The 72089-nt window shown below is 47.1% G+C and overlaps 2 protein-coding genes and 1 pseudogene across 2 annotated transcripts in view; 1 reads left to right on the forward strand and 2 right to left on the reverse strand.

Annotated features, from left to right (window-relative positions):
* The first annotated feature begins 12869 nt into the window (after positions 1 to 12869).
* Positions 12870 to 20073, forward strand: LOC139276847 (zona pellucida sperm-binding protein 3-like). Its single transcript, XM_070894845.1, has 8 exons — positions 12870 to 13013; positions 18530 to 18645; positions 18725 to 18828; positions 18917 to 19094; positions 19183 to 19309; positions 19390 to 19478; positions 19563 to 19684; positions 19970 to 20073. Exons 1-8 carry the CDS (start codon positions 12870 to 12872, stop codon positions 20071 to 20073), a joined length of 984 nt encoding a protein of 327 aa, XP_070750946.1.
* A 10659-nt stretch (positions 20074 to 30732) lies between these two features.
* LOC139276848 (zona pellucida sperm-binding protein 3-like) lies at positions 30733 to 33458 on the reverse strand (annotated as a pseudogene).
* A 21198-nt stretch (positions 33459 to 54656) lies between these two features.
* The window catches only part of LOC139276849 (protein spire homolog 1-like), a 63020-nt gene continuing 45587 nt past the window's right edge, over positions 54657 to 72089 (reverse strand). The window contains exons 11-17 of the mRNA XM_070894847.1: positions 70683 to 70828; positions 68554 to 68658; positions 67141 to 67206; positions 66329 to 66356; positions 60713 to 60845; positions 58010 to 58119; positions 54657 to 56054 (exon numbers count right to left, since the gene is read on the reverse strand). Coding sequence (XP_070750948.1) covers positions 58047 to 58119; positions 60713 to 60845; positions 66329 to 66356; positions 67141 to 67206; positions 68554 to 68658; positions 70683 to 70828 — 551 coding nt within the window. The 3' untranslated portion in view covers positions 54657 to 56054; positions 58010 to 58046. The remainder of the gene's footprint in view (positions 56055 to 58009; positions 58120 to 60712; positions 60846 to 66328; positions 66357 to 67140; positions 67207 to 68553; positions 68659 to 70682; positions 70829 to 72089) is intronic.

Consider the following 72089-nt stretch of genomic DNA (forward strand, 5'->3'; position numbering starts at 1 on the left):
CGGATGGAGCGGCCGGGCCATTTGCCGTACCTCGTGCGGTCGACGGGCCGGCTGCTGGCGGCGACCTCCCGGAGGGGGACGGGGACTCGGTGGGGGACGAGGGAGAAGTCCTAGAGTCCATCGCCAGTGAGGCGGTGGATCTTCTCGTGCCCGCCGCTGAGTCCCCCCTCATTCCTGTAAAGGAACTCCGGGACTTTTTGGTCCAGAGCCAGGGTCGCCTCAAACGAACCCATCTGGCCCGGGAAAAATGGTCCGAGCCGGGGCTGCTCATCGCGTCCGTCCGCGCCGCCGCTAAAACCATGGCCGCGGGCGGGCCCTTATCAAAGGCGCAAAGCCTTGAGCTGCGCCGGCTCAAAAGGTTCATCGCTGGGCTGCTGAGGGAGTGGAGGTCAAAAAACGACTCCACTCCCCCCCCACAATAGGTTCGGTAGAGGTTGCACTATGCTTTTGTCATGAAGATAACCATAGCCAGCCTCAACATCAACGGCGGCAGAGAGGCACGCCGTAGATTTAACAAATTTTCGCTCCTGCGGGAGGGGAAATATACGGTGTGCTCCCTGCAAGAAACCTACACCGTTCCGGGAGACGAAGCCACGTGGCTCCTGGAATGGCAAGGAGAGGTCCGCATGAGCCACCTCACCGCCACTTCTTGTGGGGTGGCCATCTTGCTGGCCCCGCATTTTCAGCCGGAGATCTTGGGGGTCAAGGAGCCCGTGCCAGGCCGCTTGCTGCATGTCACGGTTCGCCTGGGGGAACTTGGAGAAAACAAAAAATGATTTTAGAGCCAAAAAAAAACCTAAAATAAACATAAACACAAAAAAAAACAAAAAAATAACACAAAAAAAAAGGGCAAAATGTTTGGTGTGGGACACGATTTAATGTTTTAGTTTCCTCCCAAAAGAGTTCTGTGGACAAGCACTGCAAGGTCCCTTTGTTCATCTACACTATTAAGTTGCGTATCACTTAATGTCTATACCCTTTCCTTATTAGCCCTCCCAAAGTGTTTTACCGCACACTTCTCCGAATTAAATTCCACTTGAATCTGCTCTGCCCACCTAACCAGTAGATTCATCTCCTCCTGCAGTCCATGTGATCTGATGGACTACATCCTAGGGTTCTAAATGAGGTGGCTGCAGAGATAGTGGATGCTTTGGTTGTGATCTTCCAAAATTCCCTAGATTCAGGAACGGTCTCAGTGGATTGGAAGGTAGTAAATGTAACCCCGATATTCAAGAAAGGAGGGAGAGAGAAAACGGCGAACCACAGGCCAGTTAGCCTGACATCAGTCGTCGGGAAACTGTTGGAATCCATTGTAAAGGAAGTGGTACCAGGGCACTTAGAAAATCATAACATGATCAGGCAGATTTGATTATTGTGTTTATCAAATTTGTTAGAGCTTTTGAGGATGTAACTAGCAGGGTAGATAATGGGGCAACAGTGGATGCAGTATATTTGGATTTCCGAAAGCCATTTGATAAGGTGCCACATAAAAGGTTGCTATGCAAGATAAGGGCTCAGGGGGTTGGGGGTAATATATTAGCATGGATAAAGGGTTGATTAACGGACAGAAAATAGAGAGTAGGGATAAACGGGTCTTTTTCATGTTGGCAGGCTGTAACTAGTGGGGTGTCACAAGGATCAGTGCTGGGGCCTCAGCTATTTACAATCGGTATCAATGACCTAGATGAAGGGATCGAGTGCAATGTATCCAAGTTTGCTGACGATACAAAGCCAGGTGGGACAGTAAGCTGCGAGGAGGACACAAGGTGTTACCCGGCAGCAGTCTTGATGTGGAGCCAGGAGGAGTAGGAGTGCAGCCTCTAGTGGTCACTTTAGGAACCGTCGGTTTGATGGCTTTAAGTCCCAGAGGTCGGACCACAGCATGTACAGCGTATGCCGTCAGTCACGGTCAAATCTGGGAAAGAGGCCTTAAAGCAGCGGTGGGTCCTGGATTTGCGGAGGAACAGGGTCTAACGCTAGCTTCAGGCATTAACCTGGGCGGTCTAACCAGTTTGGCACGCGGTGCCCTCCTGGTATATTCGATACTCGACCTTTCAGCGGCGGTTCCCCATGCCACGATAAGGGTGCAGCGCGATCAAACCTCCAGCCCATTGTGCTGTTTCCCAGTGAATTAACGATTCTGCTCTGGGATATTGTTTCAAAGACAGTCACATTCATTTGTGAAACATTTGACGGCTGACTGCCTGCATGCCAACTTAAAGCCACCCGTTTAATGAGAAAGTCTGTCACCGAAGAGAAGCATTTCCCAATTCCCATAGACACTAATGAAAAGTAGCGTGCATGGGGCAGTTTGGGCATGTTACTGCTCCATGCACACACGACTTCAGACAATACTACAACCAATCTACTGGGGGAGCAATAGATGTAACATAGCTGGTTTGACTTGGGCACTGACAGTGAATATCAGCAGCCTTTCCAACCTTGGGGAACACTGGAGCAGAACCTGACCTTACACAGAATGTACAGCACAGAAACAGGCCATTCAGCCCAACTGCTCCGTGTCGTGTTTATGCTCCACACGGTCCTCGGCTCACCCCGATTTAGCATATCCTCAATTTCTTTCTTTTCCGTGTGTTTATCTGAATTTCAGGCCCAGAGATCATCTTACCAGTAGATCAGACTGAAACTCAATTTTAACACAGTCAGGGTTCATGGAGAAGGAATACAGTTTATCAGAAAATAAATCCTGCCCCTGATTGACCACGCACTAGCACCCACTGTGGGTCACTCGACACCAATCAGAGCAGGAATCCTGGACAATCAGAGCAGGAATCCTGGACAATCAGAGCAGGAATCCTGGACAATTAGAGCAGGAATCTTGGACAATCAAAGTAGGAATCCAGGACAAATTCTCCTCCCAAAGCCAAGGACACCGAAACCAATTGCAGTGTCCCCACTGCCCCATCAAATTTGGTCAAACTTGGGATTTCCTGGTCTGTGCACCTCGGCTACTGAGGATCCAATCTCTGAGTCAACAAAATACCCTCAGAGTTTGGCGGGTTAGTTGTACACTTTCATATCGTCCAATATAAACTGCAGCAACAACGCCTGCATTTGCGTAGCGACTCCCGCTCAGAGAAACGGCCCACGCCGATTCATAGAGGCACGAAGAGAAACATGGACGCTGAACCGAAACAGGAAAAATGGGGAGGGGCAACCAAATGTATCGTCAAAGAGGTGGGTTTTTAAGGAAGTGGGGGAGGGGAGTGGAGGGAGGGGTGGATGGGCGAAGGGGTGGACGGTTGAGGGGCGGAAGAGATGGAGGGGCGGAGAGGATGGAGGGGGGAGGGGCAAAGGGGGAGGGGCAGAGGGGGAGGGGCTGAGGGGGCAGAGTGAGTGGAGAGGGTGGGGACAGGGTGGGGATGGGGGGAGGGGTAGGGAGGGGGAGGGGAGAGGGCGGTGAGGGGGAGGGGAGGGGAGGGGGTGGGGTTGGGGTGGGAAGGGGCTGGGGCATGGGGAGAGGAGGGCATGGGGAGGGGAGTAGGAGGGGATGGTGATGGGTGAGGTTGGGGTTGGGGAGGGGTGGAGGCATTAGGGAGGGGGGGAGGGGAAGGGGGGAGGGGGATGAGGGGGAGGGGAGGGTGTGTGGGTGGGGTAGGGGGCTGCTCCCCCCAGAACCACAGTCGGTGAGTGTCGCTTTAACATGTGGTGCAGTCTCCACAGCTGTGGGACAGCTATGAAATTATCATGAATATTGTGGGAACACCAGATAGAGTTAGGGTTGCAATGGTTATCACTGCCATTGGCAGCGATGCCCTAGATATCCACAATAATCTTCTCTACAAATCAGAGGAAGACAAGCAGGAAATTGAGATTATTTTGAAGCTCTGGGAAGAGCATTGTAAAGGTAAAACCAACACCATCTATGAACGGTAGCAGTTTAACAACTGTGTACAAGGGGACGAGCGGTTTGACAGATATCTCGTGAAAGTGAGAGAGCTGGCATTGTCACGTGATTTCGGCAATTTGAGGGATGATTTAATCAGAGACCGCATAGTCTGCGGAATATCTGATAACACTCTGCGTAGGAGGCTGTTGCAAGAATCAAGCCTAACACTCGATAAATGTGTGATGCTCTGTAAAACTACAGAGGCCACAGTTGTGCAAATGAAATTCATGAAGCTCACTAAAACAGATGTCAAAGCTGTCAAACAAAACCCCTGACACAAAGAAAGAATTCACGGTCAAAGAGTTCACGAGCAATTTCAGATATTGTGGCAAAAGACATGAGCTGTCAAAGAAAGGCTAAGTCAGTGGGCAAAAATTTGCCAGATGTGGGAAAAAGTGAGGTTATCCACTTTGGCAGAAAAAATAGAAAAGCAATTTATAATTTAAATGGAGAAAAATTGCAAAGTGCAGCAGTACAGAGGGACCTGGGGTCCTTGGGCATGAAGCACAAAAGTTAGTATGCAGGTACAGCAAGTAATCAGGAAGGCAAATGGAATGTTGGCCTTTATTGCAAGGGGGATACAGTATAAAAGCAGAGAAGTCCTGCTACAACTGTACAGGATATTGGTGAGGCCACACCTAGAGTACTGCATACAGTTTTGGTCTCCGTATTTAAGGAAGGATATACTTGCATTAGAGGCTGTTCAGAGAAGGTTCACTAGGTTGATTCCAGAGATGAGGGGTTTGACTTATGAAGATAGGTTGAGTAGGCTGGTCCGATACTCATTGGAGTTCAGAAGAATGAGAGGTGATCTTATCGAAAAATATAAGATAATGAGGGGGCTCAACAAGGTGGATGCAGAGAGGATATTTCCATTCATAGAGGAAACTAAAACTAGGGGACATAGTCTCAGAATAAGGGGCCGCCCATTTAAAACTGAGACGAGGAGGAATTTCTTCTCTCAGAGGGTTATAAATCTATAGAATTATCTGCCCTGGAGAGCTGTGGAGGCTGGGTCATTGAATATATTTAAGGTGGAGATAGACAGATTTTTGAGCGATAAGGGAGTAAAGGGTTATGGGGAGCGGGCAGGGAAGTGGAACTCAGTCCATGATCAGATCAGCCATGATCTTATTAAATGGTGGAGCAGCTCATGGGGCCAAGTGGCCTACTCCTGCTCCTATTTCTTATGTTCTTATGTTCTTAAAAACGAAATGCCCAGCACATGGGAAGACCTGCACAAGTTGTGGCAAACAAAATCACTTTTCTCAAAAGTGTAGGCAGAATGGATTGAGGCAGAAGTCTACACATAAGCATACATATAAGGGCAAGTCAAAAGTTCATGCACTATATGAAGACAGTAATGATTTTGATTTTGGAGGTGAGGTGCAAAGAGACCTGGGTGTCGTGGTACATCAGTCATTGAAGGTTGGCATGCAGGTGCAGCAGGCAGTTAAGAAAGCAAATGGCATGTTGGCCTTCATAGCAAGGGGATTTGAGTACAGGGGCAGGGAGGTGTTGCTACAGTTGTACAGGGCATTGGTGAGGCCACACCTGGAGTATTGTGTACAGTTTTGGTCTCCTAACCTGAGGAAGGACATTCTTGCTATTGAGGGAGTGCAGCGAAGGTTCACCAGACTGATTCCCGGGATGGCGGGACTGACCAATCAAGAAAGACTGGATCAACTGGGCTTGTATTCACTGGAGTTCAGAAGAATGAGAGGGGACCTCATAGAAACATTTAAAATTCTGACGGGGTTAGACAGGTTAGATGCAGGAAGAATGTTCCCAATGTTGGGGAAGTCCAGAACCAGAGGTCATAGTCTAAGGATAAGGGGTAAGCCATTTAGGACCGAGATGCGGAGGAACGTCTTCACCCAGAGAGTGGTGAACCTGTGGAATTCTCTACCACAGAAAGTTGTTGAGGCCAATTCACTAAATATATTCAAAAAGGAGTTAGATGAGGTCCTTACTACTAGGGGGATCAAGGGGTATGGCGAGAAAGCAGGAATGGGGTACTGAAGTTGAATGTTCAGCCATGAACTCATTGAATGGCGGTGCAGGCTAGAAGGGCCGAATGGCCTACTCCTGCACCTATTTTCTATGTTTCTATGTTTCTGTGACTTTCCTCTTCATTATCAACAACACAGTCAATTTTTGTGTCATTTGCAAACTTCTTTATCATACTCCCTATATTCAAATCTAAATCTTTGATATAAAGCACAAAAAGCAAGGGACCTAATATTGAGACCTGCAGAACCCCACTGGAAACAACCTTCCAGTCACAAAAACATCCATCAACCATTACCCTTTGCTTCCTACCTCCAAGCCAATTTTTGATCCAACTAGCTACTTTGCCCTGGATCCCATGGGCTTTAACCTTTGTACCAGTCTACCATATGGGACCTCATTAAAAGCTTTGCTAAAGTCCATATACACTACATCGTACACACTACCCTCATCGACTCTCCTGGTTACCCCCTCAAAAAATTCAGTCAGATTAGTCAAACACGATCTTCCCTTCACAAATCCATGCTGACTGTTCCTAATTAATCCTTGCCTTTCCAAATGTAGATTTATCCTGTCTTTCAGGATTTTTTCCCAATAATTTTCCCACCACTGAGGTAAGGCTGACAGGCCTGTAATTACTCGGCCTATCCCTTTCTCCCTTCTTAAACAAGGGTACCACATTAGCAGTCCTCCAGTCCTCCGGCACCATGCCCAAATCCAAAAAGGACTGGAAAATGATGGTCAAGGCCTCTGCTATTTCCTCTTTTACTTCACTCAACAGCCTGGGATGCATTTCATCCGGGCCTGGGAATTAGCTACTTTCAAAGCTGCTAAACCCCTTAATACTTCCTCTCTCACTATATTTATTTCATCCAGAATATCACACTCCTCCTCGATAGCAGTATCTGCATTGCCCCTTTCCTTTGTGAAAACACACGCTAAGTATTCATTAAGAACCCTACCAACATCTTCCACCTCCACACAAAGATTACCCTCATGGTCTCTAATAGGCCCTACCCTTTCGTTATCCTCTGGCTCTTAATATATTTATAGAACATCTTTGGATTTTCCTTAATTTTACTCGCCAAGAATTTTTCATGCTCTCTCTTAGCATTCCTAATATCCTTTTTATTTTACCTCAACTTTCTATATTCCTCCAAAGATTCTATAGTATTTAGCTGTCGGTATATGACATAAGCTTCCCTTTTTTTCTTAATCCTCCTCTGTAAGTCCCTAGACATCCAGGGGGCTCTAGAATTGTTATTCCCACCCTTTTTCTTTAAGGGTACATGTTTGGCCTGAGCCTTCCAGATCTTCTCCTTGAATGCCTCCCACTGTTCCTACACTGATTTACCCAAAAGTAGCTGTTTCCAGTCCACTGTGGCCAAATCACTCCACAACATAGCAAAGTTAGCTTTTCCCCAATTTGGGAATTTTATTCCAGGCCTATCCTTGCCCTTAGCCAAAACTAACTTGAATCTGACTGAATTATGATCACTGGCACCCAAGTGCTCTCCCACTAATACCCCTTCAACCTGCACAGCTTCATTCCCCAAAACTAAATCCACCCCTTCTCATGTTGGGCTTGTTACATACTGACTAAAAAAGTTCTCTTGAATGCATTTTAAGAATTCCGCACCCTCTATACCCTTCATACTATATTTGTCCCAATCAATATTAGAATAGTTAAAATCAACTACTATTACCACCCTATGGTTTTTGGACTTCACAGCAATTTGCGACATATTTGCTCCTCTATCTCCTTCCCACTGTTTGAGGGTCTAGAATACACGCCCAGCAGTGTGATCACCCCTTTTTTATTTTTCAATTCGACCCATATGGCCTCATTTGATGATCCCTGTGGCATATCATCCCTCCTCACCGTTGTAATAGTTTCTTTAATCAGTACCGCCCCCCCCCCGCCCTTTTTACCCCCTCTCTGACTTGCCTAAATATCCTGTAACCAGGAATACTGATCTGCCAAACCTACCCCTCTTTCAGCCATGTTTCTGTAATGGCTATAATATCATACTCCCAAGTATCCACTTGTGCTCTTAGCTCATCCGCCTTATTCGCGATACTCCTTGCATTAAAGTATATCCCATTTAACACAGGAAGGCCTCCTCGATGACTATTTACTAACCCTTGTTTCCTCTGACTTACAGATTCGCTTTCTAAATTCTTGCTGTCCAATTTCTGCTTTACTTCCTTCCCTATTGAATATGTTCTCAGGTTCCCACCCCCCTGCTAAGCTAGTTTAATCTCTCCCCGACAGCACGAGCTAAACTTCCCGCCAGGATATTGGTCCCGGCGCTGTTGAGGTGCAACCCATCTGGTTTATACAGGTCCCATCTCCCCCAGAAGGGGTCCCAATGCCTCAAGAATTTAAGGCCTCCCTCCTACACCAACTCTCAAACAATGTGTTCATTCTCTCCAACTTTCTATTCTTGTACCAACAGTAACCCAGAGATTACTACCTTTGAGGTCCGACCCTTTAATTGTTTGATGGGAGAGTGTAGAGGGAGCTTTACTCTGTATCTAACCCATGCTGTACCTGCCCTGGGAGTGTTTGATGGGAGAGTGTAGAGGGAGCTTTACTCTGTATCTAACCCGTGCTGTACGCACCAATTGGAAGGTGTCCTATTATACAACACGAACGTCGCTCATGTCAATGAGAATAAAACTGACGTCAAGAAAGTTGAGAAAATTCTCACTCCATGGGAGCACCTGTAATAATGAATCCTCCATCATATTTATCTCGAATATGTAATCGCCCTTTATTGTCCAGGACAGAATCAGACGTCTCCCAGTGAGGTCCAGCACGGCTGGGGTGGAATCCGAGAGTTCCTTCTCTCTGGGTCAATGGGCCTCATTCTGTGCTGACGGAGTTACACCCGCTCATCTGTACCTCCACTGTACCCCCCTGGGAAACCATGGCACCGACCCGAGGGGGAGATCGGGCTGCGACTAATAAACACACACGTCACTGGGAAAGAACAGTCCTTGGTTGAACGTGGAATTAATACCGGTGAAGGCCAGGCTGCAGGCAGCAGCCACGATCGACTCACTTGGCACCAACCCAAAGTTTACCTGCCCAGAGAGGGAGGAAGAGTTGGAGGATGGAACGTGGGTACTGGGGGAGGCCATTCTGCCCCTCGAGACTGGTCCATCATTCAATCAAATGATGGCTGATCTGTATTCAAGTCCATGGGGGCTGAAGCCTCGGGGCTTGTCCATGTGATGGGCCCCTGTACAGAACAGCAACAGTGCAAGGAGAGACAAGGGGCAGGGTCATTGGAGAACCAACACTGGGGAGGGGGCAGCTCCATATTCTCTTCAAACGTGGAATATGGTTCCTCTCTAATTCCAGTCACATGATATCACCACTAAGAGACCTCGTGAAAGAAAGACTTGCATTTATATAGCGCCTTTCATGACCTCAGGACGCCCCAAAGCTCTCTGCAGCCAATGGAGCACTTTGTGTAGTGTAGTCACCAATGTAGGAAACACGACAGCCATTTTGCGCACAGCAAGCTCCCACGAACAACAATGTGATAACAACCAGGTAATCATTTTTAGTGCTGTTGATTGAGGGATAAATATTGGCCCGGACACTGGGGAGATGATATAGTGCCAGGGCATCTTTTATATCCAACAGAGAGAGCAGACGGGCCGCGGTTTAACATTTCCAACATGTGGCACTCCCTCCAGTGGGAGGGTCAGCCCCGAATTTTGTCCTTCATATCTCTGAGGTGGGACTTGACCCACAACCAGCAAGTTCAGAGGTCAGAGTGTGACCCACTGAGCCACGGCATGATGGAGAATCGTAAGGACATGGCATGGATGGGCAGAATGATGGAGGGTCACCTCAGCATCTTCCGGGCACGGGTGCGGGTGGGGAGGGGGGTCATTGCCACCTACTGGTAGCAGTCTGGCCAATGTAGTCTTTAGACTTCTCCCGATGGAGGGACGTGCTTTGTGTGCACGTTGTACACAGACCAGTTGTTATTTGATAGACTCGTTGGTCGGCAGGACATTCCATCATCCGTTGAATAAAAAACCCAAGAGAAAGAACTCAAGCGAATATTGTACAAGTTTATTTAATTCTCTGCATTTGGTGCTGTATCTGAAGTGTGTTCAGGCCCTCAGTACCCACGGTGCCTGACTGGAACCACCCTGGGCAGGCTGTGACCCATGTATTGTCTCTCCCTGTGAGCCCCTCAGGAAGGCAGAGGGAAAGACTGAACCCAGAAATCAGTGGAGTAAATCCTGAGAGTAGACAATAGGTCGATGAGTATCTGACGAGAGCTGAACCGGGACCTCATCCATCACTCCCAGGAGGCTGATCTGTCGGTCGCCTTCCTATCCCTCGACCAAGAGAAGGTGTTCGACAGGGTGGATCACGCCCATTTGTTTGGGATGCATTTCGTCGCCCGGATCCGACTTTTGTACGCCGCCGCGGAGTGTCTGATTAAGGTTAACGGGTCCTTGACGGCGCCCCTTCGCTTTAGGAGAGGGGTGCGCCAGGGATGCCCCATAAACGGCCAGTTATACGCCATCTGCGTGGAGCCTTTCCTGCGCCTCCTGCGGACGAGGTTGACGGGACTGGCTCTGCAAGGGCCAGGCGTGGAGGTCGTCCTCTCGGCTTACGCCGATGACATGCTCCTCACGGTCGAGGATCCCATTGACCTGTTGAGGATGCGTGAGTGCCAGGTGATTTACTCGGCCGCATCCTCCGCTAGGACCAACTGGGAGAAATGTTCCGGATTCCTGGTGGGTCAGTGGCGGGTGGACTCCCTGCCGGAGGAGCTCAGGCCTTTTGCCTGGAGCACGACCCATCTCCTCTATCTGGGAGACTACTTTAGCCCCGACGAGGAAGCCTGGCCGGCGAACTGGCAAGAGCTGGAGGCCAAGACGCCGCTCGCCTAGGGCGCTGGACAGGACTGCTCCGAGTGCTGTCCTACAGGGGTCGAGCGCTAGTCATAAACCAGCTGGTGGCCGCCATGCTGTGGTATCGGCTGGTCACTTTGACCCCTCTCCCTGCGTTTGTCACCAAGATACAGAAGAAGCTGGTGGACTTCTTCTGGAACAACAGGAAGCACTGGGTCTCTGCCGCGGTCTTGAGTATCCCGCTTAGAGAGGGCGGTCAGTCGTTGGTGTGCGTCAGCACCCAGCTCGCGACTTTCCATCTTCAGACCCTGCAGAGATACCATTACGTCGAGCCCCCTCCTAGGTGGTGTGCTCTGGCGACGTATTTCTTCCGCCAGCAGCACAGCTCAACTATGACACGCAGCTCCTGTTTGTGAACTTGGGGGGCCATCAGGACTGCCGTCCAGGGGCTGCCTGTCTTTTACCAGGAACTCGTCAGTGTCTGGAACAAAGTCTCCACCAAGCGCAGCTCTCCACCGGCTGGAGTCGTGGCTGTCCTGCAGGAGCCGCTGCTCGGGAATCCGTACCTCCACGACCGAGGTTTTAGGTGGCAGTCGGACGAGAGGGCTGTGGCTGGTGAGGTGACCAGGGTCAGGGACCTGCTCGATGGCGGAGGAGCGGGCTGGATGGCGCCAGACGTACTGGCACAGCGCCCAAATTCGGCCGACGTCCGCCGCGCGGCCGATGGCATCGAGTCGCTAAAAACAGCTCTGGGTCCTGACTCCATTAGGTGTGTCGAGGAGGCTCAAGCTCGTGGGGAGATCCCGTCCAAACTGACCCCCGTCCAGACGGAATTCCTCATCGGCGCCAAACCCCTAAACCTCCCTCGGGAGCCGGCGCCTCACAACTTGAGCCGCCTCGGGGAAATCCCCTCCGTGCCTTTCAGTTCCGCGCGGAGGGGTTTCCTGTACGGGCTGCTCCTGCACACTCTCAACTTTGCCATCCGTCCGGACACGCCATGGCGGACCATCTTGCCGTTCGGAGGAGGCGGGGGTCCCCGATGGAGGGCACTCGACGCAGGAGTCCTCCCACTATTCATCGGGGACTTGGCCTGGAGGGTGGTGCACGGAGCAGTCCCGTGCAACAAATTTTTAATGCGGTTCACGGGCTCCCAGGCCGCGTTAAATTTCTGCGGTCTGGAAGAGTCCGTGTTCCATGTTTTTATGGAGTGTGCGAGGTTGCAGCCTCTGTTTCATTATTTAAAGGGGCTGCTCCTGAAATTCTGGCTGCACTTCAGTCCCACACTCCTGATCTTTGGGCACCCTGTACGGAGGGGAGCGGGTAGGTCCGAGGGCTTCCTCGTAGGACTGCTCCTGGGCACGGCCAAGGGTGCCATCAGCCGGTCCAGGCAGCGGGAGTCGAGGGGGTCGTTCAGCCTGACTGCCTGCCTCTCTTCCGCGCGTACATATGTGCCAGGGTGTCCTTGGAGATGGAGCACGCGGTGTCCACCGGTACGCTCGCGGCCTTCCGCGAGAGGTGGGTGCCGGAGGGACTGGAGTGCATCATCACCCCCGGCAACCAAATTTTAATTTGATTTTATATGTTTAAAGTTTAATTTGTTTTAATTGCCAGTTTTAGTGTCCCCCTCCCCTTTTATAGGGGGCACTTGTAAAATGTATGATTTTAATGCCCAAAAAAATCACAGAAGAAAAAAAAAACACAAAAAAACAAAAAAAAAAAGAGGGCAGTTATAAGTGTCTGGAGTGTCCCCCAAATTGGGGTGGCACTCAATCTAATGTTTATTTTGTACCCCCAAAAAAGTGGTAGAGCTGTTGCCCCCCAAAATAAATCAAAAGATGCTGCAGGGATAGTTGAGTGGTTTGGGATTATGGGGGATTGTGTAGTGAGGGCACTGGTCCCAGTGCTGCTGTTTGCCCCTCTAATATTTGGCGACAGTTTTGAAGGCCAGAGGTTTCCATGGAGAGGAGTAAAGGCCACCCCTGGTCCTCCCTTTGGGTCCCGTCTCCGTGTGTCTGTGATGGTGCAGTGTGGGGAGCACAACCTGCTGGTCAGGGTACACATGGATTTATTTGGGACCAGGCACCTGATTAAAGCTGCTGACCTGACCCTGGGGACAGTAGGTTGTCGGGCAACTGGGATCGACTCTCTGAACCGCACCGTCCTCTTTGACTATGGGCTCCATGAGTGTGGCAGCACAGTGAAGGTGATGTGATTCCTCAACTCTTGCTCTAAGCTTGGTGTGTGGATCAGTCCCCACTCTTCACTCCAACTCTTGGTGAGGGAGCATTGATGTCGAGGGGACTCCTGTCTCCTGCTTTCAAACCTCAAACTTGCTCTGGAATTCTGCATTGTGCTTTGCTTTAATTGGCGGCAAATGGCATGTTAGCCTTCATAGTGAGAGGATTTGAGTATAGGAGCAGGGAGGTCTTACTGCAGTTGTACAGGGCCTTGGTGAGGCCACACCTTGAATATTGTGTGCAGTTTTGGTCTCTTAATCTGAGGAAGGACATTCATGCTATTGAGGGAGTGCAGCGAAGGTTCACCAGACTGATTCCCGGGATGGCAGGACTGACACATGAAGAAAGATTGGATCGACTAGGCTTATATTCACTGGAATTTAGAACAATGAGAGAGGATCTCATAGAATCATATAAAATTCTGACGGGATTGCACAGGTTAGATGCAGGAAGAATGTTCCCGCTGTTGGGGAAGTCCAGAACCAGGGGTCACAGTCTAAGGATAAGGGATAAGCCATTTAGGACCGAGATGAGGAGCAACAACTTCACTCAGAGAATTGTTAACCTGTGGAATTCCCTACCAGTTCGTTAGAGATATTCAAAAGGGAGTTAGATGTGGCCCTTACGGCTAAAGGGATCAAGGGTTATGGAGAGAAAGCAGGAATGGGATTCTGAAGTTGCATGATCAGCCATGATCATATTGAATGGTGGTGCAGACTCGAAGGGCCTACTCCTGCACCTATTTTCTATGTAATGTGGGAAAAGCAGCCGCCAATTTCTGCACAGCAAGCTCCCAAAAACAGCAATATGATAATCTGTTTTTTTTTGTTATGTTGATTGAGGGATAAGTATTGGCCAGGACACTGGGGATAACTCCCCTGTTCTTCTTCAAAATACTGCCACGGGATCTTTTATGTCCACCTGAGAGAACAGATGGGACCTCAGTTTAACGCCTCATCTGAAAGATGGCACCTCCCACAGTGTGGCACTCCCTCTGCACTGCACTGGAGTGTCAGCCCTCGCATTCCCATCATGGTAGTCACATTGTGACCGGCGCCTGCTCTTAACAATTTAGTTCATGGTGGGGTGTATAAGGGATAACCTGGTTTTGAGCGTCCTTTTCATTAGCAGCTCTGCAGGTGGAACCCCTGTGAGCGAGTGTGGTCAGGATCTATTGGCCAACAGTAGGCGTGATACCCGGCTTTGTAGGGAACCCCCTTGGATTCTGAACATCCCCTGTTTGATTATCTGCACTGCTCGTTCCACCTGGCCGTTTGAGGACGGCTTGAACAGTGCCGTTCTGACATGGTTGATACCATTTTCTGCAATGAAGTCCTAGAATTCAATGCATGAAAAGCACGGGCCATTGTCGCTGACCAAGACGTCCGGTAGACCATGGGCGGCGAACATTACCCGTAGACTTTCTACCATGGCAGAGGATGTGCTTGAATTGAGAATGTCACTCTCAATCCATTTGGAATAGGCGTCTACTACAACCAAAAACATTTTTCCCATGAAAGGACCTGCGTAGTCCACATGGATGCGTGACCATGGCTTGGCGGGCCAGGACCAGGGGCTAAGGGGGGCTTCCCTGGGTGCGTTGCCCAGCTGAGCACACGTGTTGCACATGCGAACACAAAGTTCCAGGTCTGCATCTATCTCTGGCCACCAAACGGGTAATCTGGCAATTACTTTCATCATGACAATGCCCGGGTGCTCATTGTGGAGTTCTCGGATGAACGCCTCTCTGCCCATCTGGGGCATGACTACTCGGTTTCCACACAGTAGGCAATCGGCCTGAATCGAGTGTTCATTCTTGTGCCTATGAAATGGTTTAAACTCCACAGGGCATGCCCCATTCAGGACACATCTCTGAACTAAAGACAGTAGCGGGTCTTTATTTGTCCAGACTTTAATCTGACAGGCTGTCACAGGTGAGCCTTCACTTTCTAAAGCTTCAACAGCCATGACTATCTCAGCATCATGCCCAGCTGCCCTCCTCAGTGGTGGCTAGTGGTAGCCTGCTGAGTGCATCAGTGCACAGTTTTGAGTGCCCAGTCTGTGCCGAATTGTGTAGTCATAGGCGGCTAACGTGAGTGCCCACCTCTGTATGCGGGCCGATGCATTCGCATTTATGGCCTTGTTGTTGGCCAAAAGGGATGTTAGGGGTTTGTGATCTGTCTCCAACTCAAATTTCCTGCCAAACAGGTACTGGTGCATTTTTTTTTTATTGCACTGCATATACACATGCTAGTGCTTCCTTTTCTACCATCCCGTCACCCCTTTCTGCCTGGGCCAGACTTCTGGAGGCATAAGCTACCGGCTGTAACTGACCATTGGCATTGACATGCTGCAACAGACACCCGACCCCATAGGATGACGCATCACACGTTAAAACTAGTTTCTTACATGGGTCATATAAAGTTAACAGTTTGTTGGAGCATAACCAATTGCGTGCTCGATCAAAAGCCCTTTCCTGGCTGTCCCCCCGGATCCAAATTGCGACCTTTGCGTAGGAGCACGTGTAGCGGCTCTAAAAGCGTGATCAATTTGGGAAGAAAGTTACCAAAATAGTTCAGGCGCCCCAGGAACGAATTAAGGTCCGTCGTATTACGGGGTCTGGGTGCTCTCTGGATCGCTTCCGTTTTGGACGCAGTAGATCTGATTCCATCTGCTGCTAACCTCCTCCCCAGGAATTCTATCTCTGGAGCTAAGAAGACGCACTTCGCCTTTTTCAGTCGCAACCCTACCCGGTCCAGTCTGCGTAGCACTTCCTCCAGGTTGTGGAGGTGTTCTTCAGTATCGCGACCCGTGATGAGGATGTCGTCTTGAAAAACCACCATCCTTGGAATTGACTTGAGGAGGCTTTCCATATTTCGTTGAAATATCGCGGCGGCCAAACGAATCCCGAACGGACATCTGTTGTACTCAAACAACCCCTTGTGTGTCATGATGGTGGTCAGCTTCTTTGACTCACTCAACAGCTCCTGGGTCATTTAAGCTGAGGTCAAGTCCAATATTAAAAATCGTTTGCCACCGGATAGCTTCGCAAAGAGGTCCTCCGCTCTCGGTAGCGGGTACTGGTCTTGGAGTGACACCCGATTGATGGTGGCCTTGTAGTCGCCACATATCCTGACCGACCCATCTGCCTTGAGCACCGGCACGATCGGGCTCGCCCAGTCACTGAATTCGACTGGCGAGATGATGCCTTCCCTCAGCAGGCGGTCCAATTCGCATTCTATCTTTTTCCGCATCACGTACGGCACCGCTCTGGCCTTGTGGTGTACTGGCCTGGCATCCGGGTTTATGTGAATCACTACCTTAGCCCCCATGAAAGTGCCGATGCCAGGTTGAAATAATGAGTCAAATTTGTCCAGGACCTGTGAGCATGATAATTGCTCCACAGAAGAAATTGCATTGACATCGCCCCATTTCCAGTTCATGACAGCAAGCCAACTCCTCCCCAGTAGTGCGGCACCGACCCCGGGACAATCCAGAGTGGCAACCTATTCTCCGAATCTTTGTGGGTCACAACTACCATGGAGCTGCTTAGCACCGGAATGATCTCCTTTGTATATGTCCGTAGCTGTGCGTCAATTAGCAATAATTGTGGCTCCTGGCCTTGGACACCCACAACCTTTCGAACTGTTTGATACTCATCAGGGACTGGCTGGCCCCCATGTCTAGCTCCATTAATACTGGGATGCCATTGAGGAGCACTTCCATCATTATCGGTGGTGTCCTGGTATATGAACTGTATATGTGCTCCACATGAACTTACTGAACTTCAGCTTCCAGCGATTTCCCCCTTTGGGTTCGACTACATGATGGGGCATGTCCGATTGCCCTTGTCTGCCTAGAGAACTGTGTGCCGCGTTAACAATGTTGACTCCCTGGTCGTTTGCTGCAGTTGAGCCAAGATTTTTGCCATAAATCATTCTGGTCTCTTTCTCCCCTGAGATAATTGTCTGGGCAATCAGAGCCGCTGCTTCCAAGGTCAGGTCTTTGGTCTCAATCAGTTTCCTGAAAACCCCAGCGTGCCCAATGCACTCAATAAAAAACTCTCGTAGCATCTCCGCTCTGCATGCATCTGGGAACTTACATAGGCTCTCCACTCGCCGGAGGTCTGCCACGAAGTCTGGAACGCTTTGCCCTTCTCGCCGCCGATGCGTGTAAAACCGGTGTCATGCCATGTGCATGCTGCTCGCCGGTTTAAGGTGTTCCCCGCTCTGATATTTGGCGACAGTTTGGAGGCCAGAGGTTTCCATGGAGAAGAGTCAAGGCCACCCGTGGGCCTCAGAGAGTTCCTCCTCCTGGGCCTCCCTTTGGTTCCCGTCTCCGTGTGTCTGAGGGGCGCAGTGTGTCCCCACTGCGCACTGTGATGGTGCAGTGTGGGGAGCACAACCTGCTGGTCAGGGTACACATGGATTTATTTGGGACCAGGCACCTGATTAAAGCTGCTGACCTGACCCTGGGGACAGTAGGTTGTCGGGCAACTGGGATCGACTCTCTGAACCGCACCGTCCTCTTTGACTATGGGCTCCATGAGTGTGGCAGCTGAGTGAAGGTAATGTGATTCTTCAACTCTTGCTCTAAGCTTGGTGTGTGGATCAGTCCCCACTCTTCACTCCAACTCTTGATGAGAGGGCATTGATGAGGGGACTCCTGTCTCCTGCTTGTAAACCTTAAACTTGCTCTGGAATTCTGTATTGTGCTTTGCTTTAACTGGTCTTCCCTAGTCTCTCCAACCTTGTGATCTTGCCCCTATTGGCCTTGAGCATTCACTTTGGTTTGTCCAAACTTTTTTCTTTGGAATATTCTTGTGGATTTTCAGGTCAACAGGGATTCAGTTTGAGCTAATCTGGTTGACTCTTTGATGAATACTCGGAATAAGAATTGTGATGGTGCACTAAAGTGCAACTGCACACTTTCCCTGTAATTTAGAATGAGTGAAATAAATGAGGCTTAAAATTTGTCTTCAGTGCTCCAAATGAATGGAACTTGTGTCTTTAACTATTCAGTGAAGATGTTCCCTTGAGTCAGTTTTCTATTGAATGAGTTTTGGTCTTGTGCTTGCAATCTCCTGCATTAACTGCTGAGGAGCAGCCCATACAGTCACTTGAAACTGCTCCGCCATTCAATATGATCTAGGCTGCTCTTCCCTTCCATATCGCTTCGTGCTAAAGAGTTTATTGAGCACTCTTTTTTGAATATAGTCAATTAGCATCCACAGCCCTCTTTGATACACAATTTCTAAGGTTCACAATTCAGTGAAATTACTCTTCCCCCTCAGTGATAAATGGTGGACGCCATCTCCTGAGACTGTGACCAAGTTCTAGAAACTCAGCCAGGGGAAACAAACTCCCAGCATCGACCCTGTAGGAAGGTTGATATTGAGGTTGCTTCATTTGTAACTCCAAAATATAAAGTTGTTCATTGTATAAAACTGATGTTTGCCATTTCTGACCCTGGTGTTTTTCAGATGGCTGGAGATTTCCTGGTCTACACCACACACCTGAACCACACTCCCAAGGCTCATGGATCTGTCATTGTGCGAACTAATGGAGCTGTCATTCCCACTGAGTGCCGCTATTATAGGTAACCATTGACTGAATGAAAACTCGATCTAATGCATGTTCTCTGACGTTGTCCTAAAATGGCTCCCTTGTCTTTTCAGGAGGGGCAATGTGAGCAGTAACCCGATCAAGCCCACCTGGATCCCGTTCAGCTCCACCAAGTCTGGAGAAGGGCTTCTGTCATTCTCTCTGCGCCTAATGGCTGGTATGTGCTGGGTGGATGGGGAGTGATTTCCTGTCACCCACTGGGAGTTGCAGCCACTGTCTCCAACCCCTGTCCTCTTGTCCTTCAGATGACTGGCTTACAGAGCGCACCTCGACTGTCTACTACCTGGGTGACCTCATTCACATTGAGGCCTCTGTTTCAATGACCAACCACATGCCCCTGAAGCTCTACATTGACCGCTGTGTCGCTACGTTGAGCCCAGACAAGGACTCCACCCCAAGTTACAGCATCATTGACTACAATGGGTAAGGAGCTCTCTTCTTTCTCCAGCTGGTCCCGTCTCAATGGCTTCACTTGATTTACTCCATGGCCCGTGTTTTAATCTTTCTTCAGTTGCCTCCTGGACAGCAAAGCTGAGGACTCCCTCTCAACCTTTGTGTTGCCAAGAGACGAGCGTGAGTTGGACAAGCTCCACTTTGACCTGGATGCGTTCTGCTTCTTTGGCGATGACCGTTCTTTGGTAAGAGGAAGCTTCCCATTGGGTTCTCCATGGTGGGAGGGAGTCACTGAATAATGGCTGCTGTTGAATGTATCCCTCAGATTTTCCTCACCTGTCACCTGAAGGTTGCTGCAGTGGATCGAAGAGATTCCATGAGCAAAGCTTGTACGTTCCAGAAGCAGCAGAATGTGTAAGTTCCCCCTCTCTCCCTCAGGGATGTGTTGTGTGGAGAAGTGATGCCCAACCTGATTGTTACACTGATTGTCTTGTTTAGCTGGGCCCCATTGAAAGGATCGAACAATGACGTTTGTGCCTGTTGTGATTTGGGCGACTGCGGTGCCAAGAGGGAGTTGGGCTTGCCTTCCAGAGGCAGGAGGGATCTTGTACCTGAAGCTGGTAGGACATTGATCCTCCTAGATGTTGGAGGTCCCCCTTTACCCTCTCTAACTGGAATGTTTGATATTGCAGGGAGTGATGCTGAATTGAAGTGGGAGGGTGAGGCCTCACTTGGACCCCTGGTCATTCTGGACACTGATGTGGCCGACCTGGCAACTGAGTCACTTACTGAGGTTGGGCAACGGATGCAGGAGAGGTCTCCAGGGGGTGAGTGGGCCCACTGCTAGTTTCCATTTCCCCCTCAGTATTTCCTTCAGTAACCATTGGTTTCTCATTGCTCTTTAGGTGTGGAGTCTGAGGTGGTCCTGATGGTGGCCCTGACTGTGACCGCTGTCTCTCTGATCTCTGCTGCGTTGATGGCCTTGTTCCTGTACAGGAAACACAAGTAAACACACTTCAACTAGTTATCAAATGATCAATAAAAGTTATTGTGTATCTTGTGCCTGGTTGTTTTTTTTCTCACTGTCTCCAATGTGTCCAAGTGTAGAATATGTAGCTAGTTAGCGCTTCAGCAATCCTCCATCAGTTCCCTGTGTTGGTGTAACTGGTGCAGGTAACTAATGGCTGGTAGAAGCTTATCCAGGGATATGGTAACTGCCCAGCCTTCAGTGTAGATCCATGAGCTGAGTGGAACTGGCCTGAGGTACAGGCATCTAACACCATGCTATACCTGCCCTGGGACTGTTTGATGGGATGGCATAGAATCATAAATTTACAGCATGGAAGGGGGCCATGTACTTCGGCCCATCGTGTTCGTGCTGACCAAGAGCTATCCTGCCTAATTGCACTCTCCAACTCTTGGTCTGCAGCCCTGTAGGTTACAGTGCTTGCAGTGCACATCAAGTATCTCTTAAATGTGGTGAGGGTTTCTGCCTCTACCACCCTTCCAGGCAGTAAGTTCCAGACCCCCAGCACCCTCTGGGTGAAAACATTTCCCTTACATATCTCCTCTTAAACCCCCCCCTAATTACTTTCAATCTATGCCCCCCTGGGTGTTAACCACTCTGCTAAGGGAAATAGGTCTTCCTATCCAGGCCCCTCACAATTTTATACACCTCAATCAGGTTTCCCCTCAGCCTCCTCTGTTCCAAAGAAAACAGACCCAGCATCTACAATCTTTCCTCATAGCCAAAATTCTCCAGTCCAGGCAATATTCTTGTAAATCTCATCTGCACCCTTTCCAAAAGTGCACTCATCTTTCCTATAATGTGGTGACCATAACTGCACACAGTACTCTCGCTGTGGCCTAACCAGTGTTTTATACAGTTCAAGCAGAGCCTCCTTAACCTTGTATTCATTCCTTGACCTAAAAAAGCAAGCGTTTGTACACCTTCTCTACCTGATCTGCTACCTTCAGGGATCTGTTGACCTGCACTCTATGGTCCCTTTGTTCCTCTACACTTTTCAGTGTCATTTAATGTGTATTCTCTTGCCTCAGACCTCTCCAAATGCATTCCCTCACTTATCCAGATTGAATTCCATTTGCCACTGTTCTGCCCACCTGACCAGTACATAGATATCTTCCTGCAATCTGCAGCTTGCTTCTTCATTATCAACCACAGTCTATTTGTGTCATCTGCAAACTTCTTAATCATATCCCCAACATTTAAGTCCGAAACATTAATGTGTTGCACAAAAAGCAGGGGACCCAGCACTGAACCCTGCAGAACCCCACTGGATACAACCTTCCAGTCACAAACACCGATTGACCATTACTCTTTGCTTCCTGCTTCTGAGCCAATTTTGGATACAACTTGCCACTTTGCTCTGGATCCCCATGGGGTTTTACTTTCGTGACCAGTCTGCCATGTGGGACCTTAGCAAGTGCTTTGTTAAAATCCATATATACTACTTCATATGCACTGCTGGTTAACTCCTCCAAAATTTCAATCTGGTTAGTCAGACACAACCTTCCCTTGACAAATCCATGCTGACTGTCCATGTCTTTGCAAATGAAGCTTTATCCAGTCCCTCAGGATTATTTCCAATAATTTTCCCACCACCGAAGTTAGGCTGACTGGCCTGCAGTTACTCGGTCTGTCCCTTTCTCCCTTTTTAAACAAAGGTACAACATTAGCAGTCCTCTGGCACTGCACCTGTAGTCACAGAGGATTGGAAACTGATGGTCAGAGCCTCTGCTATTCCCTCTTTTCCTTCTCTTAACGGCTTGGGATACTTTTCATCTGGGCCTGGAGATGTTTTCCACTTTGAAAGTTGCTAAGCCCCTTAATACTTCCCCTCTCCCTATATTTATCTTGAGCTTTATTCTGTGTCTGACCTGTGCTGTCCCTGCCCTGGGAGTGTTTGATGGGAGTGGAGAGAGAGCTTTACTCTGTATCACACCTGTGCTGTACCTGCCTGGGGAGTGACTCTCTTTTTGACACTCTGGATCCAATTGGAACTTGAACAATTCTGCAACATCGCTCAGCTCAGTGAGCATAAAATTCATATCAAGAGGGTTCATGAAAATCTCTCTGTGAAAGCTCCTATATTAATGAATTCTCCAACATATTTATCTCTAATATGTGATGAAAGAAAGACTTGCCCTTCATGATCACCGGATGTCTCAAAACACATTACAGGCAATAAAGTACTTTTGGAGTGTGGTCACTTTTGTAACGTGGGGAAAGCAGCAGCCAATTTCTGCACAGCAAGCTCCCACAAACATCACTGCGATAATTTGTTTTTTTATGTTAAGTTAATTGAGGGATAAATATGGGCCAGGATAGTGGGGATAACTCCCCTGCTCCTCTTCAAAATAGTACCGTGGGATCTTTTATGTTCATGAGAGAGCAGACGGGACCTCGGTTTAATGTCTCATCTGAAAGACAGCACCTCTGACAGCGCAGCGCTCCCTCAGCACTGCACTGGTGTGTTAGCCGAGATTTGCTTTGGTGCCCAAATCTCTGGAGTAGGACTTGAAACCACAACCTTCTGACTCCGAGGTGAGTGTACTACCCACTGAGCCACAGCTGACACTTAAAGAAATAGCCCTTTATTGTCCGGGACAGAATCCGACGTCTCCCAGTGAGGTCCAGCACGGCGGGGGTGGAATCTGAGAGCTCCCTCTCTCTGGGTCAATGGGCCCCATTCTGCGCTGACGGGATTAAACCCACTCATCTGTGCCTCCACTGTGCCCCCTGGGAAACCATGGCACCGACCTGTTCCGGGGGGGGCAAAGATTTGTTTCATTGATACATAAAAGGTTGCTGCACAAGATAAGAGCTCAAGAAGTTGGGGTTAATACATTAGCATGGAAAGTGGATTGGCTGAACAACAGAAAACAGAGAGTCGGGATAAATGGGTCATTTTCAGGGTGGCAAACAGTGACTAGTTGGGTGCTACAGGGATCAGTGCTGGGGCCTCAACTATTTACAATCTATATTAATTTCTTGGATGAAGGGACCGAGTGTAATGTAGCCAAATTTTCTGATGATACAAAGATAGGTAAGAAAGCAATGTGTGAGAAGGCACAAAAAATCTGCAAAGGGATATTGATAGGGTAAGTGAGTGGGCAAACATTTGGCAGACGGACTATAATGTGGGGAAATGTGAGATTATCCACTTTGGTATGAATAATTAAAAAAAGCAAATTATTTAAATAGGGAGAGATTAAAAAATGCTGCAGTACAGAGAGATCTAGGGGTCCTTGTACATGAAACACAAAAAGTTAGCATGCAGGTACAGCAAGTAAATAGGAAGGCAAATGGAATGTTGGCCTTTATTGCAAGGGGGATGGAGTATAAAAGCAGGGAAGTCCTGCTGCAACTGTACAGGGTATTGGTGAGACCACACCTGGAGTACTGCGTGCAGTTTTGGTCTCCTTATTTAAAGGAGGGATATACTTGCATTGGATGCAGTTCAGGAAGGTTCATGAGGTTGATTCCTGAGATGAAGGGATTGTCTTAAGAAAGGATGAGCAGGTTGGGCCTATTTGGTGTTCAGAAGAATGAGAGGTGATCTTATTGAAATGTATAAGATTCTCAGGGTGGATGCCAGGTTAGATGTAGAGAGGATATTTCCCCTCATGGGGAAACTAGGGGGCATAGTTTCAGAATAATGGTTCACCCATTTAAAAAGCAGAAATGAGGAGGAATTTCTTCTCTGAGCATTTTAAAATCTATGGAATTCTCTACCCCAGAGAGCTGTGGAGGCTGGGCCATTGAATATATTTAAGGTGGAGATAGACAGAATTTTGAACGCTAAGGGAGTCAAGGGTTATGGGGAGTGGGCAGGAAAGTGGAGTTGGGGTCAAGATCAGATCAGCCATGATCTTATTGATTGGCAGAGCAAGCACGAGGGTTGAATCGCCTACTCCTCCAGGTATTTATGTTCTTATGTTCTACCCCCATACACTTTAAAATAGCTTTCGTTGTTATGCCCAACTGTTGCCTTGTGAAGTTTATGTTCTTCAGCTCTCAGTGCAGTAACATTTAGATAAGAAGGATGATCTTTGGTGTGATGCCAATGAGGTGGATTTATTGATCATCCCTATCCTCATGCTGATTAGCTTCGGATGGTCAAAAAAAAAGAAAACATAATTTGTGAGTGGGATTTGAGCGGTGAGGAGTTTTATTTAATTTAGAGATTTCTATATTGATAATTTTGCTACACTGCTCTCCTGTGACTTGCCTTGGGGCCTGTTGTGAATTGGCGGTCCGGTTATGGTCTGCAACATGGAGTTTGACATTTTAGAGAGAGAGATTGCTTTAGTACAATGCTTTAACCATGGAGACAGCCTATAATAGAGCAAGCAACACCCATCGAGCAGTGGGAGGAGCAACCAGAGTATAAAAGATGACAAAACCCAGACTGGGCCCCACTCGGTCATGCAGCAAAGTTATTCAACAATCGCACCATCAGCCTCTCAGCTCAGACCATCCCACACCTGGGATCAGGGACAGAGGAAACAGCGACACATTTATATATGTGAACTTGTATTTACTCTGTACAGACACCAGAGGGCTCATTCCCTGGAGTCCCAAGGGATCCCATAATCCCTTGGGAGCACAGGTATTTAAGGAGGCCTCAAGTTGGAGGGGCACTCTGCAGACCTGCAATAAAAGACTAAGATCACACTTAACTTTGAGCTCAGTGTTCAGTCTGACTCTTTCTCCATACATAACTGGCGACGAGTTATAGGTAGCGAACACAAAGATGCAGAGACCAGCAGGCATCCTGGAGAAATTCTCGGAGGGAGATGATTGGGAAACTTGTGAAGCGACTCGACCAATACTTCATGGCCAACGAGATAGATGGGGAAGAGAATGCTGACCAACGAAGGGTGATCCTCCTCACCATTTGTGGGGCATCAACGTATGGACTCGAAGAATCTGCTCACTCCAGCGAAACCGTACGACGATTTGTGCACACTGGTCTGAGAGCATTTGAACCCGAAGGAAAGCGTTCTGATGGCGAGGTATCGTTTCTACATCTACAAAAAGTCTGAAGGCCAGGAAGTGGTGAGTTATTTCGCCGCTCTAAGCCGCCTTGCAGGACAATGCGAATTTGAAGGACATTTGGAGCATATGCTCAGAGATGTTTTCGTACTTGGCATTGGCCACGAAACCAGACTTCACAAACATTTGACTGTAGAGACCTCAATCTTGAATAAGGTCATAGCGATTGCCACCAGTGACAATACAAAGCAAATCTCTCAGCTCACAAGTGCTGCTACAATTACGTGAACAAAGTGATGTTTTTGACTCGTAACGTACAGGGCAGGTCACAAATACCTGCAGCTGCACGTCTGCAGATGTCTCAGTGTCCACCATCAAGGGTGATGAATGCAAGGTCATTAATACCTTGTTGGCGCTGCAGGGGTGATCATTGTTTGCATTCATGCCGATTCAACAGGTACATTTGCAAGGGCTGTGGAACAATGGGACACCTCCAACGAGTGTGCAGGTGAGCTGCAAATCCTATTAAACCTGCAAACCACCATGTTGCAGGGGAGGACAAATCCACAGAGGATCATGACGAGCCAGAGCCTCAGACCAAGGAGGTAGAGGTATATGTGGTGCACACATTCACCACAAATTGTCCCCTGATAATGTTGACTGTTGAACAAAATGGACTCCTGGGGTCAATGGAGTTGGACACAGGCACGAGCCAGTCCATTATGGGCAAAAAGACTTTTGAAAGATTGTGGTGCAACAAGGCCTCAAGGCCAGTCTTAACTCCAGTTTGCACTAAGAACTTACATAAAAGAACTGATTCCTGTAATCGGCAGTGCTACCGTAAAGGTCTCCTACAATGGAGCGGTGCACAAGCTACCACTCTGGGTGGTACTGGGCAATGGTCCCACACTGCTTGGCAGGAGCTGGCTGGGAAAGATATGCTGGAACTGGGACAACGTCCAAGCGCTATCGCCCACTGACGACACTTCATGTGCCCAGGTCTTAAACAAATTTCCTTTGCTGTTCGAACCAGACATCGGGAAATTCCAAGGAGCAAAAGTGCAGATCCACCTAATTCCAGGGGCGCGACCTATCCATCACAAGGCGAGAGCAATACTGTACATGATGAAACGGTAGAGATCAAGCTAGACCGGCTACAAAGATAGAGCACCATTTCACCGATCGAGGTCAACGAGTGGGCCAGTCCTATTGTCCCAGTCCTCAAGCGAGATGGCACCATCAGAATCTGTGGCAATTACAAAGTAACTATCAATCGTTTCTCCCTGCAGGACCAATACCCACTACCAAAGGCCAATAACCCCTTTGCAACGCTGGCGAGAGGAAAGACGTTCACGAAACTGGATCTGACTTCAGCCTACATGACACAGGAACTGGAGGAATCATCAAAGGCCCTCACCTGCATCAACACGCACAAAGGTATTTTTGTTTATAACAGATGCCCATTTGGAATCCGGTCAGCAGCAGCGATATTCCAGAGAAACATGGAAAGCTTACTGAAGTCGGTCCCGCACACCGTGGTCTTCCAGGATGGCATCTTGGGTACAGGTCGGAACACAGTCGAGCATCTGCAGAACCGGAGGAGGTTCTTAATCAACTCAACTGCGTGGGGCTCAGGTTAAAACGCTCGAAGTGGAGTTCTTGGGAAGGAGGATTGCGGCAGATGGCATCAGGCCCACCAATGCGAAGACGGAGGCAATCGAGCACACACCGAGGCCACAGAACGTGACGGAGCAGCGGTCGTTCCTGGGACTCCTGAACTACTTTGGTAACTTCTTACCGGGTCTCAGTGCACTGTTAGAACCACTGCATCTCTTACTATGAAAAGGGGGCGAATGTGTTTGGGGCAAAAGCCAAGATAATGCCTTTGTAAAAGTGAGAAAATTGTTATGCTCAAACAAATTGCTTGTTTTGTATGATCCATGTAAGCATTTGGTACGAGCATGTGATGCGTCATCATATGGCGTTCATGTGTATTGCAACAAGCTAATGATTTGGGGAAACTGCAACCGGTTGCTTATGCATCCAGGAGTCTGTCTAAGGCCGAGAGAGCCTACAGCATGATTGAGAAAGAAGCGTTACCATGTTTCTATGGGAGTAAAGGAAATGCATCAATACCTGTTTGGGCTAAAATTCGTATTGGAAACTGACCATAAGCCACTTATATCCCCGTTCTCCGAGAGTAAAGGGATAAATACCAATGCATCGGTCCACATCCAGAGCTAGGCGCTCACGTTGTCCGCATACAACTACGCCATCCGCCACAGGCTAGGCACAGAAAACTGCACCGATGCTCAGTAGGCTGACAATGCCCACCACGTGGGTGGAAATGGCGCAGCCCACAGATCTAGCCATGGTTGTGGAAGCATTAGAGTGAACAATCACCCGTCACTGCCCAGATCAAAACCTGGACAAGCCAAGACACCTTATTATCTCTAGTCAAAAGGTGTGCGCTTCACAGGAGCTGGTCCAGTGTCCCAGTGGAAAGGCAGGAAGAGATAAAGCCGTTCCAGCGGCACAAAAATGAACTGTCTATCCAAGCAGACTGCTTTCTGTGGGGCAGTCGAGTAGTGGTCCCCAAGAAGGGCAGAGACACCTTCATCAATGACCTCCACAGTACCCACCCAGGCATCGTAATAATGAAAGCGATAGCCAGATCCCACATGTGGTGGCCCGGTATCGATGCGGACTTAGAGTCCTGCATTCACAGATGTAATACATGCTCGTAGTTAAGCAATGTACCCAGGGAGGTGCTGCTAAGTTTATGGTCTTGGCCCTCCAAACCGTGACGTAGGGTACACGTCGACTATGCACACCCATTCTTGGGTAAAATGTTCCTTGTGGTTGTAGACGCGCATTCCAAGTGGATTGAATGTGAGATTATGTCAGCTAGCACGTCCGCTGCCACTACTGAAAGCCTGCGGGCCATGATTGCCACACACTGCTTACCCAATGGCCTGGTGAGCGACAACGGGCCATGTTTTACTAGTGCTGAGTTCAAAGAATTCATGACCCGTAAAGGGATCAAACAGGTCACATCTGCCTCATTTAAACCAGCATCCAATGGTCAGGCAGAGAAAGTAGTGCAAACCATCAAGCAAGGCTTGAAGAGGGTACCTGAAGGCTTACTGCAGACTCGCCTAGCCCGAGGCCTGCTTAGCTACCACACGAGACCCCACTCGCTCACTGGGATCCCACCTGCTGAACTGCTCATGAAAAGAGCACTTAAGACAAGGCTCTCGTTAGTTCACCCTGATCTACATGAACAGGTAGAGAGCAGGCGGCTCCAACAAAGTGCATACCATGATAGTGCAAATATGTCATGTGAGATTGAAATCAATGATCCTGTATTTGTATTGAATTATGGACAAGGACCCAACTGGCTTCCTGGTACTGTTGTGGCCAAAGAGGGGAGCAGGACGTTTCGGGTCAAACTTTCAAACAGACTCAGTCACCGGAAACACTTGGACCAAATCAAACTCAAATTCACAGACTATCCTGAGCAACCCAGCTTGGCCCCTACTTTTGCCCCTCAACACACACACACACACACACCACACACGTGGCAACAGACACCACAGTTGACCACACAGCAGAACCCATTATCCACAGCAGCCCTGCAGGGCCCAACACACCAGGCAGCCCAGCAAGGGCCAAACAAATGATTCACACCGAGACAATCAGCCTGGGCAAAAAGGGCCCAGATCGACTCATTGTAAATAGTTACACTATTGACTTTTTGGGAGGGGAGGAGGATGGTGGTGGTATATCTGAACATGTATTTAATCTGTACAGCCACCGGAGGGCTCAGCCCCTGGAATCCCAACTGATCCCATTATCCCTTGGGAGCACAGGTATTTAAGGGGGCCTCAGGTTGGCAAGGCACTCTGGAGACCTGCAATAAGAGATTAAGGTCACACTTTACTTTGAGCCAAGTGTTCAGTCTGACTCTTTCTCTATACACAAGACAGTTTTGTTCAATTCTTGGAGAAAGCTCTGCTGGTCTGACCCAAGTCCAGGTTTAGTGCAGTAAGGTTTAACTCCACAAGCCAATATCGACCTTGGTTCGATTTACTAGATCCTGAAAAATGGTGAAGGTTTCTTTTTTCTTCAGAATTAAAAAAAAATGAAACTCTTCCTTCCAGTAGGTATTGTTGGCATTTACAGTAGAGAGACAGTGGACAAAAGAGAAAACAGAGCATCAAGCAGCAGGGACCTGTAGAGAGGCAGCCCACCTCCAGCACCATCGCTTGTCCGTGAGCTTCTAACTCCACCAACTGTTCCTGTACTGAGCTTCCCCTCCCCAGTGTACTGCCGCTCAAGTTAGAACAGCCCATGTTCCAATCTAATCCCTACTCCCTGTACATTGCTGATTATATTTAAGGCTATTCTCAGTCTGTACTGAATTTCTTTGGGCACCCATCCGTGAGCTTCTGCGACTGTTGCAGGCTGAGACACTGACGCCCCAATAGGGGGCAGCGACACTGGAGGCTCCATTAAGAAGCCCACCTTGTTCCCAGGCAGGAACAGAGGAGTCAGAGAGCTGGCAGTGGAGAAGCTCAGTGAGGGAGACAGTCCACTCACCCCCTCAGGGGAAGAATAGAGGAGTGATTGTTGGAAGCTCCTTCTCTGCCGTTCTCCAGCGAGGGAGATTCCAATTAGTTCAAACCCCAACCTCTGGCACCATTTGATTCCCAGATAAGCTCAAGACCTCCCCTTCTCCCAGGTGAAGATGCAGCCAAACTCTGAGCTGTATATTAGGGCTCTGAATAGTGCCAACTCCCATTGGCACCCAGTTGCTCCATTTCCACTGCAGGGTGAATTAGACAAGCGAGAAACTGCAGCAACAAACCACACCTACATGGTGAAGGGCAAAATGGGCCCAGGTCAGAAATGCTGCAAGCCCATTTGTGTCCCAGTCCACACAGCCAGATCCAGGACAGGAGACATAATGGAATGATCCCACACTTGGAAGGGTTTGTTTACTCCAGTACCAAACGCTCCCACATCAGAGCATGAACAGGGACAGAAGATCACTTCTTGCTGTTCTCGCGGGTCATGGGAATAATTCCAGCTTAAACAGCAGCTGGAGAACTTCACTTATGGACTACACGAAATGGTACCATTTATATCACCGAGAGCGAACGGCAGGGCATTTGAACACATTGTTATGGAAGACAGTAGTAGTCCCTACCTGAAGCTCCAGTGCACAAGTGGTCAAACCAGGGCTGGAGCTCATCAAACTGGGTGGGAAGTAAAGAAAAAAAAAAAAGTGTCAACCCCATTAGGGATGGTCAATTGACCTCAAACTGGAATGGAGTCCTTGTGAAAGGGAGCCAATGGAATAACTTGGAATGAGCACCAAGCTTGCACTAATCCCTCAGGCCAGTTCCACTCATCTGGAGCTCATGAACCTGCACGGTGAAGGCTGGGCAGTTACCATAGTCACCACCAATCCCAGGATAAGCTTTTATCAGCCATTATGGCACTAGTTACCTGGATCAGTGACACCAACACAGAACTGAGGGAGCGTTACTGAGTGTAAACAGCTCCGTCTTCTACATGTGTGGGCAGGAGATGGACAATTAGGCATAAGGTACACTAATCACTGCTTTATTGATCATTTTATAACTAGTTGAAGTGTGTTTGCTGGTGTTTCCTGTACAGGAACAAGGCCATCAAAGCAGCAGAGATCAGAGAGACAGCGGTCACAGTCAGGGCCACCATCAGGACCACCTCAGACTCCACACCTAAAGAGCAATGAGAAACCAATGGTTACTGAAGGAAATACTGAGGGGGAAATGGAAACTAGCAGTGGGCCCACTCACCCCCTGGAGACCTCTCCTGCATCCGTTGCCCAACCTCAGTAAGGGACTCAGTTGCCAGGTCGGTCACATCAGTGTCCACAATGACCAGGGGTCCAAGTGAGGCCTCACCCTCCCACTTCAATTCAGCATCACTCCCTGCAATATCAAACATTCCAGTTAGTGAGGGTAAAGGGGGACCTCCAACATCTAGAGGATCAATGTCCTACCAGCTTCAGATACAAGGTCCCTCCTTCCTCTGGAAGGAAAGCCCAACTCCCTCATGGCACCGCAGTCGCCCAAATGACAACAGGCGCAAACGTCATTGTTCGATCCTTCCAATGGGGCCCAGCTAAACAAGACAATCAGTGTAACAATCAGGTTGGGCATCACTTCTCCACACAACACACCCCTGAGGGAGAGAGGGGGAACTTACACATTCTGCAGCTTCTGGAAAGTACAAGCTTTGCTCATGGAATCTCTCCGATCCACTGCAGCAACCTTCAGGTGACAGGTGAGGAAAATCTGAGGGACACATTCAACACCAGCCATTATTCAGTGAGTCCCTCCCAACATGGAGAACACAATGGGCAGCTCCCTCTTACCAAGGAATGGTCATCGCCAAAGAAGCAGAACGCATCCAGGTCAAACTGGAGCTTGTCCAGCTCATGCTCGTCTCTTGGCAACACAAAGGTTGAGAAGGAGTCCTCAGCTTTGCTGTCCAGGAGGCAACTGAAGAAAGATTAAAACATGGGCCATGGAGTGAATCAAGTGAAGCCATTGAGACGGGACCAGCTGGAGAAAGAAGAGAGCTCCTTACCCATCGTAGTCAATGATGCTGTAACTTGGGGTGGAGTCCTTGTCTGGGCTCAACGTAGCGACACAGCGGTCAATGTAGAGCTTCAGGGGCATGTGGTTGGTCATTGAAACAGAGGCCTCAATGTGAATGTCACCCAGGTAGTAGACAGTCGAGGTGCACTCTGTAAGCCAGTCATCTGAAGGACAAGAGGACAAGGGTTGGAGACAGTGGCTGCAACTCCCAGTGGGTGACAGGAAATCACTCCCCATCCACCCAGCACATACCAGCCATTAGGCACAGAGAGAATGACAGAAGCCCTGCTCCAGACTTGGTGGAGCTGAATGGGATCCAGGTGGGCTTGATCAGGTTACTGCTCACATTGCCCCTCCTGGAAAGACAAGGGAGCCATTTTAGGACAGAGTCAGAGAACATGCGTTAGATTGAGTTTTCATTCACTCAATGGTTACCTATAATAGCGGCACTCAATGCGAATGACAGCTTCATTAGATCACACAATGACAGATCCATAAGCATTGGGGGTGTGGTTCAGGTGTGTGGTGTAGACCAGGAAATCTCCAGCCATCTGAAAATCAGATTCAGAAATTAAGAACATTGTACTCGGGTGTTGAAGGGAGGTGGTGCAGCCTCTGCAGTTAATGCAGGAGGAAGGAGTTCAAGCAGGAGAGCAAAATCAATTCAACAGAAAAGTGCAGTGGCTCAGTGGGTAGCACCCTCACCTCTGAGTAGGTTGTGGGTTCAAGTCCCATTGCAGAGACTAGAGCTCAAAACACTAGGCTGAAACCCTAGTGCAGTGCTGAGGGAGCGCTGCACTGTCTGAGGTGCCATCTTTCATATGTGACATTAAGCAGAGGCCCCACCTACTCAAGTGGACAGAAGAGATCCCATGGCACTATTTCAAAGAGTAGCAGGGGAGTTCTCCCAGTGTCCTCGCCACTATTTATCCCTCAAATGAACATCACATTCAGATGATCTGGTCACTATCACATTACTGTTAGTGGGAGCTTGCTGTGCACAAATTGGCTGCTACATTTCCCACAACAGTGACAACACGTCACAAAGTACTTCACTGGCAGTAAAGCACTATGAGATATAGTGATTGTGAAAGGTGCCATAGAAATGAAAGTCTTTAACAATTAAGTGTGCCAATAATTTGGGGCAATCAATAGACCTCCAGATTTATGCCTCATTTAATCCAGGCTCCCAGGTATTCAAAAACAGGAAGTGTGGGAGATGAAGCTAAATATGGGAAATAACCAGTAAACTGACTCCCCAGTGACCTGAATATCCACGAGACAGGATATACCACAGGAAACGTTTGAACAAACCCAAGTGAATACTCAAGGCCAATAGGGGTGAGATCACAAGGTTGTAGAGACTCGGAAAGACCAGTTAAAGCAAAGCACAAGGCAGAATTCCAAAGCAAGTTTGAGGTTTAAAAGCAGGAGACAGGAGTCCCCTCATCAATGCCCTCTCACCAAGAATTGGAGTGAAGAGTGGGGACTGATCCACACACCAAGCTTAGAGCAAGAGTTGAGGAATCACATTACCTTCACTCAGCTGCCACACTCATGGAGCCCATAGTCAAAGAGGACGGTGCGGTTCGGAGAGTCGATCCCAGTTGGCCGACAACCTACTGTCCCCAGGGTCAGGTCAGCAGCTTTAATCAGGTGCCTGGTCCCAAATAAATCCATGTGTACCCTGACCAGCAGGTTGTGCTCCCCACACTGCACCATCACAGTGTGCAGTGGGAACACACTGCGCCCCTCAGACACACGGAGACAGGAACCAAAGGCAGGCCCAGGAGGAGGGACTGTCTGAGCCCCAGGGGTGGCCTTGACTCTTCTCCATGGAAACCTCTGGCCTGCAAATTGTCACCAAATATCAGAGGGGCAAACAACCCCAACTAACAGCAGCACTGGGACCAGTGCCCTCACTACACAATCCCCCATGATCCCAAACCACTCAACTATCACTACAGCCCCCAACCAGCACCTTTTATACACACAAGCTGCAGTCACCTGACACCAATGATACCAGAAGCAGCAACATTGAGCCAATTAACCGGCCCCAATCTCCACAATTTCTACCCAATGACAGAACGGATGGATTTATTGCCAGGCGGGCCGATGTAAATTGGACCAATAGGAGTGGCAGTGAATGGCCCGCTGTCACCTGACAGAAATCAGCACCACAACTATTTTAAGTTGAACCAATAATCAAATTGTTATGTATTGATGCCTGGGGTCACCAGACACCAGGGGGCGCCACTGTTGGAGGTCATCAGGCTGTACGTGCGTGTGCGCGGTCACTGGTATATAAGCGTGGGTACTGTGTCATGCGGGTACTTTGGGCATGAATAAAGTTGGGTCAGGTTTGCACCTGAGGCCGTTTACAGTAACAAGACTCTTGAGTCATTATATTTGGCGACGAGGTAACTTAAGAACCTTCGCACGTACAATGGACACTATTGGAATTCTGGAGAGATTTGCAGAGGGCGAGCATTGGGCGGCTTTTATCGACCGCCTGGATTAGTATTTTGTGATCAACAAAATGGAGGGAGAGGCTGACGCAATTCGGTGCAGGGCGGTTTTCCTCACCGTTTGTGGTTCGAAAATTTAGGGCCTTATGAAGAACCTTCTCTCGCCTTTACGTCCAACGGACAAAGAGTACAAAGATTTGTGTGTTTTGCTGCGTGACCATCTAAAGCTAAAAGACGGGATCATCATCTCACGCTATCGCTTCTATACGTATGTTCATGCTGAGGGCCAGGATGTGTCGGGATTCATCGCTGACCTACCATGTCTTGCTGAGCCGTGTAAGTTCGGGAATGTATTGAAGACATTGCAAGATTTCTTAGTGATAGGCATCAACCCTGATGTGATTCTTCGGAAGTTATTGGCCGAAGAAAAGCTGGATTTGAGAAAGGCCATCGCGACTTCCCAGGCTTGCATGGCAACTGATGATAATTTGAAGCAGATATCATCGAAGAGTCAGAGCTCCACGGCAGGTACTGTAAACAAGATTGTGTCGTTTTCTGGCAGGGCCTATTCGACTGCTTATGTGAAACTAGTCGCTGCTCAGAGTCCGCCAACTGGTACGAATCAGACTTCACCCTGTTGGCGTTGTGGGGGCAGTCATTGGCCTCATCAGTGTCGGTTTAAACAATACGCCTTTAATGTCTGTTCAAAAGTGGGGCATCTTCAGAGAATGTGCCCATAACTGAGCAAGGATGCTGCCACTCATCACATTTTTAATGATAACCAGTCCAGTGCTGGCCCGGATACACAACCCGGGGAGGAAGTTTATTGTCTGTATTCGCTCTTGGGAAAGAGCCAGCCGATAATCATTAATGTGAAGCTGAATGGCATGCCTGTATCAATGGAGCTGGACACGGGTATGAGTCAGTCAATAATGAGCCAAAGGACATTCAACAAGCTGTGGGACACTGAGGCTGTGAAGCCTAAGCTGAGTCCAGTCAATGCCAAGTTGCATACTTACACTAAGGAACTCATACCGGTGATTGGCAATGCAGTAGTCAAAGTGTCTTTTGATGGTGTGGTTCATGATCTAGCATTATGGATCATCCAGGTAATGGTCCAACGCTGTTCAGCAGGAATTGGCTCGAAAAAATCAAGTGGAACTGGAATGATATCAAAGCGTTGTCCTCGTGTGCTCAAGTGTTGAAGAAGTTTCTTTCTTTGTTTGAACCGGGCATTGGTAATTTTACTGGAGCCAAGGTGCAGATTCACCTGGATTCTGATGCAAGGCCTGTCTATCATAAAGCTCGGTCTGTTCCTTACATGATGAGGGAGAAGGTTGAATTTGAACTTGACAGACTCCAACGTGAATGGATTATATCACCGGTCGAGTTTAATGAGTGCGCCAGTCCCATTGTTCCTGTATTGAAGAGTGATGGTACTGTCAGGATTTGTGGAGACTACAAGGTTATGATTAACCGATTTTCGAAACAGGATCAGTATCTGCTACCGAAGGCTGATGACCTGTTCGCCATGCTAGCTGGTGGCAAGTCGTTCACTAAACTAGATGTGATGTCTGCCGATATGACACAGGAGCTTGTCAGCACTTCAAAGAAATTCACCTGCATAAACACCTATAAAGGACTATTTTTCTATAACAGGTGTCCTTTTGGAATTCGTTTGGCTGCAGCCATATTTCAGAGGAACATGCAGCGTCTACTGAAGTCCATTCCTCGAACTGTCATGTTTCAAGATGACATTCTGGTCACAGGTCACAACACTGCTGAACATCTGAACAATCTTGAAGAAGTCCTGCATTATCTGGACAAAGTAGGACTCAGGCTGAAACGTTCGAAGTGTGTCTTCATGGTGCCTGAAGTTGAATTCCTGGGGAGGAAAATTGCTACTGATTCAAAAACCAAGGCCATCAAAAATGCACCCATGCCTCAGAATGTGATGGAGCTGCATTCATTCCTTGGGCTACACAACTACTTCGGTAATTTCTTACCCAGATTGAGCACTTTGTTAGAGCCACTGAAGATGCTACTCAGAAAAGGCGACAACTGGGTCTGGATGTGTCTCAAGGTGGAGTCTTTGAGAAACCTAAGAATCTGCTCTGTTAAAACAAGTTGCTTGATCATTATGATCCGTGTAAGCATCTGTAATGCTTCATCATATGGGGTTGGCTGTGTACTCCAACAAGCAAATGAGTCAGGAAAGCTACAACCTGTTGTATATGCTTCGAGAGGTTTGTGAAAGGCGGAAAGAGCTTACAGCATGGTAGAAAAAGAAGCTTTGGCCTGTGTGTGCGGTGTCAGAAAGATACATCAGTACCTGTTTGGTCTTCATTTCGAGCTCGAAATGGATCACAAGCCACTTATTTCATTGTTTTCGGAAAACAAAGGTATTAATACTAATGCATCATCCTGTATTCAGATTGTCTGCCTATGATTATGTTATTTGTCATAGACCTGGCACTGAGAATTGTGCCAATGCACTGAGTCGTCTGCCTTGCCCACACCTGATATGGAGATGCCTCAACCTGCAGATCTATTGTTAGTAATGGATGCTTTTGAGAGTGAAGGAACTCCTGACACTGCTCAACAAGTGAGGATCTGGACCAGCCATGACCCTATTTTATCGGTTGTGAAACGTTATATCCTCAGTGGTGATTGATCTGCAATATTTATGGAGATGTGTGATGAGACCAAACCTTAGAACCGTCGCAAAGATCAGCTGTCCATTTAGTCAGATTGTTTACTGTAGGGTAATCGTGTCATTATGCCGAAGAAAGGTAGAGATAAATTGGTACGTGAACTTCATAGCACTCATCCTGGTATTGTCATGATGAAAGCCATTGCTAGGTCTCATGCATGGTGGCCTGGAATTGACTCTGATATGGAATCATGTGTGCATCAGTGCAACACTTGCATGCAGCTAAGTAAAGTGCCAGTGGAATATCCGCTGAGTCTTTGGTCATGGCCATCTAAACCATGGTCGAGGATCCACATCGATTTTGTGGGCCCTTTCATGGGAAAGATGTTTTTTGTTGTGGTGGATGCATATTCAAAGTGGATAACATGTATTATTATGTCATCTAGTACATCTGCAGCTACTATTGAGAGCCTTCATATCATGTTTGCTACACATGGTTTTCCTGACATCGTTGTGTGCTTCACAAGTCTTGAGTTTCAGGAGTTCATGAAACTCAATGGTATTAGACATATTTTCTATGTTTCTATGTTTCTATGTGAGGGCAGATCCATTCAAACCTGCTTCCAATGGTCAAGCAGAGCGTGCTGTTCAAACCATCAAGCAGAGAATGAAACGTATAACTCAGAGTTCACTGCAGACTCGTTTGTCATGTATATTGTTGAGTTACAGGACAAGGCCTCATACACTTACTGGGGTCTCCCCTGCTGAACTACTGATGAAGAGAAATCTCAAGACCAAGTCTTGTTCATCCTGATCCGAATGATCGTGTTGAAAACAGACGTCAAAGTCAGCAATGGTATCATGATCGTGTTGCTGTGTCAGGTGACATCTCTGTCAATGATCCGGTTTATGTATTGAACTATGGTCAAGGTCCAAATTGGATCGCCGGAACTGTTACGGCCAAGGAGAGTAACGGTGTTTATTGTCGTGCTCAAGAATGGGCAAACATGCAGGAAACACGTTGATCAGGTAAAAACTGCGGCACACGGATGAACTGGAAGCATTTGAGGAAGATGCAGTCAGTGACCAACCAACCAATGTTCATTCATCAGAGGACTTTGCTGTCATACTGAACCTAGACCTTCAGTCTCTGATGTGGTCATTACCACTCCCATCAGATTGGTTACTCAGCCTTCAGACACAACTGACTCAGAACGCTCGCCCAGAACTAAAGTTGAACTGAGATGATCAAATCGTGAGAGGAAAGTCCCAGATCATCTCAATTTGTAAAGAGACTGATATTAAGATCTTGAAGGGGAATGTTGTTATGTATTGATGCTTGGGATCATCAGACACCAGGGGGCACCACTGTTCGAGGTCATCGGGCTGTACGCGTATGTGCGCGATCACTGGTATATAAGCGTGGGTACCATGTCACGGGGGTACTTCGGGCGCGAATCAAGTTGGATCAGGTTTACACCTGAGGCAGTTTACAGGAACAAGACTCTTGAGTCATTACACAAGTGCCCCCTTATTAAAGGAGCACTAAAACCGACACATTAAACAAATTAAACTTTTGACATTAAAAGGATCAAATTAAAATTTGGTTGCCGGGGGTGATGATCCACTTCAGTCCCTCCGGCGCCCACCTCTCGTGGAAGGCCGCGAGCGTACCGGTGGACACCACGTGCTCCATTTCCAGGGACACCCTGGCTCGGATGTAACCGCAGAAGAGAGGCAGGCAGTCGGGCTGAATGACTCTCTCGACCGCCCGCTGCTTGGACCGGCTGATGGCCCCCTTTGGCCGTGCCCAGGAGCAGTCCTATGAGGCGGCCTTCCGACCTGCCCACTCCCCTCCACACAGGGTGCCCAAAGATCAGGAGTGTGGGACTGAAGTGCAACCAGAATTTGAGAGGCTGCAACCTCACACACTGTACATACAATGGATCATGGATGCCTCCAGGCCGCAGAAATTACAGGTAGACTGGGAGCCCGTGAAATGACGTAAAAAACTTATTGCACGGGACTGCTCCATGCAATACCCTCCAGGCCAAGTCCCCAATAAATAAGGGAAGGACTCCCGTGTAGAGTGCACTCCATTGAGGACCCCCGCCTTGTCCGGACGGCAAATGGTGTGCATGGCGTGTCTGGACGGCAGACAAGGATGGCAACGTGGAGAATGTGCAAGAGCAGCCAGTACAGGAGGCCCCTCCGTGCAGAACTGAAAGGCACAGGGAATCCGTGTAACATGTGTGTGTAGAGTGTGTGAGGTTGCAGCCCCTTTTTCACTATTTGAAGCGAATGTTCCTCAAATTCTGGTTGCACTTCAGTCACACACTCCTGATCTTTGGGCACCCTGTACGGAGGGGAGCGGGCAGATCAGAAGGCCTCCTCGTAGGACTGCTCCTGGGCATGGCCAAGGGGGCCATCAGCCGGTCCAGGCAGCGGGCGGTCGAGGGAGTCGTTCAGCCTCACTATCTGCCTCTCCTCCGCGGTTACATCTGAGCCAGGGTGTCCCTGGAGATGGAGCATGCGGTGTCTACTGGTACGCTCGCAGTCTTCCGCGAGAGGTGGGCGCCGGAGGAACTAGAGTGCACCATCACCCCCAGCAACCAAACTTTAATTTGAACCATGTCCAAAGTTCGATTTAATTACCTTTTTAGTGCCCAACCCCCCACCACTTTTAGCCAGGGGCAGGAGTATAATTTGTGTTTAGTGCCCTCAAAAAAAAAAAGCAGGCACTTGAAAAGTTTTGGGAGTGTGACCCCGTTCAGGGGGCAGTTGATTACTGACAGCTATTTTGAGTTGTATCAGTAATAAAGTGCCCCCTGATTTTATGACATTTTAGAGAGAGGTTGCTTTATTACAATGCGTAACCATGGAGACAGCCCATAATAGAGCAAGCAACACTCACTGAGCAGTGGCAGGAGCAACCAGAGTATAAAAAATGACAAACCCCAGACTGGGCCCACTCAGGATCATGCAGCAAAGTTATTTAACAATCGCTCCATCAGCCTCTCAGCTCAGACCATCCCACACCTGGGATCAGGGAGACAGTTTTGTTCAATGTTTGGAGAAAGCTCTGCTGGTCTGACCCGAGTCCATGTTTATTGTAGTAAGATTTTACTCCACAACTCAACGCAGACCTGGGTTCGATTTACTAGATCCTGAAATTTGTGAAGATTTCTTTTTTTGTCAGAATTTAAAAAATGAAACTCTTCCTTCCAGTAGGTATCATTGGCATGTACAGTAGAGAGAGTGGGCAACCCAGAAAACAGAGCATCAAGGAGCAGGGACCTGTAGAAAGTCAGCCCACCTCCAGCACCATCGTCTGTCCGTGAGCTTCTAACTCCACCAACTGTTCCTGTACTGAACTTCCCCTCCCCAGTGTACTGCCGCGCAATTAAGAACAGCCCGTGTTCCACTCTAATCCCTAGTCCCTCTACATTGCGGATTATATTAAAGGCTATTCTCAGTCTGTACTGAATTTCTTTGGCCATCCATCCCTGAGCTTCATCCACTGTTACAGGCTGAGACACTGAAGCCCCAATAGGGGGCGGTGACACTGGAGGCTCCATTAAGGAGCCGACCTTGTTCCCAGGCAGGAACAGAGGAATCAGAGAGCTGGCAGTGGAGAAGCTCAGCGAGGGAGACTGTCTGCTCACCCCTTCAGGGGAAGAATAGGGGACTGGTTGGCAGAGAAGGAGCTTCTAACATTCTCCAGCGAGGGAGATGCCATTTGATTCAAACCCCAACCTCTGGCACCATTTGGTTCCCAGCTAAGCTCAGGCCCTCCCCTTCACCCAGGGGACGATGCAGCCAAACTCTGGACTGTATATTCGGGCTCTGAATAGTTCCAGTTCTCATTGGCACCCAGTTGCTCCATTTCCACCACAGGGTGAATTAGACAAGCGACAAACTGCAGCAAAAAAAACCACACCTACATGGTGATGGGCAAAATGTGCCCAGGTCAGAAATGCTGCAAGCCCATTTGTGTCCCAGTCCACACAGCCAGAGACAGGACAGGAGACACAGTGAAATGATCCCAACCTTGGAAGGGTTTTGATTACTTCAGTACCAAGCACTCCCACATTGGAGCATGAACAGAGACAGATGATGACTTCTTGCTGTTCTCAGGCCATGGGAATAATTCCAGCTTAATCAACAGCTGGGGAACTTCACTTATGAAAGTACAGGAAATGGAAACATTTATATCACCGAGAGCATTGGGACACATGGTTCCAGAAGACAGGCAGTAGCGGTCCCTACCTGAAGCCCCAGTGTACAGGCGTGGTCAAACCAGGGCTGGAGCTCATCAAACTGGCTGGGAAGTCAACTAAACAATGTGTCACCCCATTAGGGATGATTAATTGATCTCAAACTGGAGTGGAGGCCTTGTGAAAGGGAGACAATGGAATAACTTGGACCAATCACCAAGCTTGCACCAATTCCACTCACCTGGAGCTCATGGACCTGCACAGTGAAGGCTGTGCAGTTACCATAGTCACCACCCATCCCAGGATAAGTTTTTAAACCAGTCATTATGGGACAAGTTACCTGGACCAGTTACAACACAGGGAACCAAGGGACAGAGTGACCAATGAACAAACAGGCACAAGGTACACTAATCACTGCTTTATTGATCATTTGATAACGAGTTGAAGTGTGTTTGCTTGTGTTTCCTGTACAGGAACAAGGCCATCAAAGCAGCAGAGATCAGAGAGACAGCGGTCACAGTCAGGGCCACCATCAGGACCACCTCAGACTCCATACCTAAAGAGCAATGAGAAACCAATGGTTACTGAAGGAAATACTGAGGGGGACAGGGAAACTAGCAGTGGGCCCACTCACCCCCTGGAGACCTCTCCAGCATCCGTTGCCCAACCTCAGTAAGGGACTCAGTTGCCAGGTCAGTCACATCAGTGTCCAGAATGACCAGGGGTCCAAGTGAGGCCTCACCCTCCCACTTCAATTCAGCATCACTCCCTGCAATATCAAACATTCCAGTTAGAGAGGGTAAAGGGGGACCTCCAACATCTAGAGGATCAATGTCCTACCAGCTTCAGGTACAAGGTCCCTCCTGCCTCTGGAAGGAAAGCCCAACTCCCTCATGGCACCGCAGTCGCCCAAATGACAACAGGCGCAAACATCATTGTTCGATCCTTCCAATGGGGCCCAGCTAAACAAGACAATCAGTGTAACAATCAGGTTGGGCATCACTTCTCCAAACAACACATCCGAGGGAGAGAGGGGGAACTTACACATTCTGCAGCTTCTGGAAAGTACAAGCTTTGCTCATGGAATCTCTCCGATCCACTGCAGCAACCTTCAGGTGACAGGTGAGGAAAATCTGAGGGACACATTCAACATCAGCCGTTATTCAGTGACTCCCTCCCAACATGGAGAACACAATGGGCAGCTCCCTCTTACCAAGGAATGGTCATCGCCAAAGAAGCGGAACGCATCCAGGTCAAAGTGGAGCTTGTCCAACTCATGCTCGTCTCTTGGCAACACAAAGGTTGAGAAGGAGTCCTCAGCTTTGCTGTCCAGGAGGCAACTGAAGAAAGATTAAAACACAGGCCATGGAGTGAATCACGTGAAGCCATGGAGATAGGACCAGCTGGAGAAATCAGAGAGCTCCTTACCCATTGTAGTCAATGATGCTGTAACTTGGGGTGGAGTCCTTGTCTGGGCTCAACGTAGCAACACAGCAGTCAATGTAGAACTTCAGGGGCATGTGGTTGGTCATTGAAACAGAGGCCTCAATGTGAATGAGGTCACCCAGGTAGTAGACAGTCGAGGTGTGCTCTGTAAGCCAGTCATCTGAAGGACAAGAGGACAAGGGTTGGAGACAATGGCTGCAACTCCCAGTGGGTGACAGGAAATCACTCCCCATCCACCCAGCACATACCAGCCATTAGGTGCAGAGAGAATGAAAGAAGCCCTTCTCCAGACTTGATGGAGCTGAACAGGATCCAGGTGGGCTTGATCGGGTTACTGCTCACATTGCCCCTCCTGGAAAGACAAGGGAGCCATTTTAGGACAATGTCAGAGAACATGTGTTCGATCGAGTTTTCATTCACTCAATGGTTACCTACAATAGCGGCACTCAATGGAAACGACACTCCATTAGTTCACACAATGACAGATCCAGAGCCTTGGGAGTGTGGTTCAGGTGTGTGGTGTCGACCAGGAAATCTCCAGCCATCTGAAAAACATCAGCTGCAGAAATTAAGAACATTGTACTCGGGTGTTCGGAAGGGAGGTTGTGCAGCCTCTGCAGTTAATGCAGGGGGAGGGAGTTCAAGCAGGAGTGTAAAATCAATTCAACAGAAAAGCAGAGTGGCTCAGTGGGTAGCATCCTTGCCTCAGTGCAAGTAGGTTGTGGGTTCAAGTCCCATTGTAGAGACTGGAGCACAAAAAGCTAGGCTGACATCCCAGTGCGATGCTGAGGTGTCATTTTTATACTGGAGATTAAGCAGAGGCCCCGTCTGCTCACAGGTGGGCATAAAATACCCAACAGCACTATTTCAAAAAAAAAAAAAAAAGAGTTCTCCCTAGTGTCCTGGGCCAATATTTATTCCTCAAATCTACATCTAAAGCAGATGATCTGGTCATTACTACCTTACTGTTAGTGGGAGCTTGCTGTGCACAAATTGGCTGCTGCATTTCCCACAACAGTAACTACACTTCACAAAGTACTTCACTGGCAGTAAAGCACTAGGAGATATCCAGTGGTTGTGAAAGGCGCTATAAAAATGCAAGTCTTTATTAAAAAAAAAGGAGCCACAAGTTGTCAATGAATAGACCAGATTTAAGCCTCATTTAGAGCAAGAGAGCAAGTGAGTGAGAATCCACAAGACAATGTACAAAAAGAAGGATACATTTGGACAAACCAAGTGAATGCTCAAGGCCAACAGGGGTGAGATCACAAGGTTGGGGAGACTAGGGAAGACCAGTTAAAGCAAAGCACAATGCAGAATTCCAGAGCAAGTTTGAGGTTTAAAAGCAGGAGACAGGAGTCCCCTCATCAATGCTCCCTCACCAAGAGTTGGAGTGAAGAGTGGGGACTGATCCACACACCAAGCTTAGAGTAAGAGTTGAAGAATCACATTACCTTCACCCAGCTGCCACACTCATGGAGCCCATAGTCAAAGAGGACGGTGCGGTTCGGAGAGTCGATCCCAGTTGTCCGACAACCTACTGTCCCCAGGGTCAGGTCAGCAGCTTTAATCAGGTGCCTGGTCCCAAATAAATCCATGTGTACCCTGACCAGCAGGTTGTGCTCCCCACACTGCACCATCACAGTGTGCAGTGGGAACACACTGCACCCCTCAGACACACGGAGACGGGAACCAAAGGGAGGCCCAGGAGGAGGGACTGTCTGAGGCCCAAGGGTGGCCTTTACTCTTCTCCATGGAAACCTCTGGCCTCCAAATATCAGAGGGACTAACAACAGCGCTGGGACCAGTGCCCTCACTACACAATCCCCCATGATCCCAAACCACTCAACTATCCCTATAGCCCCCAACCAGCACCTTTTATACACACAAGCTGCAGTCACCTGACACCAATGATACCAGAAGCAGCAACATTGAGCCAATTAACTGGCCCCAATCTCCACAATTTCTACCCAATGACAGAACGGATGGATTTATTGCCAGGCGGGCCGATGTAAATTGGACCAATAGGAGTGGCAGTGAGTGGCCCAGTGTCACCTGACAGAAATCAGCCCCACAAGGGCTCATTTTGAAGGGCACCATTAATACAATCGTCTGACAAGGCTTTTGTCATTGATGCCTCACAGTGGCATGGTTTGCCCCAGTGGCATCAACACAGGAACACATTTACACCTGCCCTCCCTCTTTAAGGTGGCACAACTGCTAAAAGAACTCAAATACAAAATGTACTTTTTACAAAACAAAAGAAATGTGAGGTTACAGCAATGTCCTGGGGCTGTGATGATTGATCTCCAACCAGCCTAACTATCTTTCTTTGTGCTTGATATGACTCCAGCCAGTGGAGAGTTTTCCCCCTGATTCCCATTGACTTCAGTTTTACTCGGGCTCCTTGATGCCACACTCGGTCAAATGCTGCCTTGATGTTACTCTCATCTCACCTCTGGAATTCAGCTCTTTGGTCCATGTTTGGACTAAGACTGTAATGAGGTCTGGAGCCGAGTGGTCCTGGCGGAACCCAAACTGGGCATTGGTGAGCAGGTTATTGGTGAGTAAGTGCCGCTTGATAGCACTGTCGACAACACCTTCCATCACTTTGCTGATGATTGAGAGTGGACTGATGGGAAGATAATTGGCTGGATTGGATTTGTCCTCCTTTTTGTGGACAGGACATACGTGAGCACTTTGCCACATGGTCGGATAGATACCAGTGTTGTAGCTATACTGGAACAGCTTGGTTAGAGGCGCGGCTAATTCAGGAACACAAGTCTACAGCATAATAGCCGGGATGTTGTCGGGACCTATAGCCTTTGCTGTATCCAGTGCGCTCAGCCGTTTCTTGATATCACGTGGAGTGAATCGAATTGGCTGAAGACTGGCTTCTGTGATGGTGGGGATCTCAGGAGGAGGCCAATATGGATCATCCACTCGGCACATCTGGCTGAAGATGGTTGCAAACGCTTCAGCCTTGTCTTTTGCACTTGCGTGCTGGGCTCCGCCATCATTGAGGATGTGAATATTCATGGAGCCTCCTTCTCTCGTTAGTTGTTTATTGGTCCACCACCATTCATGGCTGGATGTGGCAGGACTGCAGAGCTTTCATCTGATCCGTTGTTTGTAGGATCGCTTAGCCCTGTCTATTAGCATGCTGCTTCTGCTGTATTGCATGTAGTCCTGTGTTGCAGCTTCCCCAGGTTGGTACCTCATTTTTAGGTACGCCTGGTGCTGCTCCTGGCATGCACTCTTTGTTGAACCAAGGTTGGTCTCCTGGCTTGATGGTGATGGTAGAGTGAGGGATATGTCGGGCCGTGAGGTTACAGATTGTGGTGGAATACAATTCTGCTGCTGCTGATGGCCCAAAACGCCTCATGGATGCCAAGTTTTAAGCTGCTAGATCTGTTCTGAATCGATCCCATTTAGCACGGTGGTAGTGCCACACAACACGATGGAGGGTGTCCTCAGTGTGAAAACAGGTCTTTGTCTCCACAAGACCGTGCAGTGGTCAATGCTGTCATGGACAGATACATCTGCGACAGGTAGATTGGTGAGGATGAGGTCAAGTAGGTTTTTCCCTCGTGTTGGTTCTCTCACCATCTGCTGTAGGCCCAATCTGGCAGCTATGTCCTTCAGGACTTCGCCAGCTCAGTCAGTAGTGGTACTACTGAGACACTCTTGTTGATGGACATTGAAGTCCCCCATCGAGAGTACATTCTGTGCCCTTGTTATTCTCAGTGCTTCTTCTAAGTGGTGTTCAACATGGAGGAGTAGATTCATCAGCTGAGGGAGGGCAGTAGGTGGTAATCAACAGGATGTTTCCTTGCCCATACTTGACCTGAAGACTTGAAACTTCATGGGTTCTGGAGTTGCTGTTGAGGACTCCCAGGGCCTCTCCCTCCCGACTGTATACCACTGTGCCACCAGCTCTAGTGGGTCTGCCCTACCCAGGGATGGTGATGGAGGAGTCTGGGGCATTGGCTGAAAGGTATGATTCTGTGAGTGTGACTATGACAGGCTGTTTCGGGGCTAGATTGTGGGACTGCTCTCCCAATTGTGGCACAAGTCCCCAGATGTTGGTGAGGAAGACTTTGCAGGGTCAACTTGGCTGGGTGTGCCGTTGTCGTGTTATTCTTATTATTGGTTTTTTTTGTGATTTTCTACAACTGAGTGGTTTGCTAGGCCATTTCAGAGGGCAGTTATGAGTCAATCATATTGCTGTGGGTCTGGAGTCACATATAGGCTAGGCCAGGTAAGGACGGCAGAGTTCCTTCCTGTAATGATATTAATGAACCAGTGCCCTTGGAGTGTTTAATGGGACAGTGTAGTGTGAGCTTTACTCTGCATCTAACCCAATCGGAAAATGTTCTATTATACAACACTAACGTCGTTCATGTTAATGAGAATAAAATTGGCACCAAGAAAGTTGAGAAATTTCTCACTCCATGAGAGCACCGGTAATAATGAATCCTCCAACATATTTATCTCTAATAAGTAATCGCCCTTTATTGTCCACGACAGAATCAGACGTCTCCCAGTGAGGTCCAGCACAGCTGGGGTGGAATCCGAGAGTTCCTTCTCTCTGGGTCAATGGGCCCCATTCTGTGCTGACGGGGTTACACTCGCTCATCTGTACCTCCACTGTACCCCCCTGGGAAACCATGGCACCGACCCGAGGGGGAGATCGGGCTGCGATTGATAAACACACATGTCACTGGAAAAGAACAGTCCTTGGTTGAACGTGAAATTAATATCCGTTAAGATCAGGCTGCAGGCAGCAGCCACGATCGAGTCACTTGGCACCAACCCGAAGTTTACCTGCCCAGAAAGGGAGGAAGAGTTGGAGAATGGAACGTGGGGATTGGGGGAGGCCATTCTGCCCCTTGAGACTGGTCCATCATTCAATCAAATGATGGCTGATCTGTATTCAAGTCCATGGGGGCTGTAGCCTGGGGGCTTGTCCATGTGATGGGCCCCTGTACAGAACAGCAACAGTGCAAGGAGAGACAAGGGGCAGGGTCATTGGAGAACCAACACTGGGGAGGGGGCAGCTCCATATTCGCGCTAAACGTGGAATATGGTTCCTCTCTAATTCCAATCACATGATATCACCACTAAGAGACCTCGTAAAAGAAAGACTTGCATTTATATAGCGCCTTTCATGACCTCAGGACATCCCACAGCACTTTATAATCAATAAAGTACGTTTGAATTGTTGTCACTCGAATGTAGGAAACGCAGCAATTAGCACACAGCAAGGTCCCACAAACAACAATGCAATACCCACTGGATAATCGGCTTTTGTGATGATGATTGAGGGATAAATATTGGGCAGGACACCGGGGAGAACTCCCCTGCTCTTCTTCCAAATAGTGCCATGGGATCTTTTACACCCACCTGAGAGGACAGACATCCTTCCCGTGGGCACAATCAAGCGCCAGCCTCGATTTTAGTACCTCAAATCTCCGAGGTGGAACTTGAACCAACAGCCTTCCGACTCAGGTAAAAGTGCTACCCACTGAGTCACGGCTTGATGGAAAATAGCAGCTACGGGGGACGGATGAACAGGATGGTGAAGGTCACCTCAGCCTCCTGCACTAAAACAAGCCAAGTACAGCGTGTGGGGTGTGGGGGCTAGCATTGCCCCCTACTCCTATCGAGCTGGTCAATGTGGTCTATAACCTTTCCCCGATGTATGGATGTGCTGTGTGTATGCAGTACACAGACCAGGTGATATTTGAAAGACTTCCTGGGAGACAGAATATTCGATCATCTGTTGAATATAAAAACTCAAGAAAGAAACTCATGCGAATATTGTAGAAGTTTATTTTAATTCGCTGCATTTGGTGCTGTATCTGAAGTGTGTTCAGGCTCTCAGTACCCACGGTGCCTGACTGGACCCACCCTGGGCAGACTGTGAACCATGTATTGTCTCTCCTTGTGAGCCCCTCAGAAAGGCAGAGGGAAAGACTGTAACCCAGAAATCAGTGGAGTAAATTCTGAGAGTAGACAATAGGTCGATGAGTATCTGATAAGTAGGCACAATGTGTGAGATAGGGACACGGGGGTCAATCTCCAGCCTTAACCTGCCTGTTCGCATCTAACCCAAAAACCATTTTGCTCCCTATGGCACTGTCCATTAATCAGTCTGACCTGCATTAACAATAGCACACTTTCTCCCACTTGTAAATTAGCTTAAATGCAGCAAAAATGTAATAACCTGGTGTCATTGAGGTTATGGAGAGTGCCCTCAATCCACCTTATAAATAGGAAAAGTTTGATCTGAGATTAACTGGCATGTGGAGAACTTCACTACTGATGGACTATAACTCAATGGGGCACCACATGGGACTGTTTATATTAACCCTCCCAGGGTTTTGTGGGTACAGCCTTTGTACACACTTGGTTAGAGAACAGAAGTGCAGTGGTCACAGGTCCCTACCTGAAGCCCCAGCCCCCTGTACAAGAGTCTTCAGACCAGGGTCAGAGTTCTTGTTTCAAATCAAGTGACTTCCACCGCAAATGGGAATTTGAAGCCGGTGTGGAGATTGGTTGTCATGGGCACAGAACAAAGGGAACCAATAGCTTGGACCTATCACCTAGGTGCAGCAGAACCTCAGGCTAGCCCCACCCACACAAACCTCATTGACATAACCCAGCCATCAGGGTGTGGCATGTCATGTCATGACAAATGCTACAGCTTTCGAGAGCTAAATCTTCACCAAGGTGTCTGAAGATGTGCTGCAATGTTTTGTTCAATAGCTATCAAACATGTAAATAGTGGGTGCAAAGTCAAATTGCGTCTCAATCATTTTAACACTGCTCCCACTTAGAACTAGCCCTAATCCGGATCGGTTACTACACAGTAGGATTAAGATACTGCTGAGGGAAAGGGAGCCTCGGGTTTAAAAATGTCATTTCCCCCACTCCCCCTCCTCTATTTAGAACTCCTCTCACGCTAGCTGTTGCCTGGATATGGAGAAGGGGAACGGAGAAGTAGAGTGTAAGTTACTACTACCAAAATCAGCAATATGCAACTTCCAACAAATAGAAGAATTGATCTACACCCGTCACATGCAGGAACCAACACTTTAGTTCTAGCTGACGGGGGCAGTCCAATTCGGATAAGCAGGTGATTTGACTTCCTGCTTCAATGGGTGAATTTTGAGAGAGAAGGGCTCAAAGTAATAATGTCGAAATGGGGTAGAGGAGCAGGGCAATCTGAGTGTGAGATAGCCAAGTAGCGATGCCGGTTAAAAAGGTGGCTTTATGGAGCAAACAACAGCATGGACCTATAAATAGCCCTTTTCTGGGCTATAAATACAATGCATAGCTTATGGTTTTATGTGCAACGGAACTTAATCACCTTGCAGTCTCCGTGACAATAATTTCACCTAGAATTTGATGCATGTATGAACGCAATTATTGTTTAAAATTTCCCCATGCGTTAAAATAATTGACCAGGGTAAATAAATGCATACAAAGTTAATTATTGCAAGATAAATGATCACCTCAGTCCAAAACAGATTATTACTAAACCATTAAGTTCAGGGCAAAAAATTCCATAGCCGAAGATACATTCAGAAAACTGACATTTGCAGAAGTAATGCAATATTTGAATTCGGACCACAAGCCAGGGAATTAGGATCGGGATAACTTTTGGACAATAGGTAGCATGGAGGCTACAAGAGTGATTGCTGGCCACACTCAGTGCTCATATGAACACTAAGCACGGGTTGGACATTTGAGAAATATTTTAACAAAAATTAAGGATGGAGAAAAAAAACAAAGTTACATTTCTAAAAGCAGAGGGCAGAGCAGACGAGGCCAGGGGATAGTGGACAGAATCTGGTTTCATCTAAAAAAAAACCTTTGTACAATAAAAATGGAAACCGGATTTATTCAGTTGCAGCAATTGAGAGATATTACCACAGCTGATTCACATTGGGATGGGGAGAAGGGAGAGTGGGGATTTAGTGGGCGAGAGTCAATGGTTGGGGTACCAAGCCTGAATCGTGGAGGGACCAGGTTTGATGGTTAAGTTGTCAAGCTTGGTTTATTACAAGAGCTCCTGGAGGCAGGGGGCATAGTAGTATAATGCAACTATATAGGGCTCAAATTTTCCCCAGTTATCTGCGTTTTTTTTTTAAATCTAAATTAAAATCTCCAAGTTTCTGTGCCAGCGTAACTCAGTTACGAATTTTTTAGGTTAGTTTCTTTTGCGTCATTGGGGGTGTAACCGGTCATTGGTGCCACTACTGGCCATTTAAGCAAGTTTGGCCAGCTCCAATCTTTTAGGACAGCGTATGTGACCGCTCTGGGCAATTAACAAAATCAGTGCAGCAGATGCAGTTCCACAGCCCAGAGAGAAAGAGAGTGAGAGAGAGAGAAGGAAAGAGAGAGAGAGAGAGAGAGAAGGAAAGAGAGAGAGAGAGAGAGAAGGAAAGAGAGAGAGAGAGAGAGAAGGAAAGAGAGAGAGAGAGAGAGAAGGAAAGAGAGAGAGAGAGAGAGAGAGAGAGAGAGAGAGAGAGAGAGAGAGAGAGAGAGAGAGAGAGAGAGAGAGAGAGAGAGAGAGAGAGAGAGAAAAGAAAAGGAAGACTTTAGGAGTGGCACCAGGAAGGTGGGAGTGGGGGGGACACACAAGAAGAGACTTTTGGCATTAACTAATAATTTAATGATGGAAAGCTGCTGCAAGGTGCTTGGTGCTTGTGCAGGTTGCTATGAGCGGCCAGAATGTGTTGTACGTTTAACTTTGCAGCCTCAGCCTGCAGCGTGTCCCTTGGTACCCAGACAACCTGATCTCTGGTGCAGATCTTGGGGCTCCAACCCCCAAGGCTAAAGGAAGGCTAGGCAACTTCCAAACGGGGAAAGATGGATGATTTTTTTTGCCGTAGTTGGCCTCCCAAAAAACAGGCGTAACTCTTTGAGTACGCAAAAAGACGACCTTGGGGAAAATTGTGCCCCAAGTTCAACATGAGGGTTTTGATAGAGCAATTAGGAAGAAACAGTTTCCTCTGGCAAGGGGGTCAGTAACCAGAGATTATGGACTAGAACCTCCATTTTTGGATTATCGCCCAAAAATGGGTGTTTATTTCCATCGTGGCGGTAAAAAAAAAGAGTTTTCAGATCACCAGCTTCTTGCCCACTCAAACCACCTAGTCTCCACTTTTGAAAATGGGCGTTACCGCGAGCAATATAAAATGGGCGGTAGCGTTAAATTTTTTCTGACCTTCTGCCTAAAGTGTGGCCGTCCTTAGCAACGGCATGGCAAAGCTCGATTCCCACGATTCTTGAGATCAAGGGTTACCATGACATGCGCAGAAGAGACAGAGAGAAGGAGCTCAGAGGGCCTGAAGGAGTGGCTGGGTGTGGTGTGGCTGCTTTGGGAGGAAGGAGGGAGACTGGAGCTTCACAGCAAGTAGGCAAGCAAAAGTAGATGTTACCAGCCACATATTTGACCGAATTTGGCCTATAAAAAGGAGGGAGAGGAGGCGGCATCACAGCACTCTGTGGAGACTGATGGAGAGAGCAGTGAGGTGGGAGAGGAACATATTGGAGGGCGCAAAAGAACCAGGAGGTTCTCGGACGAGGCAAATGTCTCCTTCCTGCAGAGGTTGAGTTACGCTGGGGTGATTTGAAATGGAGGACATGGGAAGCCCACCAAAGGCACACCAGAGGATATCGACCAAGATAGCAGAGGTGGTCTCATCAGTGAGCAACGAGGTGTGTGAGGGCAACCAATGGCGCAAACGATGCAACGACCTTGTGGGATCCGCAAGAGTAAGTATTATTGATTTACATGTACTTACGTATTTATATAATTTGATTTGTAACAGTCATGAGCGACTATCAACAGATGTGAGGTCCTGCACTTTTACCAGGAATATTTTACTCAAAGTCTACAGCTACGATGTACGTCTTTATGATAACTGACAGATGTAATCATGATTTGTGTGTTGTATCAGTCTCTGACAGTACCTAGCAATGACCTCATGCCATTTCGTCCTGTCACCTTTTACAGAAGCTATCGACGATAAGGTCTGTGCAGAGGCGAACAGGTAGGGGGCCACCAGTCCCCAGCAACATCAGTGAGATGGAGGAGCGTGTGCTCGCACTCATGGGGAAGCACACCCGGACAGCCACGGATGCATCTGCAGACCCTGAAGTGATGCCACGCAAGTAAAGCTTACACCATTGTCATGTAAAGTCTATAGATGCCACACCCACTCATATCCAATCATAATTTTTTAAAAGCATCATAGAAATAATGCTGACCTAATAAATCAGTGTATTGTAATGTGTTGGTCATGAAATGTGATGTCTATGATTTTGATAGCGGTGGTGCTTTTGTTGTGCATAGCGCTGGACTCACCTAGTCACCCCAACACCCCCTTTGCTAATAGACTCGTGTGTTTTGCAGCTCAGCCAACAGCACGGCCTCAGAGGCCCAGAAGGTGGGGGCGCGGGCCAGGAGTTAGCGGATGATACTATTACATCTGATGAGCTCCGATTCTCGCCTGTCAATCTGCTGAAAACCTCTTGTATTTTGAAGGTTACATGATTGAACCTTCCCTTGCTCAAAATAAAGACGGCTAAATTGAAGGTTTCATTTGTTTGATTCCGTGGTCGTTATAGATAATCGACACTTTGCCCTCCGTATATCAGGGAGTCCGCTTCAAGGGAAAGAAGTCCCTACAGTAACCAGCTCATCAAAGCATTGGGGGGCAGCATATCCTGACAGCTGGCCACCAAGACTGAGTATATTCCACACATGGCAGAGTCCCTGGATGCAATAGCCAGGGACATTGCTGCCACAGGCCTCCCAGTGGTTCGAGTGCAGCACTCCATCCCTAGGTTCCACACCACCACTGTGAACTACAGACAAGAGCAAGGACCAAGATCCGCTTCTACTTCAGAGAATGTTGCCCACCTTGGCGCACCCCCCCCCCCCACCAGTAAACCAAGACATCTGCCTTCATTTCCCCCCCCCCCCCCCCCCAATGAGGCAGCGCCTGAGGAGCTCCGGGGTTGGGGGGGGGGGGGGGGGATGCATGTACAGGTGATGGCTGTGTTATATCTCCATCTGGATGTATGCAATTTGTTGCAATGTATGGGGGCTGGGGGACCACCCTTCTGCTTTGCCTTTGTATTCTGTGTTGCTGGACATGTTGACCATGTGATTTATGTCAATGAACATAACCTGTAGCACATTGTCTCAGATAAGTGGACCGTTTCATGGTAAGGAATCACCAGTGTGTAAGGGTTAAATACAACTTCATGTAAACTTTAACTGGCACCAAGATGATGGGCACCATTGATGTCAGAGTTGCACGCAGACAGCGGTGTGTCAGCGCTGTCACTCATCAGCGCTCGGTCAAATCTTTCCGATATCAGTTCCTCACGTAAGAGTGGGATTTAACAAATGCCAGTCACAATGCTGGCATTTGTTCGTTAGTTCCACTTTGTGGGCAGTCTTTTAAGCGAGTGATATTGTGGAAGAGTGCGTAAGGTGGTGAAATTGATGGGCGATCTCCATGGTCGCTAGTTTGGATAAATATGCTCTATGACAAAAAACAGTAGGCAGGCGGTAATTGAATCTCGGCGTTAATTCCGTGCAGAAAGTAATGCTGGGTGCTATTATGGGTGTTGATTTCACCCAAAAAAAAGTAGGTGGGCAGTAATATTTTTTCCTGGCGTTAAGCACATGGGGAAGTAGTGCTCACTTATCAGTTTCCATTGTGCCAAAATGGGTGATATATGGGTGTTATGTCAAGTCAGTGGTAAAAGGGACATTATGTGGGTGTTAAGCATTCAAAAAAAGGTTCTAGCCCTATAGATTTAAAAGACAGCACTGGAGGGCAAATGAGAAATTTCTTCACAAAGGGTTAAGATCTGGAACACTACCTGAAAAGGGTGATGAAATCAGATTCCATAGTGACTTACAAGTAAATGTCCAATTGCCTTTGAAAGGACTTACAGGGTTATGGGCCTAAGTTGACAACTCCTTCAAAAGAGCAGACACAAGTATGACAGGCCGAATGTGCGGTATGTTTCCACGATATGATATATGATCTGTGTCAATTACTCAAAGCCACTGTACAAAAATAGCCAAATATTTTATTCTGTACATAAATCATTGATTTTTCACATTAAACACTCAGGAGGACATACAATACAGGCAGATCAATAAATAGATTAAAACATCCCCTCCAGTTGTGAAAGAGAGCTGGGGTCCCTTCGATTAATGGGCAATTCGTGGTACCATGTATCACACAGGTAGTGAACTTTAAGGGAAATAATGCAGTGACCTTGCACACAAGTAAGCAAATACCCATTACTAAGATTGTAATCAAAGTGCACACCAAATATAAAAACAGCTTAACTGTGTACAATAAATATTTTAGATGTGTTTTACATTTATACAATAAAATTTAAGTGCTACTAAGATTGATAAAGGGACCTGAGCAATTCATATGAAAATCACAACCAATTCACCATATTAAAAAGTAGTAAAAGATTTTGAAAGAGAGCCATCTCTATTTATGTCAATCCATGCCTATAACTGAACCAACACACAAAACAAGCTAGACACAATCACATGGTCCTGTAACAAAAAGGAAGACTATAGCATGTAATCAGATCAGTGTAACAAGTCACATTTCACCAATTTTGAGGTCAAGTTCCCTCCTCCCTCCTGCATCCAGGACAGAGAAAACCCAGCTTTGAAATCTGAACACAGAATATTGGAACAGTGTAGATTAAGCAAGAGTTCAGAAGAGTCACACCCCAAACCTTTAACCTCGGATGCTAGTCAACCCCCATTTATATCCTGAATGTTATATTTCTAAGTGCTGATCCAGAACAAGGCATTAATTATATAAACATTGATTAAACCAGATATATATCCATGCATCCCCTCTTTCCAGATTGCAATACTGTAGGAGCGTGACCCAAAAAAAAGGAGAACCCAGCTTCCAAACTGCATTCAGAAATGAAACAACAGAACTGATTAACCATGTCTCAGCCTTGGACAACGCAGAACAGGAAACAGCCTTACCTTGGGATGTCCTGCTCTCGTGCTTTGTTTCACAGAGTTAGAGCATAATGCAGCTCATCCCTGGAAACATCCTTCATGGAAAGAGATGGAACTGTAAACCTCTTCAATATTGTTCATCAGTTAAACCAACTCTGGTATCATACAAGCACTGAAATAGACCAGTGTTGTCTGGAGTGAAGTCCCATGTGCTCCCATAGTAGAACACGTGTGCAAAGGGCTCAGACTTTAAATACAATTAAAAACAGAAACCCTTCCTGTGAAAGTGCAATAGTATAGCCAAAGGCTCAATTATAAAATGGTTGTTCTACATGTCAAGACAGCATCTACTTCATATTTATTTTAGCTTGGGAGGGACTAGTGGCTCGCATAGCACGTTGAAGGCAAATTCCTCACACATTGAACTGATCATTGTCCTAGTCAATGGAGATGGATCCACTGTAGAATTCCAGGTTGCGCATCAACAGCACTCTGGGAGAATGTAACCATGGATCATTAGTCATTTGTACTAACAAATCACAAAAATACAATACATGCCTTGGTGGGTACACTAGTGTATTGTCAAGTGGATGGTACCTGGGGTGGGGGGGACAGTAATCAAGTTGTGCATTTATGCATTGCAGATCTGGGTCCTAATTCAAGCAAAGTCCCTTGTAAGCACAGACCCAGCACAAGAGAGAGGATATGCACCATGTCCCTTTACCAATTAAAGGTGATAAGTATACCAGAGAGTGTGGGAGAATTTAAACACAATTGAGGGTGCTGGGAAAGTGGAGCTACTTTGGTTGGGTGGAATGGAGGGGCTGTTCCATGCTGATCAGAGAGCTGTCAGTGCAAACAGTGGGCTCCAAGAGCAAAGGTTCAATTCCCCAGTATTTGTACTCTTACTGAGAGCACTCAGGATAGTTTTCACTACACAATAAAATCAAATTACAATCAATGCTACCTATCGGTGTTCACAATGATATCAAGACTAGAAAACATTGGTGCAGATTTGATGGACCGACATGGTCTGAGTGCTAGAGTATACTTCTATCAGCCCAAGGACAAATGTTCACCTTTCAATCATTAGTACATCAATTAACCTCCATAGTTAACAGTTGTCAGCAAACAGCACTTGGAAGAACTGACTTTACACAGAACTATAACATTTGACACTAACACCACACGAGCAATACTGTAAAACAAATCATTTCAAAATGCTTGGAAAGAAAAAAATCAAGACACTTTCTTCTGGCTGAGAGTTCAATACTGTATTTGTGGTGTCTTAATTCTCTAGCACCCCATGGTTACATAAATTTCACCTCCATCCTACACTAATTCTGCAGTAATGATTAGATTCAGTTATTTATCAATGCATACAGGCCCTCAAATCTGGCACCAAGCTTATGGTCTACAGGGCTGTAGTGATACTTGCTCTCCTGTATGGCTCAGATGTGGACCATATACAGTAGACACCTCAAATCGCTGGAGAAATACCAATGATGTCTCTGCAAGATCCTGCAAATCCCCTGTATCCAGACACAGACTTCAGAGTTCTCGATCAGACCAGCATCGAAGCACTGACCACACTCGACCAGCTTTGCTGGGCAGGCCACATTGTCCGCATGCCCGACAAGACTCCCAAAGCAAGTGCTCTACTCGGAACTCCTACACGGCAAGCGAGCCCCAGGTGGGCAGAGGAAATGTTACAAGGACACCCTCAAAGCCTCCCTGATAAAGTGCAACATCCCCACTGACACCTGGGAGTCCCTGGCTAAAGACCGCACTAAGTGGAGGAAGAGCATCGGGAGGGCGCTGAGCACAGAGTCTCGACGCCAAGAGCACGCAGAAAGCAAGCGCAGGCAGCGGAAGGAGTGCGCGGCAAACCAGTCCCACCCACCCTTTCCTCCAACAACTGTCTGTCCCACCTGTGACAGAGACTGTAATTCCTGTATTGGACTGTTCAGTCACCTGAGAACTCACTGAGTGGAAGCAAGTCTTCCTCAATTTCAAGGGACTGCTTACAATGATATGGTTTTATTTGGAATGTTTCTCAGTTATTTATTTGCCAATTGTTTCAATGCCACATTGCCTGATCGGAACACAAGGTATTGCTGTTGTGCTATTTACTGAGTCTTCAGCTGACCCAGCCACCCCAATTATCCAGATGTGTTCTCCTCCCCATAAATCATTTTCCAATGACCTTCAAGTGCTCACTTCCCTCCTGCCACTCAAAGATTCCCTAAATTCAAATGCTTATTTTTCACTGGATTCCCATCCAGCTCCATTTCATCTTCATGTTCCTCCAAACTGTCAGAAAATTGTCAATCTGCTGTCCTCAACTATTCTCAAACTTGTTCATTTACTTCCCACAACCAATCACTAACCTTGTACTTCTCTCCCCAGCATTCGGTTCGGAAATTCATTTTGCTTTCAACACTTACCTCACTTATTCTGCTGGTACCAGTTTGCTCCATCAGCTCAACAACTATTAACGCACGGACGCACTCCAATAAACCTTCCTGCTTCATGGTTCTCCACCTTGTCTTTCCATCTAAAAGTAAGCAAATCGTTAGCCCACTCAACGAAAGACAGATTGTATGTTGAAGATAAATCTATTAAATCCCACAATGTGTATGAAAATCAATACTGTATCTGGAAACACTTCAATCCAGAGTGTGGAAGTAGGCTAATGGAATGTCAGGGATTAAAGTCAGGTAGAAATTAGGCCAGAAAATATTAAAATTCATCTTCCAGGATTAGTAACCAGTCTGTGTATTTGTACTCCATTTGCCTTTATAATTCAATTATTAAATTTTCAGGCAGTCCTGGCCTAACCTCCAGGGATCAGTACGTCACTCTGAACTACAAGCCAACCCCATTGCAAGATTGCATAAACAATAGGAGCAGGAGTAGGCCATATGGCCCCTCGAGCCTGCTCCGCCATGTATATGATCATGGCTGATCCGATCATGGACTCAGGTCTACTTCCCTGCCTGCTCCCCATAACCCCTTAAAATCGGTTAAGATACTGTCTGTCTTAAATTTATTCAATGACCCAGCTTCCATAGCTCTGAGACACCAAATTCTGCAGATTTACAATCCTCAAGAAATTTCTCCTCAACTCAGTATTAAATGGGCAGCCCCTTATTCCAAGATCATGCTCTCTAGTTCTAGTCTCCCATCTGCATCCACCTTGTCAAGCCCCCTCAATCTTATACATCAGATCAGCCATGATCTTATTAAATGGCAGAGCAGGCTCAATGGGCCGTATGGCCTACTCCTGCTCCAATTTCATATGTCCTTAAGTCAGTCAAGACCAAATCATTGACCCAAGAGGTGGCTTTTATGTATTTAACCCCTTGTAACCTGTATGACACCTGACCACCAGAAGGCTCACCTGTTGGAGTCCCAAGGGATCCCAGCATCCCTTGGGAGCACAGTATATAAGCAGACCACCCACAAGGTACCTGCACTCGAGTCTTATTAAAAAAGGAGCTAAGGTCACATTTGTTCTTTGTAAACAGTACTCAGTTTCATCCTTTATGATGAACGTACCAATTGTCAAAGCAGAATGAGTTTTTTTTTAAATCAGATAGTCAGTCAGCAGCTAGTCTACATCAGAGGTACTGCGGGAGATCATGGCGGAGGTGCTGCGAATGTTTGCGGCAGAGGAGCGGCGAGAGATCGTGGTGGAGGTGTGGCAAATGAGGGTATGGGGCCCAGAAGAGGCAAGGGCCCAGGGGCAGCACGGGCCAGCCCACACTGCGATATGTGTGCACACTAGGTCCGTGCAGCAGAGCAGGTCTCCAGTTGTCCTGGTTTAACCCTTGCCACTGGATAAAGGCCCAGCTCTGTCAAGCCCATGTGGTGGCTGGTGTGCAACAGTCATCACACAAGAAAAATCCACGCACAGGTATCTTCCACCCCTTCAATTGGAGTTCAGGACTGGAACATCGGGTCCTTCATCGAAACATGTGTGAACTCTTGTGGAAGCAAGTCATCCTCGTTCGAGGGGCCGCGTATGATGGAGTCTACATTAAGTTTTCAAGCAATCAGGGAAATGATCGAGGGGTATTTGGGACCAGAGTTTTTTTTGGTCCTGTATCTTCCTATTTTAATAACTTGGGTGATAGTCACCAAATTAACCGCCAACTGAAAATAGTATCGATTGATGGAATCTAGTCTTCAATTCACTCGCTGTGTCAGTCAGCTTCCAACGATCAACCTATCATAGATTTCATGGGAGCATGGTTTAAAATTATTTTTAATTAATTTTAAAAGTCCAAAAATAGTCAAAACCACACCGACCACCATTAATGATGCTTTAGTCTATGTACCTACAGCAGAGGTGCCAACAAATACCTATTCAGAATCCACATGTTGGTTGAGGCACATGGCCATGCAATGTAACAATATCACCATTATGCTGAGAAAAACATAGGAATATTCACTTGGACTACAAATACACATTTGCGAAAACAGCTCGACAAAACACCCAAGGCTAGAACTCCGCTGGGCAGGCCACATTGTTCGCATGCCCAACACGTGATACCCAAAGCAAGCGCTCTACTCGGAACTCCTGCACGTCAAACAAGCCAAAGGTGGTCAGCAGAAATGTTTCAAGGACACCCTCAGCCTCCCTGATAAAATGCAACATCCCCACCGACACCTGGGAGTCCCTGGCCAAAGACCACCCTAAGTGGAGGAAGTGCATCTGGGAGGACACTGAGCACCTCGAGTCTCATCGCTGAGAGCATGCAGAAATCAAGCGCAGGCAGTGGAAAGAGAGTGCGGCAAACCTGTCCCATCCACTCTTTCCTTCAATGACAGTCACAGGAGGAGGAGACGGAGACTAATTCCAGTATTGGACTGTTCAGTCACCCAAGAACTCTGAGTGGAAGCAAATCTTCCTCAATTTTGAAGGACTGCCTATGATGGATAAAATCCAATTTACAGTAAGGTGCATAAACAGAATGTTTAAAGGTGAAGACATGTTTCATGTCCTACACTAGAGCTCTGATTAAATAAATTAGGCAGATGAGTGTGGTGCAAGACCTGAATTTCTCCAACAAGGACAATCCAACCAAGTACATTAGTTGGTGCTGCAGTTCAAATAATGGCACCCCCAGTATGAGAACACTCACCTGGAGGAGTCCCATTGTAACTGCTTTTCCCATCCACACCTGCACATTTGTGCCTGGACAGCAGCCTCGGCCGTCCTTACAGCCAGTGGTTTGTAGTTACTAGGAAGGTGCATACATGGAAGAGGATTTACATCTACAAGATATAAACACAATGAGTTGTGGTACATGCTTATCTCTAATAAAATTGGTTTCCCACTTTCTCCAGATCTTGTTTAAAGTTTGATGTCAAATATCTGACGGGGCGAGCAACATCTCAAGAGCCACATTAACACCCCCCAGCCCTTCTTGCAGAATATAACCACGAGCCAAGCCTCAGCTCTTAAAGGAGGTAGCTGCCAGGTGATCAAATGCAGACAAATCATTTTTCAACATTAAAGTTCCAAACACTAAATCAGTGTGGTGTACAAACGCAATGACAAGTCAGACCATTAAACAAAATGAAAGTTTAAAAAAAAGAGGAAGCAGATTCAGGCCTTGCATTCAAAGGTTCCAATGTGTGAATCACACACACACACCAAAGGATTGGTGTGCAAAATCAAAGCACATGGTATTGGGGGTAATGTACAGACGTGGATAGAGAACTGGTTGGCAGACAGGAAGCAGAGTTGGGATAAACAGGTCCTTTTCAGAATGGCTGGCAGTGACTAGTGGAGTGCTGCAGGGCTCAGTGCTGGGACCCCAGCTCTTTACAATATACATTAACAATTTAAATGAAAGAATTGAGTAATGTCTCAAAGTTTGCAGATGACACTAAACTGGGTGGCAGTGAGATCTGTGAGGAGGATGCCAAGAGGCTGCAGGGTGACTTGGACAGGTTAGGAGAGTGGGCAAATGCATGGCAGATGCAGTATAAGATGGATAAATGTGAGGTTATCCTTTTTGGGGCCAAAAACATGAAGGCAGAATATTCTCTGAATGGCAACAGATTCGGAAAAGGGGAGATGCAACAAGACCTGGGTGTCATGGTTCATCAGTCATTGAAAGTTGGCATGCAGGCAGCAAATGGCATGTTGGCCTTCATAGCTAGGGGATTTGAGTATAGGAGCAGGGAGATCTTACTGCAGTTGTACAGGGCCATGGTGAGGCCTCACCTGGAATATTGTGTTCCGTTTTGGTCTCCTAATCAGAGGAAGGACATTCTTGCTATTGAGGGAGTGCAACAAAGATTCACCAGACTGATTCCAGGGATGGCTGGACTGTCATGAGAGACTGGATCAACTGGGCCTTTATTCACTGGAGTTTAGATGGATGAGAGGGGATCGCATAGAAACGTATAAGATTCTGACTGGACTGGACAGGTTAGATGCGGGAAGAATGTTCCCGATGTTGGGGAAGTCCAGAACCTGTGGACACAGTCTTCGGATAAAGGGTAGGCTATTTAGGACTGAGATGGAGAAACTTCAGTTGTTAACCTGTGGAATTCCCTGCTGCAGAGTTGTTGTTGATGCCAGTTCATTAGATATATTCAAGAGGGAGTTAGATACAGCCTTTACGGCTAAAGGGATCAAAGGGTATGGAGAGAAAGCAGGAAAAGGGTACCGAGAATGATCAGCCATGATCTTATTGAATGGCGGTGCAGGCCCGAAGGGCCAAATGGCCTACTCCTGCACCTATTTTCTATGTTTATGTTTCTAAGAGCATGGGATTTGTTATGTCTTGGAGTCAGACTAGATACTGCAAGCTCAAAGTGTGACTGTAGTCCTTTATTACAGATCTCAGGGTGCCTCTCCAAACTGTGAGGCCTCCTTATATACAGATGCTCCAAGGGATTGTGGGATCACTTGGGACTCCAGGGGATAAGCCCTCTGGTGGTTAGACATGGTATTTACAGGTTTACATAACCAGATTAGTCCATACACTAGAGTTTAGATGAATGAATGAGAGGTGATCTCATCAAAACATGCAAGATTCTGAAGGGGATTGTCAGGGTAGATGCTGAGAGGTCATTTCCCCCTGGCTGGAGTGTCTGGAACAAGAGGGCACAGTCTCAGGAAAAAGTAAAGGCCATTTAAGATAGAGGCGAGGAGGAATCTCAGTGCTGTGAATCTTTGGAATTCTCTGTCCCAGAGGGCTATGGATTCTGAGTCTCTAACTATATTCAAGGCTGAGGTAGATAGTTTTAGAATCCAGGATAAATCAAGGGATCTGGAGATAGGGCAGGAAGTGGAGTTGAGCTCGATGATCAGTCATGATTTTATTGAATGGCGGAGCAGGCGCGAGGGGCCACAGAGCCGACTCCCATTTCTTCTGTAGCAAACTTGGAGGGATTTTGTTTTTTTAAATATTCGTTCCTAGATGTGGGCATTGCTGCAAGGCCAGCATTTATTGCCCTTCCCTAATGTCCCTCGAGAAGGTGGTGGTGAGCCACCTTCTTGAACCACTGCAGTCCATGTGGTGATGGTTCTCAGTGCTGTTAGGGAGGGAGTTCAAGGATTTTGACCTAGTAATGATATATTTCCAAGTCAGGATGGTGTGTAACTTGGAGGTGGTGGCGTTCCCATGCGCCTGCTGCCCTTGTCCTTCTAGGTGGGAGGTAGAGGTAGAGGTGAAGGCAGGTTTTGGAGTTGCTGCAGTGCATCTTGTAGACGGTGCACACTGCAGCCACAGTACATCGGTGGTGGAGGGAGTGAATGTTGAAGGTGATGGATGGGGTGCCAATCAAGTGGGCTGCTTTGTCCTGGATGGTGTCGAGCTTCATGAATGTTGTTGCAGCTGCACTCATCCAGGCAAGTGGAGTATTCCATCACACTCCTGACTTGTGCCTAGTCGATGGTGGAAAGGCTTTGGGGAGTCAGGTGGAGAGACACTTGCCGCAGAATAGCCAACCTCTGACCTGCTCTTGTTGCCACAGTATTTATGTGGCTGGTCCAGTTAATTTTCTAGTCAGTGATGGCTTCCAGGATGTTGATGGTGGGGGAATCAGCAACATTAATGCCTTTGAATATCAAGGGGCAGTGGTTAGACTCATTTGTTGGAGATGGTCATTGCCTGGCACATGTGGCACAAATATTACTTGCCACTTATCAGCCCAAGCCTGAATGCAGGCATGGACTGCTTCATTTGGTGATGACTCAAGTTGGAAAGACAAGAGTCCACTACAGCCATTCCTTCACCCACCAAATACAAGATGCAATGATCCATTCTATAGTATTTTGCCTAGAAATTGGATACAATAATTACTTAAAGTTTTCTCCTAGGATGTTCGCTGTTGGACTGCTTTCTTGTTCTTGATTGTTTTGCTGCTCTAAAATGTCAGATCTGTTATGTATGTAAACTTTACAAGTGTGCAAGACCCAAGGTTCACCTCCACACTCCAGGCAAGCAGGTATAAAAGGCAGTCTACAATGCTGCTTCCTCACTCTGGAGTTACATTAAAGAGACCAAGGTCACAACAGTTTGAGCTTACAATACAGTCTTGGAGTTATTCTGAACATAAGATCTCACACTCAGTTGTAGTAATGGCAGGATCAGGTCTTTATTGAAACCTCACTGCACAAAATCAGTACTAGAGCTCGGGTGTTTTTCATACTTCACCATTCAAGTATGAACAAGCTACTGGGACAACACTTGGCCAGCGTGTGCTATCCAAGTATTTTACATTTCTTGTACTAGTTTTCCCCTTTGATCTCTACATTCCATGCATATCAATAAAGCATGACACATACAAATAACAGGATAACAATGCAAGCTAAACAACCAGACACAACTCTCCTGAATTGCTTTACGATATGCAATAAAATGCTTGCCATCCATTACTATAACACAGGTGATCAAATTGACACAAAAAGGCTGAATGACTCACCTCATCTTTTCCTGAGAGGACATCCTCGGCTTTGATCTCTCCCAATTTACAACCCATGCTTAGCAAATCGTTTGAACTTTTAACCCAGCATGTGCCGATCCTACTGTGCAGAATGACCAGCGAGGCATTCAGGCAATACGGACTTTCACTCACATTCCCATCATAGGTGCCCCAAAATAGAAGGGGGACCTTCTCTGAACAGCTGCAGTCCTTGTGATGCTGCTCCCATAAAGTGTTACTGGTAATACAGTATGCCCACATTAGGACGTTGAGATTTCAAAGTGATGGCTGTCCCACAACACTGCTGCTTCTGCCCTCCTGTGTTGCACCATGGAGTCAGCATTTGGTGTTTCTGCCCATTTCACCAGATACCATGCAACAAAGATCAGTTATTTTATGCGAATGAGATGCTGACAGTCATTTCCCCCCCCCCATTGGTGAGCAGAGTTAGATTAGTAGCAACCTGCCACCAAGTCTCACTTCTCCCACCTGGCTGGCCCAAAAGACAGAAAAGAAGTTTAAACCGCAACAAACCTGGGGAGTTCCTAAGATTTGAGTCTGCACTTAAGCAAATGGAATATGGGGAGGGGACAGTGCCTTTTATCTAATGCTTGGTGTCTAATTTCTTTGAGCTGCCCATTTCCCACACAGAGAAGTTGTATTTCCTGGAGAAATCAACCCTGCCAGCAGCAGGGTTTGACTCGGCACTCCTAGTGGAATGAGAGACCAGCTCTACGGGATTGAATTCCACATCACACCATGGAGCAGGGGAAAGCAGACAAAGTTTAGGAAAAGGGGGTAAATAAAAACTTGGTCAAAGATATGGGTGGAGGATGTTTTTTTAAAAAAAGGAAAAAAAGTAGACAGGCAGAGATGTTTCAGGAAATATTTGAGCACAGGATCCCAACAGAATGACACCAATGATTTGCAGGGGGAGGAAATGATGGAGAAAGGTACGTGTTTGGAGTGGGGGTGTACATGTACAGCTCGCAGAGATATGTTGCAGTAAAGTCATGGAAGGATTTAAAGATTCAGAATTAAATTTAAAGGTTTTGGGAGACAGGGAGCCAAAACTATAGATCAGTAAGGACTAGGGGATGTAGTTTGCGCCTTTAGTTAAAACTAGTTTCCAGGCAGAGAGCAGGTAGACTGGAGGGATTGAAAGGAGGGAGCAATGGGTTCACAGTTGGGTAGCATCAAAGGACTTTCTAGAGAAGAAAGAGGTTGGAGATGGGAGTGTCATTGGCAAGGACAGATCAAGGTTTAATAAAAGAGGGGTTGATCGTGGTTTGGAATGGGACAAGGAACATAAACCATTGACAACATCAGCTGGCAAAGTTCACAAAGCCAGTATAGCCCTCCTTTATTGGTTGCACTGACATTTGATCAACACAGGTATCTGCCCTGGAAGGACATCTCACTGTTAGACATCCAATTTGAACAGTCACCATCTCTAATGCATCTACAACTATGAACATTCAAAACTAAAGCATTCAATTCCATGGCACACCTTTGATAGAGAATTTTCAGCAGTAGGCAGTGACATAATGTCTCTATGGTCAGGTGTGTTTTTAAAATAAACACTCCAATTTCAAAATCAATTCTTGGTTTAAATCAGCCTTATGCAGAGCAGTCTTGCTTCTCCAACTGCAGGCACAGATCAACTGGGAAGTGGGAGGTGAAGGACAAAAACTTAGGCTGTGCAGAATCATGCTTCAAATAGCGAGACCAAATGGAAATGAACCCTTTGCCTTCAGAACAGAGTCCCATAATCCCAACACCACAAACTAACTGAAGCACATCAGTATTCTTACCTTCATAGAGCACTCTGAACAGGTTTATCTGTAGAAAGCAAGAAAGTAGTTATTGGATTTGCTATGCAAGAAGCCTATTAGATTAAATCTGCCAACAGATAATGCTCATTACTCAGTGGTAATTTATCAAAGGCTTTTGACCAGGGAAGTCAAAACTCCTAAACAAAAATGTCTTTGCAACTGCATATGGCACAGCAGGAGTCCAGAACAAGGGACAATTATATTAGAGCTAGACCACTCTGTCAGGAAGCACTTCTTCACAAAGGGTAAAAGAAAAAAAAAAAAGGATTTCCATTTCTATGGCGCCTTTGACAACCACCGGATGTCTCAAAGCACTTTACCGCCAATGAAGTACTTTGAGCGTAGTCACTGCTGTAATGTGGCAAACGCAGCAGCCAATTTGTGCACAGTAAGCTCCCACAAAGGCAATGTGATAAAAACAGATTATCTGGTCATCATGTTGATTGAGGGATAAATAATGACCACTCTCTGGAACACTCTCTCCCTGCCACCCCACCCCAAAAAAACCCAAAAAACTGTTGAGGCTAGGTAAAACAGAGATCGCTAGATGCATTAGGTAAGGGTATATGGAACGAGGGTGCATAAACAAACAGATCAGCCGAGAGCTCATTGAATGACAGCACAGGTTGAATGGCTGCCTCGTGTTCTTATGTTCCTTTTCCACTTTAGGTGATCAATACCTGAATCTCAGGATTTTTAGCAGGAATAATGTTATACACTTGCTAGATAAATGCACAGCCCCCTCCCCCTCCCACCAAAAAAACCCAAAATCTTTATATCACAAGCCTTACCTTTTTACAGAAGTGACAAGTGAGAGCCCAGGTGAAGAAAAATTCCCTTTCGCAAAAGAAGCAGAACTGAAAAGTAGACATTTTCACCATTAGTCTGTTGCAAGTCTTAAGTACAGTTGTCCCTTTAGAAATAGTAAATAATCTTAGACTCTAATCCCACATATCCAACAATCACCTCTTCTGAAAGCTGCCGAGTGCCAGTGTTATTTAAACATGGGGAACAGAAAGAAAACTGAACCCTTGTTGAATTGTTGGCCAACACTAAGCAGTGCCCTAACCTCCTGAGGCTCATCACCATACACGGACACGCACTTACTGTCCCGTGGGACAAATCATCCCACCTCCCAGCATGTGCAGTGCATCACAAAGTGTACAGCAACTTCAAAAATACATGAATGCACTTGGAGGAAATTTATACCATTTTTTAAATTCCATGTGAAAAGGGTAAAGTGGAGTGCATCTCCCAGATTGCAGGCTAAAAAGGAACTGGTTGTTTCAAACGCAACCAAAATGGTAGCCAAACAATTCCCAGAACATTTTGTGATATTTCCAGTTTCCCCCTTCATCCACCCAGTCCTGCACAAACCTACTCCCTCCCCTCCTGAAGACAGCAAGCCCTGCTGAGCTAGGACCCCATGGATGCCACTCGCACTGCAGCAACTCAGCCAAGTGCTCGCTGAATGCTGACAACTCTGGGGCTTCACAATGGAGCGCAATCTCTCCTTCACAACATACAGCAAGAATAGTTATACAACAGTGAAAACCTCAACTGAATTGCACCTCTTGAAACCGTTGCCTATTCCACAAGTCACCCAAGAGGTAGGGGCCAACACCACAAAGTGTGAAGGTGCCCATTCCTGCCCACCCGCCCTGTGGGAAATACTGCTTCGGAGATCCAACTAGTTTTAACCAGATAGAAAATAAAAATTGCGCTTAGGTTTTGCCGATTTGGAATCTGTAATTGAACAATTTCTCCCTGTTAGTTTTTTGGGGGGTGGGAGAAGGGAACCCTGCATTAGCTATGCTTAATTACATCCATCTCTCCAAAAGATCAATGTATTAAGATCTGTGCTCTTCACAAATATAGTGAAACCAGAGCTTCATTTTGGCAAGGTCATGCATTCCAGCCCGCTCCCTTCCCCAAGCTACTTGGGAAGCAGTCAATCCAGCAGTTGTCAAGGAGTCTGCATTAAAAGTTTACACATCTTAAACGATTCAAGAACAGTAGACTCCATGAATACTCTAGAACCGGTCAAAGTCCTCGAGCATCCAACCCTTTCGGCTTAGTATCTGAAGCAGCCCAATAATTAGCTGTGTGGGATTACAGAAACTCCGTTACAGGGCTTTTCCAGATATTGGAGGGCAGGAAGGAATTGCTGCAGTGTCACCAGGAATAGTTGTACCAGTGCTTACCTGGCCTTTCACCATTCTGTAATTTCCCACTTCTCTTTTTGCTATGGTCTGACATACGCACACAAGTTCTTTGATGAAGAGTGATGAAGAATAGTGGAATTCCTCCTAAACAAAAAGAAAACAGCCCGCAACTCAACCCAGAAACAAGTCAGCAAGCATTTCATACATTGGCTGTTAAATTCAAGGATAGGAGGTTACACATTGAGAATGGCACAAAGGTCTAAAAGAGTGAATACTGCTTATTCTTAGCTTTAGGATAAGAGTATGAGGTCAGTACCACATCAACATCAGCTACTTTTTTTTTAAATGAAGCCTTTGGCAATCAGTTCTTCATTTAAGCTCTGGAGACACAAATGGGTGTTCAAATTTGAAGGGGTGACTGGTTATCAGTTATTACTGGGATGCTACAAAGTGCACCCGATCAATCGTCACTTCAGGATTACAACCTTTGCTGGGAGGTCAGCATGTAGACTTTCTGCAAGCTTGGCAATGACACTGCTCTTGGAACCTAGCCCTGCAGACAGCAATATGGCAACTATTTGATCTGCGTGACACATTGCTGGTCATAGTACTCAGCAAAAATCCACAATTAGTTTTTTCCTTCTAGGTCCAGTTTAGCATCGCTTACGAAGGGAAAGCACAGAGCTTAATTTCAACCCAAGTTAAACTCACTCCTCTGGGAGTCACTTGTACGTGGCTTACATTCAACAGACAGACACTGGTCTTCAGGAACAAAATTTAGCTCAGATGGGGCAAGGCAGGTCAATTTGCAACAAAATTGGTTCTTTGTTTTGGATTCCACATCTTCAGTGATGGGTTAAGTACACTAATGTAGTGCAGACCATTAACTAGACACCAAACTGGAATCACACTAGATAGAATAATTGAACCTCATACAAGAGCAAAGCTTAAAAATTTTACCATGGTGTAAATGCATCAAAAATAATTAATGTTTAAGAGTCAGAACTGGAAAACTAAGCATAGACATAGGCAAGTATAATTGTCTTGTTGAAAGTTCAAATGAGATTTCTCAAATGCAATCAGGCAGGGTTGAATAATGTAGATTACAAATCTAGATTGACGAAGCTAGCTTGGTGTGCAGTCCGTCAGAAGACAGGGACTCAGATTTGAATGGCTGGTTGATCACCTCTCAAGTGATTAGTAGAGCAAAGTGCAGAGAGCAAATAGTCCTGGAGGTGTCCGTTTGCTTCTTGGTATTTTACAGATTGAAGCAGTTGGTACAACTACGAGATTTAAAGACTGGAAAGCACAGCTATGTTCTGGGAGAAGACACATCCCTTCTGACTCTCTCCCCCTCCACTGCCCAAAGTGGACATTTGTCCAGTGGCTTGGGCTAGAATTGTTGTTGATTTTGCAGTACTTTGAACTCCAGACAAGCTCAAAGGAGTACCTATGTTCCAAATATCAGTTGACAAAGAATCACGAGAAGATATTGGCACAAATACAGGCCATTCAGTTCATCAAGTCTGCACCAGTATTTTTCTCCACACAAGCACCCAGTCTAATCCCACACCCTTTAATATTTCTCTTTCAACTAAGTTGCTTCATGTGTTAGAGAATTCCACATTCTAACCCCTCTCCATTAAAACCCTCCCCCCAAATTCATCATTTCATTTTGCCAACAGTGGAAATAATTATTTACCTTATCTTAACCCTTTAAATGTTTAAGACCGCTCAGGTCATTCCCCTCAACTTTCCATTTCACAGAGCGAACCTGTATAATCTTGGCACAAAATGACACGCAGTTTTATGCTGTGTGCAAACTCCCTTACAATTATTAAAATGTACAAACAATTTGGGGCATTGACATTGACAGGAAATACTTTTGTCCCATCAACTTTCAGCTAGTCTTGCACTGGCTTTCCAGAAGCAAAAAAGAAAAATGCCAAGGTGCCAAATCAACAGGTCACTCATTTCTCCCCTCTGCTATTCTGGATTACTACAGCGGGCCATCTTGCCCTCCTTGCGGCCAAAGTGGCATAAAATCCTGTGCAATGCTGTCGGAACTAAATGGAGGGTACAAACGCGAGAGAAATTTATAGTCCAATAAATTGGTTTGTTTTGTGAATTGCTGGAAAGCAAAGACACCAATGCAGGCAGTAGCTTACATTTTCTACAAATTCATAACCTATGCCCAAGAGGTTTCTTATTTGCAAAGGATATTGGAATTTGTGTCGGTCGATTGAATGCCATACGAGCGGAGTCATATCCATCCAAGATGAAGGCTTCGGCGTTACCCGTTCTGTAGACATATCTGGAGAATAAGTAGAAGCAGCCCCTGTAAAATCCATCTCGGTAAGTCTTGGGTTGGTGCACACCTTGTGTCACACCTACACCCAATTGGTTGAAATGCCACTCAAAACAAAATCAGGTCAGAAGCATGACAGCAAGTGTGGACCGAAATCACAACCTACCCACCAACATTCCACAGCCAAATAGACCATAGCAGCAGAAAGGGAACCAATTAAAATCAGGCTGCCATCGTGGTTCTGCACAAAGCTGAACATTTACAGTTGGTAACAAGTTTCTCAAAACAAAACATTGGTAAACCATTTTCTTGCAACATTGTAGGTTTAAAACAAGACTTATTTATATAGCGCCTTTCACACCCACTGGATGTCTCAGTGCTTTCAGACAATTAAGTACTTGGTGTAGTGACTTTTGTAATGTGGGAAATAATGTCTCCAAGAAGTCTGGGGCTTCTCAGGACTATCACTGGTCAGCTTAAGGAAGAGGCTCGAGCGAATAGCATGCAACCACTTCAAGTGGTCACTCGTGCAATTGCACAGGCTCCTAGAATGCACCACAATCACCAGATTACACTTGAGGCTTCCTCTTTGGGAGTGTCATTGGATCTAGGGGACAAAGGAAAGGTGGGGCACTATCACTTCAGGCAGATTTCTGCCCCCAATTTGATAGCTAGATCAGTCATTCATTGATTTGCTATCTGCAAGTCCCGTGCAGCACTCAACAGACCACTAAAGGACGGTTAAAAACAGCCCAATGTTTGTTTGAAATATAAAATAAAATATAAAAGCATGAGCCTTTAAGGCAAGAGGAAAATCAATGCAAACAACTATATTCAAGTACTGGATTTTTGGCTGATGTGCGCCCCATTTAGCGCAAAAATGATTTTTTTTTAAACCAGGCACACAAGATTGTGCCCGGGTGGAATTACCGCCAATGGTTTTGCAGCGGTGCCAAAACTATCTGCCCCACCTCTGTCTTGACTGTTGGGATGACATAAATCGTCGTGCATCGCTGCACTCGCGCCCAGGCGGAACTTGAATATTTTGCCTGATTTAGTGTCCGCTCGAGAACCTGCCCAGGAAAACCAGACGGACCCAGAGCGCACGGCACCATGTTGTAAGTGATTAAAAGGATTGGGAGAAGAACGCTGCATTACTGCATACTTTTGATTGTGAAGTTATGAGAGTTTCTAATTTATTTTAAAGGACATTTAGAAAGATGGGGGCCATGCTATGTCGAGAGCCAGTAATCCTGACTGCTATTGT

This window comes from Pristiophorus japonicus, chromosome 12, assembly GCF_044704955.1.
Source record: "Pristiophorus japonicus isolate sPriJap1 chromosome 12, sPriJap1.hap1, whole genome shotgun sequence".
In the NCBI taxonomy this organism is placed as follows: Eukaryota; Metazoa; Chordata; class Chondrichthyes; family Pristiophoridae; genus Pristiophorus; species Pristiophorus japonicus.

What these genes read in the sequence shown, in the direction of transcription:
- LOC139276847 (XM_070894845.1), top strand. Translation starts at nt 12,870, where the DNA reads ATGGATTTATTTGGGACCAGGCACCTGATTAAAGCTGCTGACCTGACC. An exon ending in AGTGTGGCAGCACAGTGAAG is followed by an intron (nt 13,014 to 18,529) that starts GTGATGTGATTC and finishes GGTGTTTTTCAG; the next exon opens with ATGGCTGGAGATTTCCTGGT. An exon ending in CTCTCTGCGCCTAATGGCTG is followed by an intron (nt 18,829 to 18,916) that starts GTATGTGCTGGG and finishes CTTGTCCTTCAG; the next exon opens with ATGACTGGCTTACAGAGCGC.